General features: G+C 43.2%; 1 protein-coding gene and 1 long non-coding RNA gene across 3 annotated transcripts; both read left to right on the top strand.

Moving 5' to 3' along the window:
* Positions 1-2,360: 2,360 nt before the first annotated feature.
* On the top strand, positions 2,361-6,900 carry EOMES (eomesodermin). Of its 2 annotated transcripts, none has more exons than XM_072328795.1 (6): positions 2,361-3,206; positions 3,331-3,485; positions 3,678-3,799; positions 4,145-4,303; positions 4,393-4,454; positions 5,161-6,900. In XM_072328795.1, the coding sequence occupies exons 1-6, from the start codon at positions 2,455-2,457 to the stop codon at positions 5,837-5,839; spliced, it is 1,929 nt and encodes a 642-aa protein (XP_072184896.1). In that variant the 5' UTR covers positions 2,361-2,454; the 3' UTR covers positions 5,840-6,900. The 2 variants fall into 2 exon arrangements, with proteins under 2 accessions (XP_072184896.1, XP_072184895.1); XM_072328794.1 differs by having other exon boundaries at positions 5,104-6,900.
* A 23,937-nt stretch (positions 6,901-30,837) lies between these two features.
* LOC140247947 (uncharacterized) lies at positions 30,838-71,226 on the top strand. The gene is made up of 3 exons (XR_011902787.1): positions 30,838-30,943; positions 66,890-67,012; positions 71,164-71,226. It is a non-coding gene; the product is annotated as an uncharacterized lncRNA (long non-coding RNA).
* Positions 71,227-71,733: the final 507 nt, after the last annotated feature.

The raw sequence follows: 71,733 nt of genomic DNA, 5'->3' as shown, positions 1-71,733 counted from the left end.
GAAACACCCCGCAGCTCTGCACGGCGGCATTCCCCGGCGCTACCCCAGAGGGGCATCGGGAACAGAACTGAATCGTAGCTGGGCGGGGGGCAGTGTCCGACCTTCCGGGAGGGGAGATTTGTACAGGGACAGAGTCTCAAGAGTTTGACAGGCGGCTGCGACGGCAGCTTTAACCTACGGGTAGAATCGCTGATTTTCCGCAGCGTGCGGGCTGCGTGACCGAGTACCCAAATGATCATCCGCTCTCTCCAAGCCTGGAACGGGCGAAAAGCAGAAAAACGAGGCCCGGGTTCTGCCCCGACTGCCACCGGTCCGGGTAGGAGCTGAGGGTCCCGAAGCGGGGGTTGAGGCGAGGCTGGTCCGAGCTGAGCTTGAGGTACTCCGTTCTCTGCAGAGAACCGCAAGGAAACCGTAATTCGTTAGGAAAACTTCATGCTGAGCTTGTTTCGATCCGAACCGTAAAGCTCCCAGTTTTGCAGGATGGCCACGGGTTTCCTATCTCCTCCCCCGTACCGATTCCCTGCTCAAGGGAAATCCGAGCGGCACCGGAAGGTGTCTGCCCGGCTCTGCCTAACGCGAGGTCAGGGGAAATCGGGAGGAAAAAAACCCAGCAGCCTCGAACTGAACGGCACCTGCCCTGCAAGTCTGCTTCAAATCGTGGCAGTTGTGTTGTAAAATTAATTCCCTCAAACCCTATCCAGCAGCTTCGCAAAACCTCCTCCGCCTCTGGACCAGCCCCGGAGATGGGCAGCCCGACGGAGCGGCTACGGGCAGGGGAGCGGCAGCTGAGCCTTAACGGAGCTTCCGCCGAGCCCGGCGGATCGCTCCTCATCCCACCTTTCCGTTCAGCCTCGGAGCGGGGCTGCCTGATGGGCGCTGCCCCTCCTGCTCCTCGCCCGGCCGGAGCTGCCCGGGGAAGGGGCAGCAGCGCCCAGCGGCCGCGCTGCTCCGTGCAGAAGCGCTGAGCGTAGGACACTTTTGTTGTTGTGTCCCTCGTTCGGTCGCAAAAATTGGGAATACTGTTATCCCGGATAGAACAGGTGGGTAGGACCGGAGATGCTTCAGTGCCGGTGCCACCAGCCCTGTCTTGGCTCCTCACACGCGTATGTGCGTGCCCGCAGCCGGAGGCGGGCACAGTGGGAGCTGTTTCCCCCGGTCTACCGCTCAGCTCCGGGGCACGTAGCGAGCCCCCCTGACGGCCCAGCAGCGCCTCGGTTCCTAGTCCCGAGGCTCGGTTAATTGTCGGCGATTAATTGCTGCGGCCCCGGTGCGGCTCCTCGGAGCTCGGCGCGGGGAGAGCGGCGGAGCTCGGTCCCTTCCCCGCGCGTCTTTCCACCCGGCAACGAAATCCCGGCTGCGCAGCGGGTATCCTTTACGTTGTGCCTCGGGGACGGAGCAGGGATTCCACAGCGCTCCCCGCGACGCGCCGGGCTGAGGGGAGAAGGCGAGGAGCCGCGCTTTGGGAGCTGCAAAGTCGTTCGTGGTAAACAGCACGGGAGCCTCAATATTCCTAAATATCCGCCCCTCCACCCCCCGCACGCTTCAGAGCAAAATGTTCCCATTCGAGAAATGCGCGGAACAGATAAATTCCACGGCGCGGGATCTGGCACACAACAGAACCCGCTCTGCCTTCCCGAACGGGGATGCTGAAGGGGAAAGAGAATTGCGAGAATCCTCCACCGAGTTCCCGAACACTGAACTTGCCGCCTGGCTCCCAAGCCACTAACGTGCCACTTCCCTGGGAATGATGCCGCCCGGGGAGCGAACTGGGGCCGGCGGCCGCTCGGCGGGGCTGAAGCACAACCCCAATTGTTCGAACGGCGGCACGGCCCCGGGGGGTCTGGGGGTAGCCAGCCCTGTCGCAGTGGCCCGCCAGGTGGCCGTCCTCCATCCCTCCCTCCTTGCTGGGCTCTGGTGTTAGCTCCAATCCCTGTTTCCCTCTGGATCCCCAATCCCTGCTGCGCCCGAACCTTATGTTCCCGTTGCCACCCAGATCAGATGTAGAATTTCGGTTTATCTTTATTTTATTATTATTATTTTTTGGGAGGGGGGGGGAGAAGAGGAGCGTAGGTGGGAAGGGGAAGCCGGGCCCGCTGCTGGGGGCGACGCAGGCGCAGCCCTCCCCCGGAGCTGTGCGGGCGTGGGGCAGACCCGCCGGCTGCGGGCGGGGGGGGTCGAGGAGCGGGGGGACACGCGCACCAGAGTCACAGGTGACTTGTTCCAATTAGTAGCTGTCTAATTAAATTAGTGTCACCCGGCCCAGCCAATGGGCCGGCGGGGGTGGAGGGCGGCGAAGAGGCTGCTCGGCGCAAGCCCCTCCCCGGCGGCCCGAGCAGCCCGGCGTGCCGGTATAAATGGGCTCTGCGGAGCCTCAGCGCATCGCTGCGCGACCACGGGTCGGGGCCGGCATTGGTTACTGCGGGGGTTGTGCGGAGCCGCCGCCGCCCGCTGAGGATGCAGCTGGGAGAGCCGCTGCTGGCGGCGGCGGGGGGGGCCCTGCCGGGAGCCCCCTTTTACCCGCTGGAAGGCGGCGGGCGCGGCAGTGGGACCGGTGCCGGAGGAGGCGGCGGAGCCGGGTCCCGCGGGCCGCCCCGCCCGGGCTCCCCGGCGCATCTCGACCTGGACAAGGCGGCCAAGAAGTTCGCGGCGGCTCCGGCCATGCTGGGCGAGCCCGACGGGGGGGAGCCGCCCTTCGCTGCCCCGAAGCCGGATGGCCGTAAGACCACCCCCTGCGTGGAGGAAGAGCTGCCCCCGGCCGCCGCCGCCCGGTACTCCATGGACAGCCTGAGCCCCGAGCGCTACTACCTGCAGTCCCCCGGGCCGCCGGTCGCCGAACTGGGGGGACCCTGCGCTCTCTTCCCTTACCCGCCCTCTGCGCAGCACGGTGCCGTGTACCAGTCGCCCGGCGGGCCGCGCTACCCCTACGGCTCCGTGCTGTCCTCGGGCGGCTTCGCGGGTGCCGTGTGCCCGCCCGGCGGCAGGGCGCAGTTCGGCGGAGGCGGCGGGTACCAGTACGGGCAGGCGGCAGCCGGCGGAGCCCTCTACGGCCCCTACCCGCCGGCCTCGGGCTCCTGCGGCGGACTCGGGGCGCTGGGGGTGCCGGCGGCCGGGCCGGGGCTGCGGGCGCAAGTCTTCCTCTGCAACCGACCGCTCTGGCTCAAGTTCCACCGGCACCAGACGGAGATGATCATCACCAAGCAGGGCCGGTAAGCGGATGGGGGAAGACTGTAGGGGGTAAGGGATGGAGACGGGGCCGCTCCGGAAATCCCGCGGCCCGAGCCCTCTCCCCGGGCTGCCCGCATGCCGTATTTTTTTCCCTCTTCTCCCCAGGAGGATGTTTCCTTTCCTGAGCTTTAATATTACGGGCCTCAACCCCACCGCCCACTACAACGTCTTCGTGGAGGTGGTGCTGGCAGACCCCAACCACTGGCGCTTCCAAGGGGGAAAATGGGTGACGTGCGGCAAAGCCGACAACAACATGCAGGGTAAGTGCGGGCTTCCCGCCTGCTCTGCTTCCCAACAGGGCTCCTGATGCAAAGATTCATCCCGATGCGGGAGGAGCTGCGCTTTCACAGGCGCTTTGACAGTCTTATATGGGATGGGTACACCGGGGGATAGTGGTGGAACAAAGCCCCGTGCTGTATCCGGCTGCTCACTGCCGCGCTGCTCTCCCCCAGGCAATAAGGTGTACGTGCACCCGGAGTCGCCCAACACTGGAGCGCACTGGATGCGGCAGGAGATCTCTTTCGGCAAGCTGAAGCTGACCAACAACAAGGGAGCCAACAATAACAACGCACAGGTGAGTGACAGTGCTCCCAGGAGCCGTGTCGGTGCCATGCAGCAAACAGAGCTGCTGCATCACTTGTTCCCTCCTTAGAGTATTGTTAGTTCCTTACTCCTGTAGTTGTCTTTAAAAGGGGAAGCAATGTCAGAAGTAGATGTAAATTTCTATCTTTGGCCGTTAGTTTCTTCAACTCGGTGTCACTGAAAATGTAGAAGGATTTGGTGTATTAACAACCTACACCGGCTGTAGCTCTTTAATTTGCTAGTAGTGAAAAACCTCTCCATTCCCAAGATGAGAAGGTCAATCCTGTGAATGGTGATGTGGGGTGCTGTTTGTTAATGCTCTCTCGTACTCTTTCAGATGATAGTCCTGCAGTCTCTACACAAGTACCAGCCTCGGCTTCACATAGTGGAAGTGACTGAAGATGGCGTTGAGGATCTGAATGATTCTTCAAAGACACAAACGTTTATTTTCCCCGAAACGCAGTTCATAGCAGTTACAGCCTATCAAAACACCGATGTAAGAATGGGTTGTGCAAAATGGCAAGAATATAATGAGGTGTCATGGGTTCAGCGTGTCAACTCACTGTGCTCTGCTTTCATTTTTAGATTACTCAGCTCAAAATTGATCATAATCCTTTTGCGAAGGGCTTCAGAGACAACTATGACTCGTAAGTATGCCTCTACCTCTATCTTGCAGCTGTACGGGGAGGTGCAATTCTGCCCTCAAATGCTTCTCTATAAAGAGCAGATAAACTTGGAGATGCTATTGAAGTTATTTAGAAGTAGAAATACTGTTAATTTTGTTAGTTCACACCCTCATTTAAAAGTTAAATATGTCCAGAGATATAAATGGCCATTTAACTGCTGATCACATTTTTCTAGTAGGATTCTGAGCTCTGGTTAAATATCCCAGCAGAACCTTGTTGGCCTGCAGGCCGGCAGCAAAGCATCTGCTACTGGTGTCACAAAATAGGCATCTTTCAATTGTAAGGAAGACTTTTGCCTAGTGAGCAATTTCTGACATCCTATGGCCTTTAAAAAAAACCATAGGTGCACATACTCAAATCTGGCTTCTGAAAGTGCTGCCTTTCATTTAAGATGGCTTGGCTGGCAGAGAGCAGTGGGTATGTGTAACAGCAATATTCTGTGCTTTTTCTACTGCTCTAGGAAAAGCAGCATCGACTCTGAAGGCTGATAGAAAATCTAGATAAATGAGGTTGTGACTCTTGTTAAGAACAGCTGCTTTCTTCCTGTTTGTTTTACAATACCATATTTGGAATTGTAAAGAACTCTCGGTGTTTCTTTTTTATGTTGTAGCATGTACACAGCTTCAGAAAATGACAGATTAACTCCATCTCCCACGGATTCTCCTAGATCCCACCAGATTGTCCCTGGTGCCCGATACAGCGTGCAACCGTTCTTCCAAGAACAGTTTGTCAACAACCTGCCTCCCGCCAGATTTTACAATGGTGAGAGAACCGTCCCGCAGACCAACGGCTTGCTGTCCCCACAGCAGAGCGAAGAGGTGGCCAGCCCTCCCCAGCGATGGTTTGTTACTCCTATGCAGCAGCCCAGTGCCAACAAACTGGACATGAACTCCTATGAGACGGAGTATTCTCCTAGCACCTTGCTTCCCTATGGCATTAAATCCCTTCCTCTTCAGACGTCCCACGCCCTGGGGTACTACCCTGACCCGACATTTCCATCCATGGCAGGCTGGGGGAGTAGGGGCTCCTACCAGAGAAAAATGACCACGGGATTACCTTGGAGCTCCAGGACGAGTCCTCCAGGCTTCTCCGAAGACCAGCTTTCCAAGGAGAAGGTGAAAGAAGAAATCGGCTCATCCTGGATAGAGACTCCACCTTCTATCAAGTCTCTAGATTCCAACGATTCTGGGGTCTACACGGGTGCTTGTAAGAGAAGGCGGCTCTCCCCTAGCACTTCCAGCAATGAAAATTCCCCATCCATGAAATGTGAGGACATTAATGCTGAGGACTATAGCAAAGACACTTCAAAAGGCATGGGCTACTATGCGTTCTATACCAGTTCTTAAAGCATCCTTTTGTTCCAATTGGCTATTTTTTCAGGGTGGCCTTTGTTTTCTTCCTTTTGCATTATGATTGCCAAAAAGACTCTTGCCTTCCACCTTAAATTGTCATGTGCAATTCTAAAGAAGGTGCCAAAGCTTTTTGACTGTTGCAGGTAATTAAGTAGGGAAAGCAAATCGCCATACAACTTTTTTTCTTAGGAGAAACAGTGTGAGGAATAGCCGTAAGCAGGAGCCCAGATTTCTACAAGGTGGTTTATTTATTGGAGACACTGAAGTGTACAGTTTGGCTTGGCTCAGAGGCCCGATCAAATCTATACACTGAGTGAGGAAATAGCAGTTGGATTCCAAATTTCACTTTCTTCCCTGTCTTGCCCCTCTGGTAAAGGGCAATGAGGTGGGAGGCTGCACATTCTGTTTTAAACAGAACTGTTTTCTTCAACTCTTGTTTGCAGATTAGTTGGCTGAGTTGGGCATTGCTCTGCTAAGGCTTTCTTTGGCAGAAGGTGGTTAAAATAAGGCCTGCTCCAGGCAGGATTTTAATGTGAAGGTCTTAGTGCTAGCAATGCTTTTACAGTGGCCAAAACTGACTTGGAAAGGAAAACATGCCTCCATCCCAAAAGCCTAACCTTTATTGAGGTGGCAAAAAAAAAAATCCAAGTGTACAGTTGTGTTTTGTCTAGGTACACTGTAGAATATTGTGGAATAATATATAAATAGTTGACCTATAGCTGTTCAGTCAGAAGGACCTCCGGTGGTGCTTTGAAGTTCAAAATGCATTTCTTTTTTGGTTAAACTTAGCATATGGAACATTGCAAAGAGCATTAGCAGTTTTCTATTTGCGTGTATGTAAAGTGACTTTCAGCTGCCCTGTATCAAACTGGAAGTGATGTAACCTGCCCACTCTTCTTGCCTATAGTTTCAGCCATTTTAAACGGATCAGCCCTAGAGCACTGGCACACAAAATTCTCCTGGTGAAACTTGGTTCTGCTTTTATATGTACATAGTAGTAATTTTTAATAAATGTGGTGCTGCCAGGGACGAGAGTGTGGGTGGCATCTGCTTCTTTGCTCTACCAGGCTGGGGGGGAGGGGGGGAGAGAAATGAGCACAAACCTGGGTGTGCTGTATTGCTGGGGATTGGTGGGTTGTGATGACCCTTAAATCCAACCACTTTTTGTAAAGTCTCTCCTTGCTGTTTTGTCTTGCATCGTCCTCATCTGCGCGGTGCTAATGGTATTAACGTTACATCTTTTGACTGGGGTTTTTCCTCGCTTCTCTGGTCCTTCCCTTTACCCAGAAGGACTTTGCTCCCCTCCTTGCTTGCTGCCAGCCCTGAGGCTCTTCCTTTCCCCTACGCCCTACGTGGGAGAGAGGTGCTATCCCTGCCCGTCCCGAGGAGCGGGGCATGGCTCTGGCTCTGCCCCCACCTCTTCCCGCAACGCGTTAAAGCCTCCCCCGCTTCCTTATCTGTGGAGAAAGCTCCTCTTGGCAAGGCGATTGAATGCCGACTCCCGCGGCAGCATCACCTTTCCCGAGGAAATGCAGGCGGTAATGGGATTAAGCTGCTGGCGATACCCGCCGCAAACAAAACAATGCAAAGACTCGGGTTGGAGGAATTAGCGCTATCGAGGGGGGACTTCTGAAGCCGGCCCCTCCTCGCTGGGCGAGAGGAGCATCTTCCTTAAGAGATTTCTAACAGCGACTTCGGTGCATTTCTAGCGAGGCGTATTGCCGATTCGGGACAGGAAGAGTTTTGACGAAATTCTCTCAGCAGCCGCGGAAAGAGTTTTTTCTTCTTACGATTTTTTTTTGTTTTGGTTTGTTTTCCCCTTCTCCTTTCAGTGGGGATAAACCCCCGCTTTCATACCCGTGCTGAGCGCACCGCTGCCGAGCCCTCCGCCCTCCGGTCCCGATCGCAGCCCAGTGGAGAGCGGTTCCTCCGCTCCGTGGCACTGACTGAGGGGGGCTGTACGTAGGAGTTTGCAACTCGCAACTGAAAAAAAAAGAAGGAAAAAAAAGAAAAGAAAAAAAACACTTGTGTGAAAAGTCCTCACACTATTTAATAGAAACATAAGTGCCTGGCTGGCCCCAATTAACACCTTGTGATTATAATGCATTCCTAAAACGGGGTGTCAGACGCCAAATTGTGAATAAAGGCAGCTAATTAATCTTCATAGGATGACACCGATAAACAACTCTATATTTAAATAAAGATCAAGGAGCCGGACGCCTATTTGTTTATATTAGCAGAAGATAAAGTTAACTACCTTTGCGCTTTGCTTCGTAACGCCATTTACTGCGGCAAACAGCAGAGAGCCCCGACCCCAGGCTGTGGGCTCCTTATCCCCTGGGGGAGTTGGGGGCGGCCCCAGGGCGGGCGGGGAGCGCTGCGGGGACGACCGGACACCGGGAGCGGGGCTGGGGGTCTCCCCGTCCGCTTTCCTCACCCCTGAAGCTCACTTTTAACGATTCGAGGCCGCTTGCCGCAATTTAACGATTATCTCAAATAGTTCTCTGTTATTAAAGGGGAGATGCTTCATCTCGGTGTTGGCGTTTATTTTAATAGCCTGGACGAGCAGTGGTAGATCAGAGGGGCTCTTCCCAGGGCTGAGCAGGATTGAGACCTTTTCTCGGTGAAGCATTTGGGGATTTTTCGTTGTAACAGCCCCGCATCTTCCCTTGGCCCCGTTTTCCCAACGAAACTTTGCCTCTTGCTGCCCACCCCTCACTTCAGTGCCGACGCTTCGTACCCATCGGGGAAAACAAAACGACCCCGAGCCCCATCCGTTCAGACGGCTCTTCCCCTCGTCAGGAGAAGGGACGCCCTTCCCCGGGAGGAAGGAGCAAGTTTTTGTTGTTGTTTTTCTTTTAGTGTACGTGAAGGTGGTTTTACTTTCGGTCTGAATTTCTTCTACCCTGCCCCATCCCCATGTCGGCTTTTCACAGCCCGCTCGCTGCTTTCTGCCTCCCCTTCGTGGCTTTACCCGAGAGGGTTTTCTCTGTAGCGGTGTGTTTCGAAGCTTCTTCAGGAGAGCGGCCATGGAGGCCGAGGAGGGGATTCACCCTCTGTGGTATTCCTCTAAAATGCCCCCATCCCGGTCTGGAGTGAAGGAGAAGTGGCGGTGAGATGTTGGAGTAGCCCCACTCTGTGGAGAAAATGGTGCTGAGGTGATGAAGCAGGGCCTGGCGGCACCTCCCCTACGCCATCCATCCCACGGAGCTGGGGTTTGCCACCATCGATGCTGTTTTTCTTTCTTTCTTTTCTCTTTTTTCGTTTGTTTGTTTGTTTGTTTCCTCTTCATTCCCCCCTCATTTTCTTTGTTTTTTCCTATTTTCTTTTTGGACTTTTTCTCCTCCCCTCAAGTATCCAAAGCTCATTGCCCACCTTCCAAAACATCCGCAGCCTTCTTTGTAATAATAATATCTCTAATATAAATGTTGATCTAATCCTTATTGGAAGGATTTTAGTGCTTGCTGGATATCACAGATAAGTAATCCGGGGGCGAATGCCATTAGGCTGAAAGTGCGGAGTGCAAAATATGATTTGAATAAAGTGATAGGGTGGTATCTAATATTTCCTTTAGGGAGTACTATACTCCGAGCTGTCACAACCAATTGTGTGAATAGACGAGACTGAGGGATGTGATCCTAATCATATTGATGAAACATTCATCTGAAAGACTGAGCGCAACCAGAAGGGACTCACTCGGAATACAATTAAATCCTAATCTGGGGAGGAGGAATCCTCTGCAGGCTTCCCTCTAACCTGCCGCCTCCTCCCTCCTTTTCATTTTGGAGTCAAATAAGAGATAGGAGAGAGAGAGGAAATAAAGACACAGTGCTGGGCCATTCGCCTGCCTGAATGACTGAACTAATGCAGGGAGTGCTGGCTGGGAAGAAGCTGACCCTGTAGGGAATGGTAAATAAAGGCCTGATTTTGCTACACGAGTAGCTACCTACCTGCAGAAGGTTCCTATGTGTGAGTGGTGTTATTTGGCTGCAGCAGGCATGTGTGCCTGGAGAAATCTCTCTCTGACCACCAGTTTAGTCATGGGCTTATAAGTGAAATTGTTGTATGCTGTTTAGTTTTCCTCCACAGCAAGGAAATGATTTCTTGCTGATTGATAGTAGCAAAGGGATGGTTTTTCTGCCTCTACTATTTTGTTTCTGTTGGGGCCTTCTTGTCACAGTCTCAGACTGCCTTTCAGGGCTGAACAGTACACAGGGTGAAATGACAACAACAGTCTCCCAGTCCTCCTCGTATTTGGTGATATACCCTTGGATCATGATAGAGACAGCTGAGCCAATGCTATAAGAAGGGCAACCAATTTGGTCATTACTTTCTAAGATCTTACTCTGAGAAAGTGGATGGTAGCTGTAACAGTCCAAAAGCCAGGCTGACTGCTTTTCATCACCTATTGCTCCTGGAGAAGATGCTGAACAGGTGCATTTTCCTAATGCATACCACCTTTTGGCTTAGAACATTAAAACGATGAATTCACTCAATGCCAGTGATATTTTAAACTGGAGAAGCACTCCTCCTTCTTCCTCCTGCTACTTCTTGAAGTCAGGCTTCCTTTGAGTGTTTAAGGTCTGGATCTGTTCTGATATTTTTAGAGCTTTTTCAAAACCAGATGCTCTTTTATCAGCAAGATCAGGCAAAGACCAAGGTGAGTTCTTTCAGGACTTTCAGGACTGGAGTGTTCTCTGTGCAAGGCCAATTTTCAACTCTCTTTTAGTGGTGTGTGATATCTGCAAATGAGGAGAGGTTGCATATATGGAGTAGGAGGACAGCTAGCAGATATTGAGCAGGAGCTCTGAACTTGCTGTGTAAGTCCACATTCTCTTCCACTGACATATGAGCTCTGTGGAGTTAGGGTTTATGGAAAGACATTTACTGTTGAAGTAGACTTTACTACAGTGGTTGTCATGTAAAGAAGTATCATTTTTGCAGGTCTATGAATGGACGTCATGTTAAAACTCATTTAAACTTTGTATATCCTGAGCACAAGGGATCCAGTTCTGTTATGATTTGTTCTAGTATTCTTACAAGAGGGTAAGGATTTTATAGTCTACATTGGGCATTAATTGTTAAGCTTCATGGAACTGTTATGATCACTTTTGTTTATAGAGCAATAAAGTATGTGAAAATTCCTTGGCATAACTGCAAATTTCCTTAGAGGATGAAAACAATCCACTTTTATTTTTTAACCTGGACTATTTGTTTATATGCTCAAAATAGTCAGCAGACTGATTTGAGGGTCTTATCTTTGTGTTCACTAAATGGTTTGTAATACTATTCTATTCTTCTGGGGAGAACTCTCCAGAAACTGACCTACTTGCAATGTGCTAGCACTTCCTTCTTCTTCTTGATAAATTCCCAATAGCAGAAATATTCTCCCTATTCCTGCAAAGGGTTGCTGGTGACTTCTTTAATCTATTTAAACAGCAATGCTTGTGACATTTATTTTTTATTTCTTTCCCCCCCGCAATACAGTTGCATGACAAGTAATGCTTGAATGGTGAAATCAATACCCAAAGTAGTGATCAGTTTCGCTGTCAGTCCTTGAAGTCATTTGAGGAGCTTTGTATAAGTTCCCTGTCTGGAAGACGGTGCGAGAGGACTTTCTGGTCCAACAGAGAATCCACAGTGGTACAATCAGAGTAATTCTGTAGCTGTGAGAGTGTCATAGAATCATAGAATGGCCTGGGTTGAAAAGGACCTTAAAGATCATTTAGTTTCAAACCCCAATCTGTGGGCAGGGTTGCCAACCACTAGACCAGGCTGCCCAGAGCGCAGTGATGCACAGATTTACAGCACCTCTCAGTACCCCATAGTGCACTTAGTCCCCTTTCATCAGGAGGACAGCTGGCTCATCAGAGCCTGTGCTGTGAGTCTGCTCTTTTCTGTTGCTTTTCTCATGTATTTACATCTTCAGATACTGTGTGAGGGACAACTGTGCAAGTACTTCAGGCAGACACAGAAATAGTCTGCTACCTCTACCAAGGGGCAGGTAGACCTTGTGCTTTCCTGTTTTCAGCTATGGAAAAAGAAAGCCACTCTCATAGAGAATGCACTTTTGTTGCTGTTATTGTCCAGTTGTTATTTTTGTGTTTTGTTTTGTCTGCACTACAAAATGCAATAATCGACATCTAGAGCAATCAAATGCATGAAATAATCTGAATGTGGTTTTAGTTCATAAGAAATATGATGATGGTGTGGGTTCAGTTTGTGTTTCTGATAGAGTCATTAGGAAACTCTGTCCCTGGAAATGATCTGAAGCGTTGGGGGTCTCAGGGCAATGACTTTGATCAGCAGCTGCAGGGGGGATACTCTGTTAAAAAACATTCTGTTTCACATTTAGTATGATTCTAAGGAATGAAGAGCGTTTGACTCCAGTATAATACACAATAAATGAGAAACCAAAAAATACTGGGGTGTTTCACCAGAGAGTTTAAACAAAACCCCACAGTCATTGATGAGATTGCTCTGATTAGCATGATGACTGATTTCTGCTAGACCAGACTGAGGGGTTTTTGTTTGCCGGGCTGTTTGTTTTGTTTTGTTTTGTTTTGTTTTGTTTTTTTCGTGGTAGGTAGCTGAGGTAGTGGGCCATGTGTCCTCTTGCATTGTGTTGCACTCAGTCTCTATAGGGATGCATGGGGAATTCAAGATGAGAGGCAATGCCCTTCTGGTATTCATCAATCTGCCAGGGGAATGGAGATTAAAAATAAAACAACTTGGATCTCTTATCTCAGTTGGATATTCACCAATCCGCGTGGCTCAGGGAGAGCCAAAGCAGTAGCAAACATGACATTTTACATTCTTCTACTCTATTTACTTTCATTAGATTTGACCTGCATAATTCTCCAACCTGCTATTAATATTGTTATGCTGAGAAGTGCTAATGGTCACCCATAATGCTTAAAGGTCGTTGAATTATATAATGAAAACACACTATAGAAAGACTTGAAGACTGGCCATAACCACGCCTAAAAATAGTCCTGATGGAGACTGAGTGGATTAACTCTCTTTTGTCTAACAGCAAAAGCTTTCAGTCTAGTCAATGATAACAGCTACAGAAGTTAATAGCTAGGCCAAAACATCTCTAGTCTTATGGTGCCTCTTTTCTGAAGGGGAGGAGTGAAGCATTTGGAAGGCCTTTGAGCTGACTAAAGTTCTACTAGCTACTGAGAAGAGATTTCTACTCCTTCTTAGTTTTTCCTATTCAGGCTTGGTTTGTGGGTTCACTCATTATATTGTACCAAAGTCTGGAAGTCTTGTGAGTTACTTCTATCAAGAAATCAACAGAGGCCTGAAATTTGGGTTGCTTGTGCTCAGCAATGTTATTCCATCTGCAAATGTCAGAGTGGTTCTAGTCCCCATTTTGTACCAGGGCCTAAGAATATGAAGCTTGTTTCAGCTCTTGAGTGAAGTCTTCTTCTACTTCCCCCCTTTTGGTCAGGAAGCCTGCAACAGGCACCTAGCATGACATGACCCATTTCAGACTTCTCTGAATCTTACCCATAAGTTCTTGACTACTTCATCACTTCTTTTCCAAGCAAAGCTGTGTGTTGCAGACAGCTCTTCACATAGATTGAAGCCCATATTTTCCTGTTTCCCAGCTTGGCTTTCCTTAAGAATATGCATCCATTAGTTGCAGCACTCCAGCCTCGTGACCTGTCCCTCTGTGGAGTTGTAAGTCCCTTTGAGATGCCATCAAACAGTCTCTGTTCTGCAGTTGATTTCAGACCCCGTATACTTGCTTTAGGTTCCAAATAATTCAGAGCGAGTGCTGCTTGCTGGAGCTGTGCCTTCTTGTTTTTCTTTACCTCCCTGAATGCTCACCCATTTTTTTTTCAGTGTTCTGTTCCTTTTTTCTTGTCGCCTTTGTCATGTAAGTGTAGCACCAAATGCACTTCAGTCTTTTGTAACAATAGTTATGTTGTGACATAGGAGTGGGACACTCTGGCAGCCCCTGGGTACCTTAGAAGCCTCGAACCTTCCAGAAGATCTGCTTCAGTGGTGCTAAGTCTGAAGTGGTGCTGAGGGTCATCTCATGCTGAGAAGATTACTTTGTGGATGCAGTAGTAGATGTTGTTGGCCCTCGCATTGCTTGGCAATAGGGTCTTGCATGGATATTCTGTAACCTTGGGGGTTGACATTCCCAAGGGTATTTCTGCAGTCATGACTGAATCTGGTAACCAAGTATAGTGCAGGTTCTCTGTGCACAAGATTGCATAAGGACATGGATTGAAAGATTTTAAATCAATGGGATGCTTCAAGAGCAGAAAACTGCAGTCCTGACTATTACTGATATGCAAGGGAAAGAGAAAACTTAGATGCCCATAGCAGCATTGACTCATTCTCTTGGGACACCAGTGCTTATTGAGCACTGGCGAGAAAAAGGGCGCAGAAAGGTATTGAGTAAAGAATCATTGCAGAATCATAGAATGGCCTGGGTTGAAAAGGCCCTTGAAGATCATGTAGTTTCAACACCCCTGCTATAGACAAGGTCCCCAGCCACTAGACCAGGCTGCCCACAGCCACATCCAGCCTGGTCTTGAATGCCTCCAGGGGTGGGATATCCACAACATCTCTGGGCAACCTGGTCCAGCGTGGATCAATCCAACTGCAAAAGGTCAGCTGCAGAGCAGTGTGAAGATGATACCCATCAAACAAAACCTGCTGAAATAATGTTACCTTTCACGACATACTGGAGAGGTTTGGTCAAGCAAAGTAACTTCATGGATACTTGGTGTTTAACACCAGGTGCTTCTATCACCTTTTTAAATCCAGTGTCCAGTTCTGTAAAACCAGGCTTTTCATTTTATGGAACTATGGCTCTGAGCACCATAGTTCCATTTTACAGGAGAGGTGTTGTTAATCACCAGGAAGTCATGCTCAGCCCTTAGTCAGGGAATTATCAGTGTCACAACGTGTGTTCGATATACCATGAATTTTCAGTGCTATTATTATTCTGAATATGCAAATACACCTTGAATTTATATTTTTCCACAACATGGATAGCTCGTGGAATGCTGTAAAGTTTATAAATCATTGTATTCACACAATCCATGCATTATACTATATTATATAGAAAACTAACACAGAGGAAACTTTATTCAAGCCACTGCTTTACATTTCTGTGGGGAAAAAAAGTCAAAGCTAGAATAAAAGATGCCAGTCTGGTAAATGAGCATTGGGTTTTGTTTATTTATTTATTTCCTCTATTGTATTATCTTTTCTGAAAAGGCCACTGAAGTTCCTACAGAAATGTAGCAGCCTCCTGTAGGATTTGCAACAAAATGATGTAGAATTATAGAAAATTATAGAGCTGAAATGTCCTGGTATCCTGTCTGAGTCGAATGACTGTGCTGTCGGTATTAAATGGGCTTAGTCCCAGAGAACGGGATTGCACTCTGTGCTTTTTCCAAAAGTACCAAAAATGTTTCAGATCAAATGAACGTTTTGCACAACTGTAAGTTTATTTATTTATTTAGTGATTTATTTATGCCTAAGATTTGGATTTTATCACCTCAGCCTGTAATGTTAAGAGCATATTTAACTTACTGCCATATGGTACTGCTCATTTACAAATAGTATTTAGGGTTCTTTGCTAGTGACTGGGAGGGTCTTTAATTCAAAAGTTCTACTGAAATAGGCCATTGGGAGCAGACTCTGTTTCTTGTGTCAGCTTTCCACCATTCTTTCTGTGTAATATTAAGATACTTCTGTATATATCCATTCCAAATAAGAAATGTCCTCTTCATTTCTAGTTCAGTCCTGAAGGTCTGCTGCCTTTTCTTGCCTTTTCATTGACCTGCTCTACTCTGAAGGCCATTCATGGCTTTCTCAAAGGTGGTTCTGAGAAGGTCAGAGACCTTCCCTGCCTGTGTTTCTGATAAAAATATTTGACACAAATCCCTAAGGCAGAGCCTGGATTTGCAGAGGGTCCTGGGTACAGGGTGTTGAGAAAAAGAACTGACTGCAGCAAAAATCAAGTGGTCAGCACTTCCCGAGGACAGCCCCTTAGAGCTAGCATTTAAATACCAAATCAGAGCTTTTCTCTTGATGTTTCCACAAAAAGTAGTCCAATTCTGCAGAACAAAGCACAGCATAGAGCTACATCAGGAGGAAGCATGAAGGCTTTGCATATGGGTCACCTTTGCTAGAGCAGGATCTTGGTTCTAGATAAGTACTATTTGTGTACGTCTGTTCTGAACGCAACTTCCTTTCAATGCTTGAGCTGCCAGATCCATCAGGAGCCACTACATCTGTATACAGCATTTCTTACTGCTGTGCGCCATTCCTGCTGTTGTTCAAGAGGCATCTGGATGAGGAGCTATGAGATATGGTTTAGTGGCTTGTGGTAGTGGACAGTTGGATTAGATGATCTTGTAGCTTCTTTCCAACCTTGTGATTCTATGATTCTATGATGGATCACTGGATGGTTGGACTGGATGATCTTGTAGGCCTTTTCCAACCTTGGTGTTTCTGTGATTCTATGATAAATTCTACTCCGTAGCCTGTTGATACCAATTTCTAAATTGCATAGCTTTTTTTAACTTGTGGTAAGATTTACGGTGTCACTTAACATGGGACATCCCTATGAAGTTCTAGCTGATGTAGAAGGTTTCAGGTCTTTTATAAGCAGGTAGCCTCAGCTTCCGTGTTCTCTATAGAATCATATCATAGAATCACAGAATGGCCTGGGTTGAAAAGGACCACAGTGATCATCCAGTTTCAACCCTCCTGATATGTACAGGGTTGCCAACCACCAGATCAGGCTGCCCAGAGCCACATCCAGCCTGGCCTTGAATGCCTCCAGGGATGGGGCATCCACAATGTCTCTGGGCAACCTGATCCAGTGCATCACCACCCTCTGTGTGAAAAACTTTCTCCTAGTATCTAACCTAAATCTCCCCTGTCTCAGTTTAAAACCATTCCCCCTGGTCATATCACTACCCACCCTTGTAAATAGTTATATCCCCTCCTGCTAATATGCTCCCTTCAAATATTGGAAGGCCACAATGAGGTCTCCCTGGAGCCTTCTCTTCTCCAAGCTAAAGAAGCGCAGGTCTCTCAGCTTTTCTTCATAGGAGAGGTTCTCCTGCACTCTGATCATCTTAGTGGCCCTCCTCCAGACCTGCTCCAAGAGCTGCATGTCCTTCTTGTACTGTGGGCCTCAGACCTGAACACAGAACTCTATAAGGGGCCTCACAAGAGCTGAGCAGAGAGGGACAATCACCTCCCTCTCCTTGCTGTCCACTTCTCTTTTAGTGCAGCCCAGAACACAGTTGGCCTTCCAGGCTGCAAGTGCACACTGCTGGCTCATGTCCAGCTTTTCATCTACCAGGACCCCCAAGTCCTCCTCTGCAGGGCTGCTCTCAAGGCGTTCTTCTCCCAGTTTGTATAAATACCTGGGATATATATATATATATATAACACTATAGCTTCTCCGTATCCTGGGCTTGCAATTTGAGTAATTCTGATTGCAAATGTAGCACTTCAGGCATACCTCATTCAGTGTAGTACTGGTTATGGGCCACCTAACACTTTCCTAAGCAAGCAAAAACATATAACCCACAGTCTTTACTATTCAAAGGCAAAAATAGTTGGGTTGTTGGGTAGAAGAAGGATATAAATACTATGAAGACACAGGCTGGAGAACTTTCCCTGTAGAAGTAGGATATTGGTTAGAACTGGAGATTTTCCAGAGCCAGGGTGCCTTCTAGCTAGGCAAAATAGACAATGTCAGATAGGGCCAGGTGTTTCCATCTGCACACTGAATAGCATTTGCTATTATAAGGAGTCTCACTGAATGCCATTTACTCACGTATCCTTATTGAAATAAATCTGAGTGGAATACGCTGAATTAGGCCCTAGGTTAGTCACATACAATTGTAGCTCTTTAAAATGGATTTGAACAGAGACAATGCATTGCTGGTCCTGAGAGCTCATTGTTTTGAGGAGACTTGAGACTTTTGTTTTGGCTGGGTTTTGTTGTTGTTTGTTTTTTGTTTGTTTCAGGGGGTGTGGGTGAGTGAGTAGAGGGACTGTTAGGGGAAGAACAAGGTGATTATTTTTCTTCCAGTTCTAATGAGAAAAGAACTGGCCTAGAAAAGGAGAAGATTTCACTCCCTTAGATGTTATCCAAGATGCTGCCTTATTTCTCTAAGAAACAGAGCTTTCATGTGTTATGTTACATAGTGCCCCCCAAAAAGATGCATATCTTTTGCCTGGGGTGAGCAACTCTTGAGATTTCTGAAGTCAGGCTAGTACATTAACACCTTAGATTTAGGTAGCACACGGCTACAAGCAAATGTCTTTGGATGATAGAAGCAAATCAGACACTGCTTTTGTATGTCACAAGAGATTATTCTATTTTAGTGCTATGCCCTTTGGCTTTACAAATGCACCTGTAGTGCTCTTGTGGTTATTGCAAAGAATCTTGGTAGAATTAATTTACTGTAGTTGTTTTGCCTTTATGAATAGCAAATATTAGACAAGGTTATACTCAAACAGTCATACCTTACATGTACTGTTTGCAGCAGCAGTTCGAGGATAGGAAAGGCTTCTGTTCTTTTATGTCAGCACTGAATTCACCAATGTGCTTTTCCGTTCACAACAGGCAATTTATGGAGGGAGGAACTGATGATCTACGAATGGAAGAGGAACTGTAGGAAGTCTGAAGATGGATCATCCCAATTATGGCTGCAGTGTACTGTAACACTCACGGTGCCCATTTTAATCCAATTCTGCTTCACAGGAACAACAGAAAACAAGATAACATAACTGCAAATAAGAAAGAATAGAAAACAGAAAGGTTGAGAGACTTCTGATTAGAGTAGGTGGTTTTCTAATGATCTTACCATAATAGAAAAACAAGTCAATCATATGAATTTATTAGATGTTCTGAGATCTGGCAAACTTCAATCAATGTCAGCTGCTTAGGTTGCAGGTTTTTGACTGTCTTTTTATTATTATTATTATTATTTAATCTGTGGCTTCTTCGAGCTCTGCATAGAGCAGCATTGTTTAAGCCAGATTTTTTTAATGGTGTAGATAGTGGAAAGAGTGAGGTAGAGAAGGAGAAAGTGGCACAAGAAAGGTGTTCAGAGCAGGAAAATACTAGATAGATTTGTGCTGTAATGGTGATAGTATTTGGATACTGTTGGTGGGGAGGCAGCCTAAAGGTTAGGTTTGTCCCATCATCTCTCAGGATTAGTAATGTTATGGGTTCTGTTGTGTCAAGGTAGAGCATAGGAATGTGGCATTAGGCCAAGGACCTGTCTTGTCCAGTACGTTATCTCTCAAGCAGCTAATGGCAGAGTATAGGCTAGTTTATAGATTGATATTCCTCCTGAGAGCTTCCAGCAATCAGCTTTAAGGATTTCTCCAGCTGTTACTGAACTGTTGTGCTTAACGCTTCCTTGATGTGGTTTAATCCCATAAGTGAAACTCATTTCCCATAGGAGGCCCTTTAAGTTCTGCTACACAGAGTTGCACTAGTTTGGTTAGAGATGCCCCACCAGGGTTGAGCTGGAACTGTGTTGTTGAGATTTACTGTTTTCAAGCCTTTTTTATTAACCATCAGCGACAAATGAAAAGCACTCTGAAGTGCAAGAAGGGATTTGCTTATTGTCTTATTACTTATTTTAACCAGGAATGGCTTCATTTGTAACTGATAAATATGATTTTGATATACACATTTTTATTTATTTATTTATTTTCCCACATTCCATACTCTTTGCTAAATAGCCTTCCTGTGCACCATGTACTTGAGTCATATCAGAACATAAGTATATTTGCAGGTAACAGGCTTCTCTTCCTTTGTTCCTTGAGCTGCATACCTCTGGTACTTTGGTGCACTGGGACAGGACATAGCATTCCACACTTTTATATTTTATGTCCATTAATATAAATACAATTTTAAGTGGGGAGCCTAAAGTCAGGTAAATCAGGCAGGTATCTGATGTTAGTGATGGCCTATATGGGTACAGTATGGATATATGGATATAGTACCATGATTTCTACTCCTGTCTGAATGAATGGGAATTGTAAATGCTGTGATTCTGAAGACAGGGCATTCATGGGGAAAGCAGAAACACACCTGAAGGCTGACAAGTGGACAGACACGTGTTTTAGTGCCCTTCAGAATAAAATCAATAGTCCCATGAATAGCCAGGAGGTTTTTGTTTGCCACTATAATCAAAATATTCACATTCCTACAAGCATTGACTGTTTGTTTGTTTGTTTTTGTTTGTTTTCTTTAATCAGCATGAACTCCAGAGGACTTATCTATTTGTTTATTTATTAAAAAGGTTGTGGTAGCCTCTCTGACTTCAGCTCCCTGGGCATGCATGCAGGTAAACCACAACTGTCAAATTTTATCCAAGTTTCTAACAGGAATGAACTCTGCAATGCATATTTTACCTCGGAGCACTTCGTCTGTGCAAGGTGTACCAGCTCAACGCGTCAGCTCAGACTGCTGCGCTCGCTGCCAGACTGGATGAGAAGATGAGGACTCTCAAAGCCCGTCTGTGCAGAAGAGCAGCGCTGAGGCATTGCCTTGATGCGTGTGGCTGCAGTGCCCTCTTGTGCGAGTCAGCGCTGATGAGCAGAGGCTAGCTGGAAACTTCCCCAATGCTTCGCTCCTGGCTGCCAGGGAAGGAGGGAAACCGCAGATAAAATCCTCTTCCTGCTGTGGCTATTTGCTTCTGTGTTTTAGTCACCGATCTGTTGGGTTGCGGAGTTGTTTTGTTCTGTTTCTGTGATGTGATATGATATGATATGAGGACAACCCTCGGGCTTTTACAGCTTAAGATGTGCTTTGCATTCTGCAAGTATTTTGGCATCAGCTGGAAAATGAACACTTACTATTTCTGTTGTGGTGCTGCCCACGGGAACTGCTATGGACAGGAGCTCCCGGCTGCGGTCAGTGCTGTCTCTGAGGTATGGCCCTTGCCGTGCAGTGAAGCTCTAATTGTGCAGCAAAAAATAAATAGCAGAATCAGATCGATATTTTGCAAGGAATGAAAAGGCAGATTTTGTCCTCCCTCTACCCAAAATTGTCAGCTGCACTTCCTCTGTCTCTGAAGTGAAATTGGTTGAATTAATACGTCTTGATTGGTCAAAAAGAAGAAAACTTCCAGGGAAAAAAAGGGCACAGTGATCAGAACTAAGTGAGCAGGACAGACCCAGGAGGGTTTTGACACATTATCATTTGAAAATGGCAAAGCGAAAATCTGCTGTGACTGCAGTGCTTCCAGACTGCTATAAGCCAAGAAAAATACCTGCTCGTGCAAATAAGTTCAACCATGACACAGAAAATTCAGGGAACCTGTGCCATTCCTTTGATCAAGTGAATGTTGGTTATCTAAAATGCAGCATCTCTGCAGTCAATGAAAAGGTAAACTGTTTTATTTATTTTTTCCTACCATGCTTTTCTCTAATCAACATGAAGATTCAGAAGCCTACTTTGCCTCATTTTAAACATTATGTTCTAAACATTTTCTTCAGATGTTATAAACTGGGCTGCTACTCCCTGGCTCTGCTTGCCTGTCAGTCTGCAGAGGGGAGTTTGGAGAGAGAGATGCAAAAATGAGGAAGTAGTTGCTAAGGTGAAATGCAAACTAGGCTGAGCTGTGCAGAAAGGAAGAGCTAAACAGAGCAAAGGAGGAAAGGGATGGTACCCTAACTAGAAAATAGATGCACTATGTGAGAAGATGTGCATGGAAGTGCCTGGGAATAGAGTTTGATCATCACTCTGCTGACATCCTGCTCTCATTCTTCAGATCTGTTGGCCTGCCCTAAAGCATTCTCCAGTCTGTCCTTCCTGTTTCTTGTTGGCCCTTACATGGCATGAGGCTTCTACCTGCAAGAGCCATCACCAGCCCATAAGTGAGGGCAATTTGAGATCCAGCTGGATTTATGGTAGCACCATGTCCTCTCAACTTCCTGAGGCAAAGGGTGCTTGTAAGCTAGGGCCCCATAACTGAAAGGAACTGTGTGTACTATAAAACTAGTTTTATTCCTGCTTTATTTAGGCTCCTGCATGGCAAATGCATGGCATTAACCCAGTCAAGGCAAATTTGTGTTAAGATAGTTAAGTTAGACTTTTTTGACCCGAGGATCCTATTAATTAAATGTCAGTTTCATTGCTCAAGAATACAAGAATGTAGGATTCTGTTTGTTACACTCTGCACTTAGTGGGTTCTGTTTCTTCCACCCTAAGTACACTGATTATAGAAACACAATTGCCAAAGCCTCTGCCAGCTGGGCAAAGGCTTCCATGAGCCCTCAGCGCTGTGACCTGAGAGATGGAGGCTGTCCAGCAGAAGTGGCCCTCCCATTTGGTTCTCTCCTAGTCCTTTGTCCCTTTGTCAGCAAAGACAGCCCAGTGGGAGGCAGAAGCCAACACACACTGACTTCCCCCACTGCTGCCTGCCCTTGCTCAGCCAGATGTCAGAAGTGGAGCAGGGTATAAGGTTAGGGACATGAGCTGCAAGTGGCCAAAGCTGTAACACACCACAGCTGCCTTCCTCTGACTTTCAGGAGGGCTACAAAGATGGGGAAGGTTTCTAGAGGGAAAGACATATGAGGAGCAGCTGAGGTCCCTTGGTTTGTTCCTTGGTCAGCTCAGAGCAGAAGAGGCTGAGGAGAGGCCTCATGGTGGTCTACAGCTCCTCAGGAGTGGAGTGGAAGAGCATCTCTGAGCTCTGTTCTCTGTGAGTGTGACAGGACCCAAGGGAATGGCAGGGAGCTGTGACAGGGGAGAGTCAGGCTGGGTGTTAGGGAAAGGTTCTTCACTAGAAGGAGCTGGGCATGGAACAGGCTGCCCAGGGCAGTGGCCATGGCCCCAAACTGCCAGAATTCAAGAAGCATCTGGACACTGCTTTCAGACATATGGTCTGGTTTTTGGGTGGTCCTGTGTAGAGCCAGGGGTACTCAGTGATGCTTATAGATCCCTTCTAACTCAGGACATGCTGTGATTCTATGATTCAGACCCTTCTGTCCTCTGTCTCCATGCAGGGGTGCCCTGGCCCTGCCACTGTGGTGGAGAGGGTGGAGTGACTGCCTGGGCCCCCAAGAGCATTTCTCCACAGCCAGGAGCATGGGCTGGAGCTGTCTGTCTGTTCACCTGCCAACAGAAACCATGGGAAAAGTACCACATCAGGGCCCACCCACTCTCCAGTCTCGTGATGGCACTGCCAGATTGGCTGTCTATGAGCTCCTAGACACTCGTTTCTCTAAACCCTGCTCTAATTGCCCAGGAGCACAGACTCTAGGTCTGATCAGCACGCTACTTGCACTGCCTGAAGAACACCAGGTCCTGTCAGACCCTTACTGGGGCCCTCACCCATGGTGGGCTGTGGAAGTCCCAGATGTCCTTTCTCTGCTAGTATATGGCAGGAAGCCATATGAGGAGCTTGGTCAGATGGAAGAAAGTCCCTCTGGCCAGTGCTGTGGTTGCATCCTCTTGTTCCCAGCCAGGACTATTCACCTGGAGCCCCACCACCAAAAAAAAAAGAGGAAGGCCAGAAGCTCCCAGGACTCTCCCCAGCCCTGCAAGGGGCTGCCACATTAGCAGTGCTAGCTGGGCTCCAGCTCATTTATAAAGAATAAGAAAAAAAAGGAAATAAAACAATAACTGCAGCACCAAGTCTTACTCGTTACACAGCTGATGCTGTCTAGCATAGGGGCTGCTTTCCCTTTCTCTTACCCCATCATGCCCCAGTCTCAGTGGGACAGCCTAAGGAGGGCACAGACAAAGATCCCAAGAGCCTCTGGGCTACCTTGGTGGCATCTCCTCCTGTCAGAAAGCTTGCTGCATCCAGGCACCTGCAGCACTGCAGGACTTGCTGAAGGTGAATGAGGGGAACACTACTAGGACAGCTGACCTAAACTGACCAGATGGATATTCCATATCAGGTAACATCCTGCTCCACAGTAAAAACTTCAAGGGAAGTGTGGGGGTGAAGTTTTGTTAAGGCTGCAGTTGTTTCATTACCGACTGGACCATGGCTTGTGGTAAGCAAGTGTTTCATATATCACTAGTTTTCTTTTGTTTCAACTTTTCCCACTGCTTTTATATATTAAACTGCCTTAATCTCAACCCATCATTTTTCTCACTATTTCTCTCCCAGTCCTCTCCCTAATCCTGCTGGTGGAGAGTAAGCAAGCATCTGTGTGGTGCTCAGCTGCCTACTAGAGTCAAACTACAACACCTTTCAAGAAAGAAGGCTAACAGTATCCTGGGGTCATCAGTGCTTGCATGAACATTGATTCTCAGCTGCTGTTGAAATCAGAACACAGCTGAGCACAGCAGCTGGAAGGCTTTGATTTTCACAAAGGCGAAATGATCAGCTAGGTTGTTCATTTTGTTCTCCATGATAGACATCAACTCCAGTTGGCACAGGAAGGAGATCAGCAGTATCCAGGGCCCCCTGGCTCAGAAAGGAATAGAATACAGATCTGTTGTTCCCAGCGAGGAGATGACTCTGTACTTTACTGAGCTGCCGAGGGTTCTGTGGACTGAACTGTCTTGCAGTTCGTCTTAGCCTGTAGAGATCCAGAGGAGGCCAGTCTCTGTCTATGAGGAAGGCTGGTGCCAGAATATGTAAAACTGTGGCTGAATAATAGCACAGCTGCAAGTGCTTCCCAGAGAAGGGAGCTATCTGTGCCGAGGGAGTTAGCAGAGGCTAAATATATGCATCAACAATTATTTACTGGCAAAAGGTCCTGGAAGGATCAGAAGCCACAATGGAAATTAGCCTAGAGTTCATCTCTTGACACAAATGTCTTTTTGAGCTCACGCCATTAACAACTTCTAATAGCAACATGTCTGGTTGAAATCATTCATAGGGCAAGTCGCAATGCCTATAGTTATAAATTTATATTATTATTAATTTTAAGAAAGAGCAACATGTTAGCTCTAAGGTGAGAGCAGATGGCTTCTTTCTTTCACAGTAAGTAAGCAGTACCTGCAAACAATATACATTCAGAATGGCCAGCATTTGTTATATTGCTTAATTTCAGTATGTCACAGGGCAAAGAATGGACACTCTCTTATATTTGGACTTTTATTTGCAAGAAGGTGGAGGAGTTTTAGCAAGGTTATTCTATTCAGATGACAAGTGAGAGCTTTGTGGCAGACTTAAGGGCATTTAGTTAAATAGATGTTGATGTCTGTGTATGTGGTTACAGGACACATTCATACAGCTAGTGTTGACATTCATGGGGAAAGGGAGGCACAGATGATAGCTTTATCAGGTCAGTGCTTCCTGCAGATTATCGACTGTACCAGTGTTTGCATTTTTACATTTTAGGCTTAGGTCTATGCAGGATCAATAATGTTCTTTTGGTAGATATTCAGGCATGATTCATCGAGTTATTCAGAATTTGGAAAAGGAGCTCGTTGATATTAAAAGAAACAGAACGTATGAAGTGAGGAGGCATTGCCTGTGTATAGCAAAGCCAAAAAATATCAAAGACAACTTCTTCAAAACGGGATTCTCGATTGTATTTACTATTTTCTTGTTTTGCCAGCAGAGGGCAGGTTTGTGTCATGAAATCTCTTTCCTCGTTTTGTCACCTACGAACATAGTTAGAAAGTCTTTTTTGGTGGTAGATAGCCTTGAAAATGTTATCACATGCATACTTATTAGTAGAGAATAATAAAGCCAGATGTAATCCTGCAGGTGGCCTTGAAGACTGTTAAAAATCTAGCCCCAAAATATGTTCTCGTTTTCTAAAATTGTGAAATCACCACTGATTCTTTTACCCCAATGCATTTCTTCCTTGCTTCCGTCATATTAAAATATCTAGGATGTTTTCAGCATCAGATTCTCGTGAAGACAACCAAGTAATGCACTCACTGTTTCTGTGACCTGAAAGGTGGCGTTCTGTGAGTGTCATTATATATTCCATTAATGTACTACATATTCTATTAAAATTTTTACCAGTAAAAAGCAAATTATAATAAAGACCCTTAGGCTAAAGATGTTTTAAAAAAAATCATATAGACATAATCCTGGCATGCAAAACACTAAGGAAAAAACTGAGTTGTTACATCATGGTAACAAGTCCCAGCAGAGTTAACTGCATGCCAGTGTTTGTATAATTCTTCTCAATGCCATTTTGGTTTCAAAGTGACATGTTGTGGCATTACCAGAACGGGACGTTCTGAAGCAAGGCAGTTACTTTTCTAATTCATGTGTCATCCCCAGGAGTCATGACCTTTTTGCTGCAACTATTTCACATTGTGTTGCTTATGCGTGCATCAACAGGACAGTTTAGACTCAACAGAGGATGCAGTAGTTTGTGCATCTGCTTTTTGCATCCCATCTCTTCTGCATTTGTCAAACATGTGGTTTTCAGCCTTGGATTTTACCTGTGTTTCAGCTGAGATTTTTTATGTGGTGCCCTCAAATGACATAGCGCTGAAAATGCACACCTTTGCAGGCATTCATACCTATTAGCTGCCATTACTGTTCTTTTCACTTCACTCACTAACGCTCTTGCTGGTTTAGATTTGCAATGCTTTCTATGCAATACATTTTAGTTTTCCATAACTTTTTATAAGGAAGGACTAACACAATAGTACCGTGCTTAAATAGTTATAATCTAACATTTTAACAGGCACCATGGAATGTCACAAGTATAGACTGCTGCCAACAAGCAATGCAGCACTGTAAGGAGCTTTTGCATAGCAGTGTTATTCAGGATAGTGCCTCTTCCTTACCTTCAAACTGGCTCTGCAGTTTCACAGCATCTCTTCCTAAGGGAATGATAGAACTTGGCTTTGCATTTGGACATTAGCTCTCACTCCCTCCAAGTCAGTCTTATTATAAAGTTTACTGTCTGGATGATTCAGTAGTATCTAAAGAGAGAGTGAACTTCATCAAGTCAGGAAGAGTAGCCCCCAGTTAGCTGATGAAATGTTCACGAAGACTATTAGTAGCCTTCAGCATATAACTGGCGTGGCCAATACTGAACCCAGGTCTCCAGAGGTGGAAGACTAGAAAAACCAGCCCTGGGGACAAATACCTTTTCTAACTCCCATCACATTTCTAATAGTTACTAGGGCAGAATAATGTTTCATGACCTTTGGGTTGTCCCATTACCACAACATAATCTAGCTTTGCAAGCTTTGCAAAGGTCACTGTAAAAAAAAATATTTCCTGCTGTGATCCGTACCCTCAAACTCAAAGAAAAGGAAATACCTTAATAAATGTAGTGACATTTGCACTATAGGGCACAGTGCAAAGATCATGAACCATTATTCTGCACTAGTAATAATGTCACAATTTTATTCTTGCCCAGTGGTTACTGTATGACATTTGTTCTCACAGGGAAACTCCTGTGAATATCAGTAACTTAAAATATATTGCCTCAGGGTCCTGTTGATCTGCCACTGAAGTCAATGGAAGCTTTGCCATTTGTTTACCAGTAAGTGAGAAAAGGACTGACCTAGCATATCTCACGATCAAAACTAAGATAATTTTAAACAATTCTTTTTCTTTAGTTTCACTAAAAAGTGGGTTGTTGTCAAGGGTTTTATGTCCAGATGGAAGCCAGTCATGAGTGGCATCCCTCAGGAGTCTGTCTTGGGACCAGTGCCCCTCAACTTTATGAGCAACACAGACAGTGGCACTGAAAGTATCCTTAGCAAGTTTGCTGATGACACCAAGCTGAGTGGTGCAGTTGACAAAATAGAAGGAAGGGGTGCCATGCAAAGGGGTCTGGACAGGCTTGATAAGTGGATGCATGAGAAACTAATGAGGTTTAACAAAGCCAAGTGCATAGTGTTGCACTTGGGTTGTGACAATCCCAAATATGAGTACAGACTGGAAGAAGAACTCCTGAGAGCAGTCCTGGGGTTGGGGATTTTGTCAATGAAAGGCTGAACATCAGCCAGCAGCATGTGCTTGCAGCTCAAAAGGTCAATTGTATCTTGGGACAGCAGGGAGTAGGAAGTGAATGTCCCCCTCTGCTCTGCCCTCATGACCCCTATCTGAAGTATGGCCTCCAGGCCTGGGGCCTCCAATACAAGATGAATGTGGAGCTGTTGGAGTGGGACCAGAAGATGATCAGAGGGCTGATCATCTTCTTTCTCCTATGAAGAAAGGTTGAGAGAGTTAGGTTAGAGAAGTCTCAGGAGAGAACTCATTGCAGCCTTCCAGTACTTGAAGAGAGCACATAGCAGAAATAAATTATTTAATCAGAGTATGATGAGGTGCTGGAACAGGTTGCCCAGAGAAACTGTGGGTGCTCCATCCCTGGATGGGATCCTGGGAGCCCGATCTAGTGAGTGGCAGCCCTACCCATGGGATGGGGTTAGAACTCCAGTCTTTAAGGTCCAAGCCAAGCCATCCTGTAGCTCTGTGACTGATTCTATGAAAAAACACCTGTTTATTAGATTCTCTATGAAATACATATTTTAAAAGAACACGACTCATTCTTCTTATGCCCATGAGAGCCACTGTGGTTGTATTTGCAAAGGACAGATTATATGATGAGACTTTCTGGAAAAGCAAAACAAAACAAAACAAAAAAGTCATAAAACTTTCTGGTAGTTATGCAATTATTTATGACTTGGGAGACAGATGTTACCTAATATTTCTTCACTATGTTCTTATGTGATGGGTAATTAACTGTTCCCTCTATTTCTCAAACAGCTAAATAGACTAATTCAGAAATTTCTGGGGTATATATGTATTTTAATCATAGAATCATAGAATCACCAATGTTGGAAAAGACGTAAAAGATCATCCAGTCCAACCGTTCACCTATTACTAATAGCTCCCACTAAACCATGTACCTCAACACAACATCCAGTCTTTCCTTGAACACCCCCAGGGTCAGTGACTCCACCACCTCCCTGGGCAGTCCGTGCCAGTGCCTGACCACCCTTTCTGAGAAGTAATACTTCCTAACATCCAGCCTGAATCTCCCCTGCCACAGCTTGAAACTATTCCCCCTAGTCCTATCACTAATGACACGAGAGAAGAGGCCAACCCCCAGCTCACTACAGCCTCCCTTCAGGAAGTTATAGAGAGCAATGAAGTCTCCTCTGAGCCTCCTCTTCTCCAGGCTGAACATTCCCAGCTCCTTCACCCTCTCCTCATAAGGCCTGTGCTCCAGACCCCTCACCAGCTTTGTTGCCCTCCTCTGACCATGTTCCAGGGCTTCGATGTCTTTCTTGCAGTGAGGGGCCCAAAACTGGACACAGTACTCGAGGTGTGGCCTCACCAGTGCTGAGTACAAGGTGATACAACAGAATCTATAGAATTCTTAATGATAATAGTAACAATAAAGACTTGAGCTTCAGAGATGTGGAAGTTCTTGGCTTTGTCTGACAGACTCTGGTTCTTACGTTAGCTATTTGCAAACGTCCTGGAGCAGATATTTTTTAAGCTAAATTATATCAGCCTTGGCCAATCTCCATGAGATTATCACTGAGTTCTTGGAAGGATAGGTGGAGGGTTTGTATGAAATTGCAATCCATATTGGTATTGGCCCCCATCTAGAAACACACCTTAGGTGTAATGTAACTCTGACAATATTTACCAATCCGAGAAGAACTCCACCCCTCCTACTATGTTAAAGAGAAGCGTGTCTGAAGTAAAGGAAGTATTTCCAAGCTCAGTTAATAGTAGGATCATTTTATTAATTGTTTTGGATTACACAGTGCCTGCCTCTGCTCTGCTGTCACTGTGTGGGAGACAAATGTTTCTTTCCTTCCACAGCCTCAGTATTTGTCTGCATCAGAATGAAACGCAATGCCAGTTCTCAGGGAAGTACATAGTTGTTATTTCTTAACAGATTCTGGTGGCTAAAATTATCCTCAGCTGCAGGGGATGGTTCATGTTTACAGTTTGATGAAGAAGGCAGCAATTGCATCTTTCTGTGTGCCTCCTCCAAATCATTCCTCTGCCACAGCTGGGTTTGTGGTGTGGGAAGTTTTCTGGTGCAGTGGGAAGTGGGTAGGAGGGCGTCCCGTGGAGATCAGCTGCACCCAGGAGTGGAGCTTTGGTCAACTCAGCAGGTGGGATCTGATGGCAAAATTGCTGCCTCCTCTTTGAGACACACCAATCCATCCTCAGTTGTCATGGCAGCCTGGTGCTCCCCACTTGAATGTGAAATTCAGCCCTGTCTTTGAACAAACAAAAACTGGGAACCACTCCTATGAGTCAATGCATCCAGTGCATGAGACTGAGCAAGTTCAATAGCTCAAGGAAAGACACGCTCTAGTTCTCAAAAGGGCTAAACAGCACAGCCCGACCCTGTATTTGTTTTTCTTCCCCTTGTCCCGGCCAAGAGCACAGACAGGCTTGCACAGTCTGTAAGCAGCTGAGTACAATTTTTCCTGTGGGTGGTAGTATTTAGAAAGTGTCCCGCCTTGCCTGCTTTCTTCAGATTGCTATCACCCTCCCCTGATGGGATTACGAGCTTGGCTTCTCAGAGGCACTGCCTGCTCCAGCTGGCTCAAACAGGGGAGCAGTGGTGAGAAAACAGGATGGGGGTGACTGTAGCTGTGCTTGCAGTCTTCATCTATGGGAGGGAAGTGAGGGCAAAACACGAGGACAGCATAAAAAAGTCGTAATTGCCACCCCCTGTGAAATTCCTTTGAATATGTGAAGGAAACGACCAGGGAGCAGACAACGGTCATGCTTTTGTGACTCACTGTCATGTTTTCAGCTTGCATGCCCCTTCTGTTTTCTCATTGCCTGCTGTCCCTATCTATTTCTTCTGAAAATGATCGTGGAGAACTGGCCTCTTTAAAAGTATCATTAAGGAATTAGTGTTGCAACACGCGAAGTTTGAAAATGTGCTAAAATCACGCAGACAATTCTCTCTCCTTTTTGAAAAATAAAAGCAACATCACTGAAGTTAAAGACCTGGATGATTGAGGTGCTTTCATCAGTGTTTTGGTTCTTTAAGATTTTGTCCCACAATGTGTCTGATCCCACAATGCATGGCTAACTGGCTTCCTTCTCTTCCCAGCTCCTAAAGAAGGAAGACCCACAGAGGAGAAATGTTCTGAATGTCAGTGGGATCCTCAGAAGTGCAAGTACATCTAGAGAAATGGCCCCTGAGGTACTATGCTCTTTTTATTTTGGTGTGTTTTCTTCAGAGCCTCCTTGCTAAGTTAGTCAGTAGCATGCTGTTAGGGAGTTCTGAGGGGCAGGAGGATACTGGCTTCAGAATTTATTGGAGACAGTAGAGCCTGGAGGTGAAAGGCTGTGCAACTTTGCAGCATCCCAATGAAAAATGCTGTTAAAACTCATTCTGCCATGGGTACGTTTGGAAGCTTGACTTAGCATGTCTTTGGTTACAGCCACGACTACCTTCAGCTCTGGGGCCAGAGTTTTAAGGATCAGCTTAGTCAGCAAGGGAAAGTCAGTCTTCTAGTTTGATAGCCTTTAATTATATACGTATACATATACAAACACGTAGATTATCTGCTACCTCCTACTGCAGAAGTCTCACTGAAATTAATGGGTTATTCAAAGAGTAAACTATGAGTAATAATGAATAATGTTAATACTCAGCATGACTAATGGTGGTAGGAGGGAGAGTCTTAATGGCTTAGACAGGAGGGTCTGCTGGGAGCCAGCATCTGATTTGCACGACCTATGACTTTTCAGAATGGTGTTGCTCACTTGTTACTAATCATTAAGTTGCAGCACCCATCTTATCAAAGACTTCTTGATCTCTGCCTTTGTGCCTTTCACAAGGCATCATTTACATGTGTGGCAGAAAATGAGTCATGCGCAGGCAGTTGGTCTCCTGATCCCTTTTCTGTTTAGTTTTAGCGTGGTCTGTGTCTTTTATTTAGACATAGTGTTTCAAAAAGTCTGTGGCAAAGCCCCTGACAAGAGGCTTTTTTCATGTTGTGTAGAAGAACGCATGAGATGAGGAACTGATTAAGCAGTAAGAAAAAAGCAGAATGAGATCACGTTTCAAAACTGTTAGTGGTTCCTCGTACAGTGTCGTACAGTCAATCTGAGGCTAAGCCATATCATAACATATTGGTGTGCACGGAGGACTTAAAAAAACACTGCTGTACAATTAGTGAAGAAAAGCAAAACCCAAGAAGAACACAAGTTTTAGAAGACATGGATTTATTCTCCCTGATATGAGCCGTAGGACAGCCAGATCTTCATACATATGAGTAAATTTAAGTCACTGAAACAAACTGGTAATGGAGTGGGGAGTGCTACTTTTGAGTGATTTACAGTAAAATGAAATCTGCTGAGCTTCCGTGTTTCTGTAAGTGTGGGTTTTCTGGGAAAGACCTGAAGTGTAAATTCCTTGGGATGAGGAATGAGGAAATCAGTATTCCTTTTACAATACAAAGAAACCTTAGATCTTTTAAAATGAATTCAAAAGTGAGGAGTCCCCAGATTCATTTCCTTTCTAGACCTTATTTCTGGTTCTTGCCACTACCTCTCCACTTATGGCAGCCTTTAGTTTTCTCCTGATGGATTTGTCAGTTGATTATCATGCTGCTAAGGAAAAAATGTGGGAAATGTTAAAAATTTAAAACACTATGGAGGTCCTTTTGCAGATGGAGCTTAGGAAAATGAGGTCAGGAGGTCTGGGAAAGAGACAAGGGTGTATATTTCCAGGATTTGTCCTGATGTGCCATTTAGATTCTGATATGCCATCTAATACTGACAGCAATAGTAAGTCAAACCAAATAGGTGTATTAGATTATAGACATTGAAAAACAGGTCATTTCATGTTATCTAAATTGCAATTATTGTCTCATTGATTTATGACGAGACAGAGCAATGTTTAATAGTCTAATCTATTAAATGTCCCTGCTGGGTAAAGAAAAACACATGGGTCAAGGTATGAAAAGGACCAACTCCATCAGAGAATCTCTGTCAGGTTCTATTACTGTGTAATTTAAGCTCAAATCAGAGTAGATTCTCAGTTGTGGCCACATAAAAGCTAGAGTCAACCTTTCTCAGCAGTAGTTTTGCAATGTGAACACACTCTCACCAGAGTCTTTCTTGCAGTCACTCAGTCCATTCTTGTTCTGCTTTTATATCTTACATGAATTCAAGTTTTCAGGTGCCATAGGCTAATATAAAGTAATACTTGTGCCGTCCATTCTAAAGGAGATGAAAGCTAGAAGCTGGATCAGAAGTAGCTTCTCAGGGGTGTAACTGTAAAATAATTCTTGCTTGTTCTCTTCTCATTGTGGCATTGGCCTAAAGTGGATCAGGTTAAATTTAGTTGTCAGAGACCTGTTTGTCTGGTGACCACAATATTGTCTGTTGTCTGCTAGAGGGTAACTGTTAAGGTGGTGTGGATTGCAGTGTTGAGTTAGTTACCTCAGTATGCTTCTTGCATGAATTTGACAAGCATGGCTACTCCTTTTCTGTTTGATTAGATGAATAAGCTACCAGGATACACTCTCCTTAGAAGAAAATGGAGCAGGTTGCCTATTATGGCAGCAAATGTCAGGCAGAGAGACATTACAAAACTGATGAATAATGTGGATTGATGGAACATTTATTCCTAGTCATGCAAGAATGGAAACCTTTTTTTTTTTTTTTTTTTTTTTTTTTTTCCTTTTTCTTTATTATTATTTTTTTCCCCTAAGAGCTAGCTAACAGCAGGCATGCTAGAACAACAGGAATGTTCTTGTTGACTTAACTGGAAATTGCATTGTGTCTCTGGTATTAATAATGCATTATATAAATATGTAACGTCTCAAAAAGTCAGCAGCTCTATTGAGCATTTGCATGTGTGAGCAAGGTCAATAGTGCATCAAAACTGCATCCAAATTTCTGGAATCCAGACTCTGCACATGCAGTGCCTTGTATGGCAGAGATTCACTATGAACACTCACTGATATTACCACTGATACAGTGAATGTATACTAAATACACTTTGACGTTCAAGAACAGTTCAGTTTACTTATGGCAAGTTACAGTTTGGTGTTTCTTCTGGAACCTTCTCCGAGCTTTAAAGCAAAGCCTGTGTGTGCAGTTATTTATATACCATTTACTTGTCAGACAGTGGCAAATTAAATTATCTTCCAAACAAAGGAAGGGAGAGGGAAGAGGTTTGTTTTCTGTCTTTCATTATTTACCTATTTTATTTTGCAAAACAATTGAAATGGAATCAGGGATCTCCATTGCAAAAGAAAAATGTGCAATTAACTTTCATGTATGATAGCTGTTAACTGCATCCTTTTTCCTTGTAATGGAGAGCATTTTGTGTGATAGAGATTTGTCGATATTTTCTAGCTTGTCTCTTCATTGTGTCCTCTAAATATAGCAGAAGAGAACAATATTGCAAGTAAGAAAGACTATTGATGCCTTTGGAATTATATATCCACTGCATTGGGAACTGTGAAGAAATCTTTCTCATGGTGTCTGTTTCTTCATCCTTTCTAAGGAACAAGTTGCTTTCAGCCAGCTTGTATCATCACTGAAGTCTTGGAATAAGCAGCCACTAGAAATTCAACTTAGAAGTGAGGCAGAGACACAAAGAGGAAAATATCCCTCACTGTGGGTGAGGAGAAGAGAGACCTCTCAGGAGGTAGAATTAATTGTTTTTCTTTTTGCAAGTACATTATAAAGACAAAAAAAGGCTTTATTTTTTTATGAAGAAAATACAGCTAGTGAAGTGGTTATGAATGAGTCATTCTACCAAGGTATCTTGTTAGGGCTTGGACATGTGTTTCAAATCTACTCTCATTCGATGTTGGTGCTGATTCCTATGCCAATTGAGTTTTGCTATTGACTTAATTGTGAACAGGCAGTGTTCTGTTTCCATAACTCTTTGTGTGATAACTAAGATCTTCCAGTTTCTCTCTATGGAACTGTGCTCTCAATACAAGGCTTCCCATCTAATCCTGTGGCATTCAGCCTAATTTTTGACTTTCTAATGGAGTTAAATGAACATTCTGCAGATCTAGTGTTGTGTAGTTCTGGTAGTCTGGACAGCTGTTTAGAGTCTACCAACTGAATAAATAAATTCTGGAGAAATGGATGTGTTTACTCAGAGCAGTTTTCTAATCATTCCAGTGCTTGCACAACATTAACCATCATACGGCTTTCTTGCTCTGCCTGTCATCATGCTTTTCGTACAACAGAGAAAAACAAATCATTCTAAATGACTTGAGCTGCTGGCTGCAAAAAACCTGGAATGTACAGCATGACTCAAAAGAAGACTATTAACGTATTTGCTGACTGCCAGTTGTTCACTGACAGTGGACAGATTGGTTCAGGCAAGTACATCTTCTAGGACTATTGCTAGACAAGAACCGATAATAAAGCTTTTTTTTCAGTTTGAGCTTCAAACTTGTTTATTATTTGTCCATACTCTTTTTCATTTTCTGTTCACTTGTCTACTCCTGTTGTCAGTTTTTGAGTCTTGTTTGAGACAGAAGTTCCAAAATCTGGCAAGATTAAGTGTTTCAGACGTGAATTAATCACCCCATCCAGTCAGGAGGATTCTAGTCTGCTTGGTGTGGTTATACGGGGATGACTATTTGTGTATGAGAAAGATGATAAGAGGGTGGAATCTGCTTAACCATTGCAAATATTTACAAAATATGGCTTAAGGAAAAGCTCAAGTCTATGGGCTTTCTGGAAGTGGTGGTGGTTGGAGGAGGGGGTATGAAACACAGAGTGAGCTGTGGCAGTCAGATATGTTAGATCTTGTTTTTGAGAATTTTGTTTGTAGTGACTTTCTTTGTCAGTGGAGTTGACTGAAGTGGCTCCTGTTTCCAGTCTCTTCTAATGAATCTGTCTGTAAAACAATGAGACTGAAAATAGCTGTGTAGTGTGGCCCAGATACCAGTGTGGTTTGCTGTGTGCAGCTGCCACCAAACTTCTGTGTTGCTGTGTCCAGGAGGATATGCCCTCAAGGAAGGTGGCTGGCAGAAGTGTATTGCTTAGGGCTTTGCAGCAGGTAGTCCATGAGCAATACAGGAGTCTTGTAAAGAAGCAGAGATTGTGTGTATTTGTTCAGCAGCAACTTTCACAATGGTGGTCTCTGTCTCTTCAGTTCTGAATTTATCACATAGGAGGAGGGAAGCACCTCCAACTTGTAGCCACTTGGCAAGGACAAAGGTATGTTGCTGTTGCCTTGTTTTTATCTTTGGCCATCTGGATCAGGAATGATTCCATTCGACTTCCAAACTGGGCACTTGCTGGTGTAGATACAAGGGTGTTAACAAAGCAGGAGCTCTCTGTAGCAGAGGCAGTTCATTCTTAAGATAGTTGCTGTAGTCTTTTTAAGGTAAAATTTTTATGGACACTGTGACTAAGAGAAATGAAAACAGTCATTACCTGTGGCTTGAGAGAAATACTCATCTGGGCTCTTCACAATCCCTCAATCCAATTTTCAGTAGAACCCGAAACTTGCAAAACATTTTCTTTGCTAAAAGCAGACTGTTTTCCACCTTTCTCTGGTTTCTAACTTTCAGGACTCTAAAAAGGAAAAACAACAAACTTATTTTTCTCCTTCCCTGCTTCCCCGGCTCTTCATTCATTTCTATTCTTTCAAGAACAAGGATGGTTTGAAAGGGGAGTTTTAAGAACCTGACTTTTTTGTTTTGTTTTGTTTTGTTTCCAGGTATGGAAACTTTCTCTAAGATGTTAGGAAAATATTTGAGGAGATTGTCTGTAATAGTATGGGACTGAACCTATGATACCATTACGTATATAGTTAAATAATCCCTTATATATAGTTATAGAATCCCATTTATGCATGTATAGTTACATACAAATATAATATAATACATAGATATTACATCTGAATTTGTTTAGCTTTTTTTATGAACTAGATAATCTATGCACTGAGTATGAGTAAATAGCAAACAACTGTTTCCATAGTGATGGACAACAAAATGGAATCTGACTTTCTGGAGTGGAAGACAATGTATATTTAATGATTGTCATTTTGCTTACTGTAAAACTGATATTAAGGACAAAAGAGGGAAGAAATGAGCCTCTGACAACATGCAATCTCAACTGATAATGAAAGACAAAACAGCAGGCAATGCTTGAGCCTTTTGGCTTTTAGGCAGCACTGCTGATCTTTCTAGAAGGATCACTATTTTAGAAGGCATTCAGTGACAGTCATCTGCCTACTTGCTCATTTTGCTTTTTGCTTGTGGAAACTTGCTGTTCGGAATCATTATCTGCATTACAAGTATACTTGCAGTAATTATGCCTCCGTAAGTCAGATGAGCCATTACTATTTTAGTATTCCATAAAAATGTTTTTGAAGTCTCTGTACCAATATGATTAGTGAAAGTAAAGTGGATAATCACAGAAGGTGAAATTTTTGATTCCATTAAAGTAACGGCTGGATTTGCTATAGCAAGTCAGATAACGCTTACTTCACTCTGGCTTTGCTGATGCTATAAGTACAGGAACAGCTATGAACACCACACAACTGACTAATGGCTTCACTTGAGTGATTAACGCCCATTATCTTCTTTACTTCAGAGCTTGATATTTACTAAACTGATTCTAATACCTTGAAATATTCTGAAACCACCTCAATTTCTTGTAAAGTTACGTATTGTGAGCAGGGTGGTGATGAGTGCAGGCTGAAGCATGCAGTAGGTGATAGTTTGCAGTAGGGAATGGGCCTGCAGATTGAAAAATAACTACTTTGGAAGCTAGTGTATGTTTAAGACATAGCATAATTTTGGAGCTGGTATCTCCCAAATATAGTACGATGCTGTGTCTTTTTTTTCCCCAATACTTCACATGCTCTTCTGTACAGAAAAACTATGCAACCAATGGTCTCATCTGTTCTTCAGTAGAGGCTCATGCACAGAGGTAGAAAGTTACCAAATCTTAGGTGTCTAACTGCTATTAAAGCCGATGGGAATGGGGTGTCTGAATGTATTGGACATTCAGACGGTCTACGTGGCCTGGTGCTACCCTGCTTCAAGGTCTGTGCTGCTGTAGGTGCTTTTTCAGTTTCAAACATGCGCTGTTTTAAATGTTTTTATAGGTAGTATGTTTGCCTTTGATTTTATACTCCTTCTTTGTTACTGTTCTCCTTGTTCCCTTATCCCATCTGACGTGTTTCTTTCTTCAATCTGAGCTACTTGTGCAACCTCTCCTCTCCTGAGAGGCTTCACTCCTCACTGTCTTCATTTGCAGCTCTATGTGACATTTTCTTTCTGCCTAGCAGAACCTCAGAGTAGAGATGCTGTGCTTCCAGGAAGAGAAACTGAGCTTGGTTTTCAGCACAGTAATCTTTCCCCAAGGGAGCTTAAGAATACCAGCTTTGCTTTTGCTGTATGACCTCATGCTGATAGCACTTGTCAGGTCCCACTTTTCTTGAGGGTCCTGATCTTAGCTGGTGGAAGGGGATGTTGGAAAAGAGAAGGCTCCAAGGAGACTGCAATGTAGCTCTGCAGTACTTGAAGGGAGATTGTAAGTAGAATCATAGAATCATGGAATGGCCTGCAGTGATCATCCATTTCAAACCACCTTGCTATGTGCAGGCTCACCAACCACTAGACCAGCCTGCTCATAGCCACATCCAGCCTGGCCTTGAATGCCTCCAGGGATGGGGCATCCACAACCTCTCTGGGCAGCCTGTTCCTGTGCCACACCACACTCTGAGTGGTGTCCTCCATGTCCTTCTTGTGCTGGGGCACTCGGGTAGGTTGGATGGGGAACAGGGCAGCCTGATTTAATGGTTGGTAACCCTGCCCATGGAAGGGAAGCAGGAACTAGACAGTCTTTATGGTTCCTTTCAATCCAAGCCATTTTATGATCTCCAGCTTGGAATCCTGTATGTTAGATCCTGTTTCTTATCAGGCCTCACTGGCACAGAACGTACTTAATGTAAGTATCTTCCACCCTCTAAAGTAGTTTATCTCAAAGACGGTACAGTTATTTTGAAGCCCTTCTAAATTCTGCTCTGTGTGTGCCAAGCTCTGCCTACCAGTAGGGATGCTTTTGGTCGAAAGATGGGACATTGGTAGTCGAGACACAGAATATACCTTATTCAGATCACTGAGAATAATCTGTTGGTGAGCTGTGAATTTGATTGAGTCTGAGTCCCAGCATCTGGTGAAGTATCCTTACTGGTTATTGTTTTCAACAGGGTGGTTTTCATAGAAGCAGTAGGGATTTTGCTGCAGGTGTTCATCAAGCTCATTTTTCAAGCCTCGGCAGTTGGTATGGATGGCTTAAGCAGCTTCATCTAGAAGAAAAGTGACTGTAAGCACTGTTGGGAAGAGTCAGATTTTGCAGGCAGCCTCTCCAGACATTGCTATGCAATCTTTTCATGCCCTTGAGGCTACAGGATTGGGTTTTAGACTTTTTCCCATGGAAAAAAATATTGGGAATCCAGTAAATTTCTAATGTGTGTTTTGGTAATGTGGAGAACCAGCACATGCTTTTTTTTCCCCTTTCACATCAGAGGAAGGCAAGACTGCAGCGAGGCTGAGCTGTTCCAGAGATTCATAACTAGTGAAATGTGGGATGTATGTGGCAAAATGCTCTTGATATCAAGCCCTAAGATGTGGCCCAAATTACCTGTGTATGTGCTTATGTGCTTGACAGTTATCTGTATGAATGTGGTGACCTTGAGTCCTGTGGTCTTTGCTAGGAATCTGAGAGCCAAGTACAGTTTAAGCAACATGAAGAATGTGTTTCTGCAAATTCTGGCATGTCTAGGCCTTTCTTCTTGTGCCAAACTGAGACTCCAATTGTCTGTATGATGCTCCCAGCACAAATTCACCCTTTTAACCTCTTAACACGCCTTGTATATGTGCGTGCATATCCTCACGCTCCGGGGTGAAGGGAGCCAAGGATGGCAAGCGCTTCTGGAGAGGATGAGTAGATACAAGTCAGGTGGATCTCCAGGACTGGTAGGTCTCTAGTTCTTAAGCAGGCAAATGGAGAAACTGGAGGAGGAGCAGTACTTTAATACTCAATGAGTGAACTGTACAAGTGTGAGGAATCATTCTGTAACCTGCAGAAGCTAAAATCAGCACACAAACTTAGTCTTTATCAGGTTTCCAAGTCTGTAATCAAGTAACAGTATTTATATAATCTTTAGCCTTATTTCTGGGGAAAATGGGAAGAAAAAACTTGGTATTGTCTAGAAACTCATAATTTTGACACTGATGTTAACCTGCTATGATTGTCAGCAAGTTTTTTATTTTCTTCTTCTTTTTTTTCCTCCCCTTTTCCTTCTCCTTACTCTGTTGTTGTTTATTTATTTTTTTCCATTGAAAACTCAAACCTTCTCTGGGTCTCTTGGAAGGATTTATCTTAGACTAACCCACACTGACTTGTGCATTGTTACTGGGGATGCAGCAATAATGTGAACTCTGCTACTGGCTGCTTATGCTTGTGGAGTGTGGCTTGTGGCATGTTTTGTGAGAGCAAGGCAGAGATACCTTTGGCCACCAGATGACTGAGGCATCTCCTTATATAATATATAAAAGCAGACTGATAGATTTACTTAGTGCATATCCACTGCAGACCTGGTTCAGTGTTAGACCCCAGGTTGTTTTCTCTCACTTCCTGGCTCACAGTTTGTGTGCTTCTCCCAGGTTCAGCCCATTTTACAGTCTGACATCTTCCTTGGTTACCAGGTGCATCAGAAGGGATTCTAACAGAGTATGGGAGAGGGCTATTGAGCTGGTAGTCATCACCTCATACTGTATTTTAGGTGGGTGGCTTATTTAATAATTATAGCAGCTTAGAGGCTGCCTTCATGTTTGGAATTGGCAAGGCGCTTTTCTTTCATGTACTTGTGCAGACCTGAAAGCAGTGAAGTTTGGTTGTAGAAGTCAGTCTAGTGCAGGCTGTGATAACTGCTGTCCCTTGAGTGGCAAAGGAAATGTAGCAGGGCTGGGCACAAATAATTTTTAAAAATGTTCTATAAAAATGATTGATTTCCTTTGAAAATGACACTCTTATCTTTTGGCTCTAGGAGTTCTATAGAATGGACTACACAATGGAAGACTCACTAAGCATTTCCACAAAGGGGGAATTAGCCAAGAGAACCATATGTCTGTTCTAAAAATGCAGTAAGTGTCCACTATGCAGTGAGCTCTCCCTCAGCAGCCAGCAGTTACTAAGCCTTCAAAAAGCAATAATGCTTTCAGGCTTTGTGCACCTCCCATGTTCATTAAAGACCCTATAATTTGCTGGGGTATTTAGAAGAAAATGTTTGAAATAGCCCATGATCTACCAGAGTGAAAATAGTTTCTCAGACAACTTGACTATACTGTGAACTCCCACATTTTTCTATGCCAGTTTCACAAAGAGTGCTAGTTTCTGCTAATTCCCTCTTGGGAATGTAAGAGTTGGATGTTATGTTTGTTTCCCTGCGGTGAATTTTGCATGAATGATTCCCAGTGCACACAGAATGCAGGGAAGAAAGGCTTAGAAAAAGGCTCATCAAATGCAGGAAGAAGGGAAATAAAAGTGGAAAAATTGAAAAGGTTTTCAAATGGAGAATGGTGAAAATGATGAAATCCCCTTACAATGAATAACTTGAAATTTTCAGTTATTTGCCTTATTTACAAAGGGGTGAATTACGATAGAAAGCCATTTTCAAGGAGTGAAGAACTGAGATGCAGTAAAACCTCAGTGGCTTACTACGGGACTCACATTTTTACTGCAGAGGTCACCATTACTTTCTTAGTTTTCAGAATCACGTAAGCAACTTTGCTACGTCAGATGTTGCTCTTCAGAACAGCTGTTCTCTATAATCCTGGGTTCTCAGGGAATGCTCCAACATCTGCTTTCTTTCCAAAGAATTTTACTAAGGACTTTACCATCAGGGAACAGTTCCAGGTGAACTAATGTCCGGCTCTTGCTCAGCTGCTTCATCAAACAAATCTTCTCTGCTTTAAGGTCATGGAGAGAGGTTACAAATGTGTGGAAGAACAAAAGGATGGACCTAAACTCGGGATTCTTACTTCAAAGGAAGCTTTTATTCATGGAAATTGAATGATTCCCACGGTTTTTGGCCAGTAGAGGGAGGTGTTACACACGTGTGAGCCATCTGCATGAGGTAGCAGAACCCCAGGGGCTCCAAGCCCAGCACAGCATGCGTGAACGGAGGGGTCTCTCTTCCCTGCTGTGTGCCATGTACCCGGTTGTTTTAGAATACCTTCCAAAGCTGCTTTCTTCTAGGAGCTGAAAATTCAATGTGGAAATTCTTAAATTACTGAGTTCTAAACATACACTGAAAAAAAAAAAAAAAGCAGTAATTCATTTTTTCAAGCAAATAGGTGGCCAGGCAAAATAGGCATCTGAATGTTTTCAGGCCCATGTTATATGACTATTAAGAGCTGTTCTGATAACACCGGAATTAGTTTTATGAATTAACAATCAATAACGGTAGCAGTGAACAGCAGGGAGTGTACAAAGCAGCTCATAAGTGATATAGTATTAGTGCCATTGAATGATGTCAGAGCTGGGGCTGTAACACGCCGGCAGTCTGGCTCCCTGAACCAGTTGGGCAAATAGAAGATCAAAGGGTTTGTTATGTTATGTATGGTTAGCTGTTGTAGAAAAGAAAAAGGCCAGTGAGAGGACAGTGGAAGAATACTGTAGGCCTAATAGTTCTTCTCTTTATCAAGCTGAGACAGTGTGGAAAGAGAGTGGGCAAGAATGGCAACTACTTTCCTCAGACATCTGTATGTAGGGGCACAAGGGTGATACTGAATATACACTATTAAGAGGGAGCTGCCCTCCATCATGCTTTTGGGAAATTTTCTTCTGTCTGTCCTTAAGTTGGGCAACTGGATTCCAGCTCAGATGGATGAGTTGGGTATTTTATCTGATACAAAACTACACCCCTCTTCTTCCTCTATGCTGAAAAAGATTTATTGGGAGGTGGTTGGGCAGGCAGGGATTGCTTCAATGTGTATTATGTGTTAGTCCACTTTTAGCCACAAAATGAATATGGCAGGTTGGGAAGCCATCAGATCTGAATGGGAATGGCTGTGTTCATTTTAAATATAGCTGATGTAATGTCTGATTGATTAAACTCCCTTTGGCCCATTTAGAGCAAGATTAGATTATATACTGTAGATCCAAGGATTTTTGCCTCTCTTAGTGAAGTTCATAGAGCTTCTTTGGGGCTGTATTTTGAAACATAGATACTATTCATTTGCAGATGTGTGTTTGGGTTTGGCAAGTCCTGTAGTTCTGCTCTTGGGCAGCATCTTATCTAAAGGAGGAAGAAAAAATAAGAAAAAAGGTCAGATACTGCCTCAGGCTTCACTTTAACAACCCCCTCCTATTGATGTGCCTGAAAAAAAAAAAAAAAAAAGCTGCAGGATATGACCTTGATATCTTCTACTTTAAATGCCTGTATTGAAAGTATGAAGTGTTCTTTGTGTATAATTTTTTTCTCTTCCTTGCTATTTTAAAGGCTTTCTTTTTGTTCTTTAGATTACATTGGATGCTAACTTAGTACTGTAACATTCTCGTGGCAGGAAATGTCTGTATATGGAAAATTTCCAGCCCTACTTTGGTAATTCCCACAGACTGTCAGTTCTATGCAGTGGCTATGTATATTCTGGCCTCATGTTGGCAAGAGAATTCAATTGTGTTCCTACAATGGGGTAGGATTTAAAGCTTTTAGCTGCTTTTGTTTCTTGTGGAAAAGATGGCTTCTGGCCATTAGAGCAGAGAGTGGCATGGCTTTATACACAGGACTTGGAACGCCTAAGCTTGATTCTAAACAAAAATTCCAACTTGATACAAAAGGTTCTAGGACATGATCTCTTCCCCTCCTTTTCCTTCCATCAGCTCCAACTCTAATGTACGCTTACAGAAATTAAGTGCATTAGTGGACACTGAATGCAATGCCAGTACAGCCAGACTGATTAAATCACTCTCTGACAGTCTCCCTGCCTCCCTGGCAGACAATGACCAATATCCATGCAAGACAATCCCTTAATATTTTGATAGAGCACTTTGAATGAGAAGTGTTGCTTCTAGCAGTTTATGAAGTTCCAAGTCAGTACTGGGGGCAAATGAAGTTTAGACTTCCAGGAGTGGAATAGTCACTGCTGTTTCACATTACTCATGATTTGATTTAAAGGAAAGTTATAAAGATAACCAGGAAACCGCATAGCCTGGTACGGCCAAAAGATCATTACCCATTACTGATTGTCCACGTGAGGGGTGACGAAGCAGCTGCATGTAGTACAAGGGCCATCAAAAGGGACTTCAGAGCCTTAGGACATCTGCTGAAGGAACTGATGGCACATGTCATCTTTTTCTTCTCTGCTTCCTGTACCGGGCAAGGGCACTGAAGAAACCGAGTCTTATCTATTAATACTTGGCTTCATGGCTGGTGCCACTGCCAAAACATTTGGTGGCCTACATGGCAGCAGGCCTGCAGTCCAGATGGGTTTTGATCCTCTCGGAGGGTGAAGGGGGTCCTTGGGGAAAAAGCTAGCTGAGCTCATTGTCCAGGCTCTAAACTAGGTTTGAAGTGAGGGGAAGAGGGAGCACTAACAAGCCTGCCCATTATAAGGCATGGGGTGGCATAGCTGTGTTAGTGGGGGCCCTGAACCTGCTGCCCAACACTGCAACACACTTGAAATCTTATGACAATGAGCCAGGGACCACTGAGGCAGTAGGAGAAGGCAACAGAGTTAGGGATGTACTTCAGAGGAATTATGGAGTTGTCCACCAAAAAGGCAACAAATTCAGCTACCCAGCTGAAGTGCCTGTAGACGGACACTCACAGCATGGAAAACAAACAGAAGGAGGTGGAAGCTGCTGTGCTTCTAGAAAACCATTACATAGTTGCCATCACTGAAACCTCTGATGACTCCCTGGACTGGAACTGGGCTGTTAATGGCTACAAGCTGTTCAGAGGGACAGACAAGGAAGGAGGAGGGGAAGCATTGCCCTATACATCAAGAAAAGAATAAAGCATGGAGAGCTATCCTTGAAAAATAGCCAGGAGACAATTGAAAGTCTATGAGTGAGAGTTGGAGACTGAGACAAAAAAGGGAGCCTTGTGGTTGGTGTCTACTACAGACCACCTGATGAAGCAGAGATGTTTGATGAAGCCTTTTTGATGAAGCTACAGGAGATGTGACAGTCACGGGCTCATGCACTGCTGGGGGACTTCAACCACCCTGACGTCTGCTGGAAATGTAGCACGGTGAGCTGTAGACTCCTGGAAATCATCAAGGATAACTTCTTGAGCCAAATGATAGACAGCCCCACTAGAGAGATGAAATACTGAACTTGTTGCTCACTAATGCAAGTAAACTGATTGCTGTCATCAGGATTGGAGGCTATTTGGGTTGTAGTAATAATGCAGTGGTGGAATTCACACTCCTGGGGGATATGGGACAGACAAAGACTGAGATCAGGAAGCTGAAATTTTAGGAAGTCAGGAAAGAAGGTATGGTTGAACTGGAACCTGCTAGTCAAAATGGAGAGTAAGAAGAAAATGCACAAGCAGTGAAAGCTGGAATGAGTGTGGAGATGCTGCTAGGCTGTGTAATGTTGGGATCAAGATTTACTGGACCTGAACTTGGCCAGGGACATGAAGGAGGACAAGAAAGGCTTCTACAGGTACTTCAACCAGAAAATGATAGTCCAAGAAGGCATACTCACCTGAGGTACTTAGCAACATTTGGCCTCAATCTTCACTAGTAATTGCTCTTCACGCATTCCTTGAGTGGATGGGCTGGAAGGTGGGGGCTTGGGGAGCAATGTGACTCCCACTGTAAGTGAAGATCAGTTTCACAACCAACTGTGGAACCTGAATGTCAGTAAGTCTATGGGTCCTGATGAGATGCACCTGAGAGTCCTGAGAGAACTGGCTGATGTAGTTGCCAAGACACTGTTACTGATATTTGAAAAGTCATGGCAGCCAAGGGAAGTCCCTGGTGACTGGAAAAAAGGCAAAGTTGCACCCATTTTTAAGAAGAGTAGGAAGGATGACCTAGGGAACTACAAATCTGTCAGCTTCACCTTTGTGCTAAGGAAGATAATTCAGATATGCTAAGGCACATGGAAGAGAGGGAGATTATCTGGGATAAGCAGCAAGGTTTCACCAAGGGCAGGTCCTGTCTGACCAATCTAGTGGCCTTCTGTGATGGTGTAATCGCATCAGTGCACAAGGGAAGAGCCACTGATGTCATCTATCTGGACTTCAGTAAGACCTTTAGCATGGACCCTCACAACATCCTTCTCTGCAAACTGGAAAGGTACAGGGTGGATTATCCAATAGGTGGGGAACTGGTTGTAAGATCATACCCAGAGAGTGCTGGTTCTTGGATTAATTGATGGAGATCAGTGACAAGTGGTGTCCCTGAGGGATCCGTACTGGGGACAGACGCCCCTAAATTTCTTCTTGAATGACATCCATAGTGGAATCAAGTGTGTCTTCAGCAAGTCTGTGGATGATACCAAGCAGTATAGTGTGGTCAACATGCCCAAGGAACAGGATGCCATCCAAATGGACCTAGACAGTCTCAAGCAGTTGGCCTATGAGAACTTTATGAGATTCAACACAGCCTAGTGCATGGTCTTTCACCTGGGTCATGGCAACCTCTGCTATCAATACAAGCCCTGCTGAAAAGGACCTGGGGGTACTGATGGATGGTAAGCTGGACGTGAGCCAGCAATGTGCCCTCACAGCCTAGAAAGCCAGCCATATCCTGGGCTACATCAAAAGAAGTGTGGTCAGTAGGTCAAGGGAGATGATCCTGCCCCTCTGTGCTGGTGAGACCTCACCTGGACTACTGCATCCAGATATGGAATCCTCAGTACTGGAGAGACACGGACCTGTTGGAGTGCATCCAGCGGAGGGCCACAAATGTGATCCCAGGGGTGGAACACCTCCGCTATGAGGACAGGCTGAGGGAGCTGGGGCTGTTCAGCCTGGAGAAGAGAAGGCTATGGGAAAACCTGATGGCAGCCTTTCATTGTCTAAAGGGGGGCTGTAAGGAAGAAGGGAACAGACTCTTTAACAGTGTATGATGTGATAGAATGGGGGGAAATGGTTTCAAACTGAAAGAATACTGTATATAAGGAAAATATTTCTTAATGATAAGAGTAGAGAAGCCCTGGAACAAGTTGTTTAGAGAGGTGGTGAATGCCACGTCCCTGGAGGCGTTCAAGGAGCCTGGGCTTTGAGCAACCAGATCTAGCTGTACATGTCCCCTGTTAATTGCATGGGTGCTGGGTTAGATTTTAAAGCTCTCTTCCAACTCCAACAATTCTGTGATTCTAGAAAGGGTATGATAATCTTTTTGGCTGTGACATATTTAACCCTCCTGCTATCAGTTCACTACTGTACTAGTGAAGTTCAAATTTATCCTGATACTGTATTCCCAGGCCAGTCTCTTCTTACTTTTCACATGCTTCATCCACTGCTTGCTCTTTCAGGGCCTTTTTGATAAATGTTACTTTTGGTCATATTTACCCTGGGGATTCAATGGAAAGATTCTTACTAACATCAGTGAAACCAGATAAGATCCTTTTTATTTTCCTACTTATATCTTTTTTTCCCCCCCTTCATACTATATGCCTGTGAGGAATGCTCTGATTTCATGCTGAAGTGTGGCACTTTTGTGTTTCTTCAGATTTCACTTTCCATCTTTTATTTTTTGATCTCTAGTGAATAAAATCAAGGATTTATTCAGGAAATCTGCCTGTAAGTATCTCATCAGCTACTGATGCCGGCAATCCCTCAAGACTTCTTTTTCCAGCTTTTCATTGTGCTTAATGTTTAAGCGTATTTGATTACTAGGTTATTGAAGCAGTGACCAATTTGTTCTTATGACCCAGGTAGGACTTATGATAATCTATAATTAATGCTTCCAAAATCAGCAGAGCTGAGATTTTCTTTGTTTACCTCTTAAGTCCAAAGATAACAGAGCTCAGTATGTGGGAGGGTATCATTGTGCTAAATTGCTGAGTTGCCTGATTAAAAAAAAAAAGCAGCAAAACAATCTATTGTGTACTTTGACCACCTCGCCTGCATTTTCCCTTTTAATCTTGCTCTGGTTCAGTGTACTGCTTGCACATATCCAGTTTTAGATACACTTGACATTGGCCTTAACAATAGTATCTAGATATTCTATTGTATAGAATCTGAATGGAGTAAGAATGCATTGAGGGAATGGTAGTTTGGACATTTGGTAACTAATTGAGTCTGGATATGATTTAGTTGCAAAACATGGATGGTATTAAAACCAAACAAAACAGCTCTCAGAACCCCAATTCTTAAGTTCTCTAACCGTCTGGCACAAAATAATTCAACTTCATCTGGCCATGTGTGATACCTCTTGCTTATATCCATGTTCCATTTCACTGCCCCCCTCTGAAAGTTGATAAAACTGGGGCAAGTGACCTACTCCCTGAATGTTATTAGCAGGACCAGAAGCAAGAGTAGTCTGTCTTGTGTCACCTTGACAGAAGTCACTGGACTTGAAGTGTTTCTTAGTTTGTTTCAGCAAGTCAGTTCCCCTTTTATGGCAGTGGTCGGTATAGGATGCTTCAAATGGGGGCACATGTGAGGTAATCTCAAAGGAGTCTTCTTGTTGTTGCAACGCAATCTACATAATGAGTCCTGGAACATGTAGTTAGCTATCCTTTCCATGTGTAAAAAAAGTGGCTATTGTAACTGCTCCTTCAGCCTGGGCTATGTTGTGACTTGGCCTTCTTTATGCAAATGCTCATTGCTCTCCTGAAGCATAAGCTGTTGCCAGCTGTCTGCTGAGCTGCAATAACTGACACTAACTAACCCATGACACCACGTCATGCACTGTCTAAATTTCAAAGAAAACCTGTTGGTTAAACCCATGAAAAACAGACTTTAGCAGCATACAATGCCCAGTCCTTGCTTTCTTAAACAAGCGTGTAATTCTCTTGGATTAACATTTCTTGGTATTTGATTTAGTTCATTTAAAAACAATGAATCTGACTCTTCACACACCTTGTGGAGTCATGAGTACACTGGTAAAGGATGTGGGAGCTGCCAGATAGCTACAGTGTTGGCTGCTAGCATAGGAAGCTGAAGGTTATGGGTGAAGATGATTCCTCAGGGAAGAGCTGGGCCTGGTGGTTAAAACCCTCCATTGGTAGTTTCAGAGGTGCTGTTGCACACAAGTGATAATAATGCCTTCCGCTGAATTGTGCTGCTACCCCCCTGTTGTACATAAAGTAAACAAGAATTGCATACCACGCCTTGCTATTGTTGCAGCTGGAGCTATTCTATTGCTATCGTTAATGCTAATACACTTTTCCATTCCTTAGTTCTCTTTGTTTTCTGGTTTCCTTTTCTATCCTATATAAATAATATTTTTACTTATTTATTTATTTTAAATTTCTTCTTTTAATTTGTTTCCCTGGGCCTGACACTCCAGAACCTTCAGATAAACATGTGAGGGGATTGCTATCTGGGGAAGGCAAAACAGGAAAAACATTTCTGCTGTATGAAACTGTTGTGGCTGAAACCATAGAACTAACAGGTGACAGTGCCGTGAAGAAACCACATGAATACTCTGCACAAATACTAGACACCAGGAAATACATGTGAGTTATCTTTACTGCAAGGTTAGCTTGTGTTCCTGCTTATGTGGCACCTCTGCTCTGCACTGGTGGACTACAAACTTTCTCTATGGCTCCAGGACTTCAGACTGCCGTGTGTGGTCATTTTGGAGTTTCTGTTTCTTATTCTCAACCTTCTCGGCAATGTAGTCCCTGTCATTTTGAACTGAGAGTCCAGTTCAGAGGTTGTTTCACCTACCAACTCCTGGAGATTCCTCTGTCCAGTGAAGCAGCCAGCCCTGTTTTGAGGGTAACAAAGCCACTGCCATTATAACCTCTGTTACCATTACAGCCTCTGCTTCCTACTGCTTCCTGTACTGGGATCATTTGATCTCAGCAGTTGAAACAAGTCCACTTGCTGAGTAGTGCAAATGTCTTGGTATTGACTGGAAAAAAATCCACAGCCAGAAATAGGTGCCATGCCAGACATACAGTTAATTTTGGTGAGCCTGTGGGCTAAGAACACTGCCACTTGTGGCCAGAAAGTTCAGGCAAGTTCTCCAATTACACTTTTCAGATAGATTTAGCTCGGTGTAGCAGACCAAGAATCAGAAGACAGAACCAACTTTCTTCTTCTTCAATAGCACACGGATGTGGTGACTTCCATTTGCATTAAAGCAACTGGAGTGATCTGTGGAATGAAAGCGAAGAATCTGTTAATGTATCCTTATATCTACTCTTACCTCAGTACTGTTCCACAGCTTCTGTCCATCCACCAGCAGTACATTCTCTCTGAAATGCTCTCACCCATCAAATATTTAGAAACCCAAATTACTGAAATGTGTTCTGTTCAAATGTGGCCTGTGACGCAAATAGGGCTGTTGTCACATGACAGTCTAATCTTAACAAACTGACAGGATATAATAAGGATATGTACGTGCCCGTTCACGTAAGGTTTCCTACTATTTGTTTACTAAGGAAGAATTAATCCCATTTTTTGTTCAGGATAATTCTGATGAAAGGTTATTTACCGTTGGTCCTGTGACCAGAGCTGGTCATCCCTCTGCAAAAATAACAAATAATAAGTAATCAGACAAGTTTGAGGTAAAATACAAACAGTGAATATTTCCCAGTATTTCTTTTTTTTCATCAAAGTAAAAATCATGGAACATTTTGAAGGCTTGTTCTACAGGCAAAACCACCAGTGAAAAAAAAAACAACTATTCACTGGTTCTGTAATGACTTACACCTCTGAATTTCCTTAGGTGGAAAGAGGGGCAGGAAGTGTGGACCAGGTAGCATAAAGATAGCTTGTCTCTTTGTCAGGCTCTGTCTCTGAAGGTGGTACCCATGTCACTGTCTCATTGGGTTTCTTCAGCACAGTGTCCACTACATCTGTTGTTTGTGTCAGCAAAGCAGTACTGTAGTTCATGTAGCTTACTCCAGCCCTTGTCAGCACCGTGAGCTCTAGATGCAAACCTGAACTTCTGCCAGTGACGTCTGAACAGAGTATGGCTATGCCAGGAAGGATTAATTGTAAACACGCCATACATCATTTCGGGTTGTTCCCCCTTTGTTGTGCTACTGCCTTTGCAATCAGCTTTACAGGGGTGCACTGCTGCTCTCAGAGAAGGGAGTGGCAGTGGCAGAAAGTGCTGCTGCTGTCATTGCAGCCCCACCTGCTGAGTCCTGCTGCCTTGCTGTGCAGAGTGGAGGGCAAACCTGGGTAACAGCCCCTTGGCTGATGTCTCCTGCTCTGCTCTGCCTCTTCTTTGGAGGAACCAATGTGGTAGACAGCATCGGTGAGAACAGTGCGTACCACTTCCTTCTATACAGTGCAGAAGTATCAATCTGAAAGTTGCAGTTGATATTATTTTCCCATGACAAAGTCAACGTTGTTCTGCTATGAAACTGTTTGCTGGTGGGGCTATTTCAGTGGTTAGATAAGTACAAAGCCTTTAGGTTAACCCTGAAGGAGGCGGTATGTAGACTTGGCTTTTGGAGTAAGGAAGCTCCAGAGAGGAAGGTTTTGGGAATAACACACCATATCCAGAACTCCTTCCTGTTGGACCTTTCTACTAAAGAATTCAGCCCTAGGACTTGAATTTCAAGTCCAGGTTTCAGTTTGAAGCCTATGATTTCTACAGGTTTATTTTCTTCTACTTCCTTTTGAAAATGTCACTTACAGGGTAGGCAGCTCATGCTGCATTCAAAAGGAATTCTGCTAGGTTTCCAGAATGCACAGCAAGTGTCCATAGGCAAAGGCTTTTTGGTTGGATGTTGGTATCATGAATCACTGATGAAAATTCAGCCAAAGAATTTGAATAATGTGCTCAGAGTCATAGAATGGATACATAGCAGCCTGAAAAAGTCCACATCTCCTAAGTGTCAATCCTGTGATTTTACCATAGGATCATCCCTTCTCTGTCCCAGTGGTTAAAGAATAAAATGTTACAACACACAGAATTAAGGCCTACTTTAAGTCCACTGCAGAAAATTCTTTTGTTGTTGTTATTGTTGGCTTTAGGTACCTTATAGGATCCAGTAAACAGCATTATTCCTTAAAAAAATCATAAAAAACATTAAGCAAACCAAAAGGGGACCTGAATGACTTTTAGTAGAGACAGCAAAGAGGAGAGGCTTTGCAGTACAGGGGCTGGTCCTTTCAGGGCTGTGGACATACGTATTCGCTTGGCTGGCAGCTTGGAAAATACCAGTGTGGTGAGGGCGAGGACAGTCTGTAAAAGCCTGTGCGATTTTATTCTTGGCTTGCATGCTTTCACTGTCAATGAAAATGCTGTGTGGGATTCAGTTCCTCTGAACTGAGTGAAAAGGCCACAGGTGCCAAATCTGATTGCTCTCAATGGCCATCTTAGACACAGAAGCACTGCAGAAAGATTGTGTAAGTGGTAGGGTAGAAGCAGCAGCGCCTACAACTTGGGGGAGCTCCCCTCATATGCTTGCCAGGAAGACCTGTGGGCAGTGCTTGCAGAGAGGAGAGCTGCAGGTTTGGGCAACACGTCTGAGCAGATCTGCTGGACTGAAACTGCTCTGCAGCACAGGAAATGGCTGTCTTCCTCTTTTTGCTTTTGCCCAGTTCTAAGCCCCCAAATCTGTGAGTGCTTATGCACGTACTTAACTTTACTACCGTAAATAATTCTGTTCAACTCAATAGGGCTATTCATAGTCAAGCTGAGCATGTGTGTTCAATGTTTGCAGGATCAGACGCAGCAGAAGCTGGCTGCTGCACCATTTAGGGCTGGTAATTCCATCCCGTAGGCCCTGCTCTCCTTGTATGGAATGATTTCATTTTACACAGACTTTGCTTCATTTTCCACGTGTCAGTCCTCGGTACGTGTGCTATTACTGAATACCAGTGCTTAATACTCTTGCCTTAGGTATCTCATGAAAAGAGAACAACTTAAAAGCGAATGCAAATTTGAACTGAATTCCTGTCCAGTATGCTGCCCTGTTTTAAAATATTCAGAATGCTTTAAAATTGGCAAGAGCAATCTGCTGTTTTATGTTGACTTTTCCCCTTTCTTTTAATCCACTTGTAACGTATAAACTTCTAGAATCCACAGCAAAAGGCTGGGAATTATTGTGCAGGATAATGTGCAAGTAGAGTAAAAGGCAGCACTGTGCTACCAAAGAGCTCACAGTCAAGCAACAAGTTGTGAGAGCCTGAGAGGAGGCACACAGTTATCTGGATTTGGCTGAAATGAATTGAATAAAAGCACAGTATGGATAAGGAGAGGCTCTAAGAAGTGTGACATTAGGGATTTATAGCTTATGATTTGCATAAGGGTTAAATATGAAGAAAAATACAGTCATAAGGGATACAGCTGGAAGGAAACCAGAGTAGTTACTCACTGCTGCCCCAATTGCTTTCAACTGTAATTTTCCAGAGCACTCAGAACTCCCTTCAGTTTGACCCTGCTTGCGGCTGTAGTTTCTTCCTGTATCCCACTCACAAATACATATATTGAATAGCAAATACATATATTGAATACAGGGACCCTAAAGCAGTGCCCTGTATCTCACAGGTTGGCATACATTCCAGTTTGACAATTTCTCATTGATAACTCGTCATTCTGGATATGATTTTTGCATGTTGCTTTGCATCTGCTTCCTGATGCTGCCCTGGCTTGCCTGTGGGAATGTTCCGTGTTGCAGTGTGAAAGCCTTAGCAAAGCAGCAGTTGGAGAACACCTCCGCTGGGCTTTAGGCTTGTTTCTTGCCTTAAAGGAAATGATCTCGGACTGAAGTGACTTGTTAATGGCAAATCCCCACTGACGTGTCCTTATCTTCGAGGTGCTTACATAAGGGCTGACTGTTTTGTTCTGGTGTCTTTCCAAGAACTGAAGTGTTAGGTTCAGCACTGTGTCATTTCTAGGATCCTCCTTTCTATCTAGTTTTACAGATTGCTGTGTTAACCCATTGCAGTTTATGAGAAGCCTCATCTTTCCTTCACCAGTTTTCACAGATAATTACTAATGGCTCTGAAATAGTTTCTGCACAGTCCTAAAATGTTCAAGGGCAAACTTTGCCAGGCTCAAGTAAAACCCCTCAGCTGTTCTCTTTCTTTCCTTGCCTCCTGCCCATCTGCTCTGTTGCTTACATTCTGTCTGACAACAGGTGATTTAAGAGTGTCTGCTAAACAGGTTAGCGGCCTACTGTGTCACTGCAAAGGGCTTATCATGTTGCTCAGTACAGGTAGAAAGTGCTGCGATGTGCTGCCTTGCTAGAAAGGCTGAGGAACTGTGGGAGAGCTCTGAGGCCAGAACAAGAAGAAACAGCATCATGAGTAAGAAAGAGGAGATAGCAGAAGAATTAAAAAGTGGGGGTGTTGCAGAGGAAGCGTTTGTTGAGGAAGTTATTCTGACAGTAGGACGAAGACTAGAGGATGGAAGATGACAGTGTCTGTATCTGTGCGTATTAAAATGTTGATATCTCTGAACACAGTGGTGTCTTAGAGAGTTTATTTGCTTTGAAAACAGAGGTAATGTCTTCAGTGTAACCTGGTTGTGAGGACCCGTGAGAAGGCAGGTCTACTGATGTCTGTTGTGAACCTGAGGTTCTGGGGCCAGTTCACAAGAAACAGACTGGCTCCTACCTGTGGATGGTGTAAGATAGCTCTGACCAGCTCATGTGTTTTGAGAGCTGTTAAGCTCTGGCTATGCTGATATTTCCGTTTAATTTGCTAAAAAGTACTGTCAATCTCAGCTTGATTGAGAATGACAATGTATACAGTACAGAACTGTTCTGATTCCATCTTCTATCCCCTGCTTTCTTTGGAGGAGGTGTGAAGCTCAGTCCTATAACTCTTCTTTGTGAATATTCAGACCTGAATGGGACCCACTGAGGGACAAGACTTGGATGGATCAGGTCTCTGACTCAAAGGCGCTTATTTTTGAACACTTTTGCTTAGTTACAGAATCTGCTTAGCTGTGTGAAGCCTCATTTATTCTGTTTTTCTCCTAGTCCAGATGAATTGCAAAAAGTAACATCTTTATCTTCCTCCTTGTCTTTCTAAAGAGATCTACCTACACCCTGATTAAAATATCACTGTCTGACCAACTAGAAAGAATATTTAGCCTATTTTCTATGGTCAGTTCTTGTGAAGAAAGCTTGGCAAGTCAACACCCTTAAACAAAAATTGTCAGGTACAACAGGCTGGTTTCAGTTGTCTTGGATTATTTGTGTCATCAGCTTTCTAAGGGTTAATTACAATGCATGATCTTGTTACTGAGGACAATGAAACTGATTAGTCTATCTGCTAAACAAAGAGCTTTGTAGTTTCTTCTTCTTGCTATTTTGGCAGCTTTGCTTTACACTGTCAGTGTGACTTGTTTTGATTTATTCCATTAATCTTGCCATGCAGCCTGCACTGTAGCAGTCATTTCTAACCAGGGGCATCTGAAGGATGGCAGATACTATGGCATTTGCAAGACAGATACGCTTTTATTTTTGTTCTTGAAAAATCAGAAATCAGCAACGTGAGTAATTAATGACTGTAGTAATTTTCTTGTCTGTGAACACTTCCTGCGCAGTTGCAGTTTTCCATTCTAACTGTGGCAGTTTATCGGTTGTTGGTACAGAGAGCTGTTTAATCAAAACACTGTTAAATGCAAGATACTGGAAAACATGAAAAATGTGTTTGTGAAAAGGGAGGGGCAATCATTTCTTTTTTCTTCACTTTGCTACTAGACCAGCTATCTTGACTGCAGCTGCTGTCAGGGGGTGAAAGGGTATTTGATTAGAGGAATGGTATATTCTTCTCACGTGTTACAAAAAAAAGCCAACCCAACAAAACAAACCCAAGCACCTCACAGCGCTTGGTGGCTTCTGTCGTCAGCTGAGCTGCAGAATGAATTTAATAAAAATTCTGTGCATTTATATATATGATTTGTTTTCATAGCACGTTGCTCCTGAATACATTTGCCACTGAGAAAATGCCTGTTTGTAAATAGCATAAACATAATTGCTTTTGAAATCACAGAATCTTAGAATTCATAGAGTTGGAAGGGGCCCTTACAGGGCATCTAGCCCAGCTACCCTGCAGTGAACAGGGACAGCCACAGCCAGATCAGGTTGTTCATAGCCCTGACCATCATGACCTTGAATATCTCCATGGATTGGGCATCCACCTCTTTGGACAATCCATTCCTGTGCCTCACCACTCTCACTGCAAAATACTTTTTCCTTACATCCAGCCTAAATCTTTCCTCTTTGATTTTGAAATCATTTTCCCCTTGTTCTATCACATTAGACTCTGATAAAGAGTCTGTCCCCTTCTTCCTCACAGCCTGACTTTAGATACTGAAAGGCCGCTATCTGGTCTCCCCAGAGCCTTCCCTTCTCCAGGCTGAACAGCCTCAGCTCCCTCAGCCTGTCCTCATAGGAGAGGTGTTTCATCCCTGGGATCATATTTGTAGCCTTTCTCTGGATGCACTCCATCAGGTCAGCTGTCAGTTAGGTAGAAATGGTCTTGACTGAAGGCTCAGAGGCTCTCAGACACGACTTTGTGAACTTCGGGTGGTTCTGTGTGGTGCCAGTGGTTGGATTCCATGATCCTTGTGAGTTTCTTTCAACTCGGAGTATTCTGTGATCCTTCTGGAGCTGCGTTCTATGACTGTGCCCAACAAACCGGAGCCAATTAAAACAGCAAGGGCTTGATGAAATGCAGCTAGACTCTGTGTCTCTTAGCAAGGCCTCATCATGTCCAGGGAGCCTCCAATTAGGTGGATAAGCCATCTCTCTGCTTGTCTTGAATCTCAGCAACACAGACTACAAGCCAGGATCTTGTCTCAGTGAATGAGGAAATATATATCCTATGAAGATCTTTATGAACCTAGGAAAAGGAAAAACAAAATTCCTGATTGCCATTTCTCAGATCAGTATATATTTAGGATTCCTACTGAAATCTCAATGCATTTTGAAGCCACAATCAGCCTAGCCTGATATGCATGGTTTTCACATGGGATACATGTGAGTGTTGTGACAGGACATGCTTATAGTTTTCAATACTCATCATTTTGGTACCTGGTTTCTGCTTCATTCTCCACTACTGAGCCTCTTCCAGGGAGGGATGATTGCCTGCTGAGCTTCTTGCTGTCTAAACTTGTCTCCTAAGGCCTGGGCTCACTACTTGAATGCAGCAAATTGTGTTCACTTAGGGAAGCCCCAGACATCGCCCATTATCTCACCAGCTTCCAGAGAGGATCCACTTGATTATAAATTGCCAACTGCAAGCTGTTTGGAAGTGCCCAGTGTTTGAAAGGTTGACTAATGCAGTTTTTGGCTACAGGAAATTTTGGGATGTGTATAGCAGATCTGGTATTGTGATGTAAAGATATATTTCTAGGTACGTTTCTTCAAATCCTCAGTTTAGGAATTAGGCACCTTAAAAGATATGGAATAAAATGTCAGTGATGATGATAACAATACATTTCTGAGCAGTTCTGTCTGACTGGCAGGCATGCAGGTGGAAACTCACCAGGAGACTGGAATGGATGCCACATACACTTGTGTGAGATATTTCTGGCACTGCTGTAAGTGAAGCACATTTTTACCTGCTCTCCCTTATTTTAAAAGTATTGCTGGACTAGGCTGTCTCTTTATTATTATTTGGCTTTGTTTTCCTGTGGGATCATAAATACGTGACATGGTGAAAGCATCCACTCTGAGTGCAGCTGGCTGCAGAGGGATTCCGCTGAAGTTATGCCAACACAAGATAGCTCTGTTCATGCCAACAGTGATACCCTGTACCAGGTTTTTGACAGAGAACTGTGCCTTTTTTCTTTTCTAAAGAAGAGAAGTGGGACAGAAAAGCATTCTGGTGGTACCTGTGTGTGAGTGTTGGAGGGAGGAAGAGTTTTGTGACCAAATATGTTTAAAGGGAAGGATCAAACCGTTCTTTCTGCGAATAGAACTGTGAGAAAACTTTGCTAAGTGCAGTTTCCAGTTTTGATTTTGCTTCTTTGTGCTTATGTAAATCAGAAATATGTGTACTGAAGTCACTGAAGCTTCACTGACTTAAATGACTGCAACATTTACATCAAATGGCCTCCATAGCTCTCTGTGCTGCTGTAAGCAGATACAATTCATAATGGTACATGAGCTAATATGTGCACACGGCGTTCTTTTGTGGATGGTGTGAGATACAAAGACTGTCAGTCCAATTCTCATGAATGGAATCTTCTACAGCAACATTGAAGTTAGCTAATTTACCATTAGCAGTACTAAAGAAGCTTAGAGATGTCAGAAATTTACTTATTATGGAAAAATCAGATCTTTTTGTTCTTATGTATTTAGGTGATATTCCTGTGTTCTTTTTACACTCCTCAGTTAAGATATAAAGCTGACAATTCTTTAAGCCATTTCTACCTGCTGAAAAAGGCCAAATGCTGAGAGGCTCTGTTACTACAAAATTAGCCTTTCTCTTTCTGGTCCAAGGAGCAGAAACAATATTTTATTTGAGTTGTTCTATCTCTAGGGAAATAATAACTTGTGCTTCCACCCTTTGAACCAGCTGGGGATTTGATGTATCTTTCTGTTAAAGTAACAGTGTTCGACAGAAAGCATTGGATTTACTATATCTAACATTAGATGTGTTTACTGCATCTAACAGTGGTTGCAATGTGTTCGATCAGAGAGTTTTCCTTAGGCAATAGCTAAACACAAAGCTAAATCAAATCAAAGCAGGAATCAAAGTATTCTATGGAAAACTCTCAGCTTCTTTTCTCCCTCTCTTCCTGTAATTAATAGATTTTATTATTGTTCTAGTGAGTCTTCTCTCACTGAAAAGAGCATTACCACATTGCCAAATATACACTTCCTAGAAAAAAAGCTTAAGTCCAAGCCTGCTATTTATTGATCTTCCTCCTTCATTAAAATAGGTAGTATGTATCCAGTACTGATTCTTCAAGACTGCTAAGTTCATGTGTGGTAGTTCCTTGTGCTTATGAGATCTAAAATGTGTAACACTTAGTATATCCAACAGGCCTGTGCAGATGCCAGATAAATAATCTATTGTATAAAAACGATTATACTTCTTAAAATCGGCACTTAATTATGATTACATTTAATCATGAGGTAGGAGGAGGCGTATTTTCCCAGTTACAAACTTATTTACTGATTAAACTGGTAAATAGTTAAACTCAACTGACTACTTGCAGGAAGAGAAATTCAGTGTAAATGCTTTCATGGGTGTAGAAATAAACAAAAAGAAATCTGTGGTTAGTCAGATTCGTATTTCGTAAATAATATCCTTTGCAAGAACAGCAGAAAGATAAAACCTGACCTGAAGCTTTGATAAGGGGTGGTTAAACGACTTCTATTTCTACAAAGCTGTTCCAATAAGATAAAGTAAGAAGCAAACATAATACACACAGTAGTCAATAAACAGCAAGTTGGCTTCAGTGTGGCAGCAGGGGTTTTATGACACAGGCTCATGTTGTCGGCTCCAAGCCAAGAACTTTGGTGTAACACAGAACAGTGAACGCAAATCAACCTCTGCTAATATGACTACAGAGAAGGGGCCGTAGCACTTAGAATAATCCCAAATAGAGAAACTCAGGCCAACTGTTTAATTTCTTTATGCTTGTCACTAGTCTTGGCCAAAGCTAGGCTAAAGCCAGGTATGACACTAAAAGCTAGAAACACTAATGGTGTTTGGCTGCTTGACTATTCTGTTTGTGCTTGGAATTTTAATGACATGTCATAGATGTGAGAAGCTACATACATAACATACACAAGGCTCTGTGAAGAGCATCCTACCAGAATCCTTTACTGATTTGTGGTGCTCCTTGTCCAGCAGACACTATACTCAAGGTCAAGTTTCTGTTTTTTTTATTGCAATAATATTTTTATATTCCAGAAATGTCTTGGCATATAAAAATAGCCCATCATTGCTTCTCAATCTTGTCACCTTGTTGCTTTTCTATTTTAGGTGCAGTCATATTTTTGTTTTAGGGCAGCCTTTACTGGAGGAATAGTTAAGGACAGATGCTTTTGGATCTTTGTGAGAACGACATACTGTTGGGAAGAAGACCAGGTCCCATCAAGTGCAGCATCAAAACATAAGAATTGGAAGAAATAGTTCTCTGGTACAATAAAAACTCTGTTGTAATCAAGCCCTGGAAGCCTGAAATACTGGAAAGCTCTTGATTAGTCACTGACTTTCCGTGAATATCTGAGAAAGAAGGGGCTTCACCCAGGTGGAAGACATACCCTTCCATTGAAAGTGGTGATTCTAGATTTTGTTCCAGAAATAAGAATGGTTTGAGGGCTTTCAGAGTGAATGCTTTTCCTGGTGGGTTGCCAGAACTCAGTTATGCCTTCCTTTGCAGCATGTGACTTTGCCCCAGAGCACAAAGAGGGAGAACTTCTCTGGTGTTGGATGGCTTTCTAGAGCTTTTTTCTGAGCACTGAAGGAGAAAGCAAAGGATATTCACATTTTTAGAAGTGCAGATTTAAAGAAAAAACATGTCCTAAGACTGATATGCTTGTACTGCTACCATAACAGTGTCAGTAATAACTGCAAGAGCTTTGTCCTTTCAGCCTTCCTTGGCCCCCAGAGCCATGCGTTGAATAGGAGCAAGGACAGATTTAATTGCTATCTGAACAGGCACAGGATGTTAATTTGGCAGCTTGACAGGCCTCCGATAGGCCAGGATTTTATATTCCCGTTGTACGTGATCTCATTATACTTTGCATATATACGGGGAAATGTAGCAATGGGTGGAAGGGACATAAGGTCAGGATATTAACTGGTAATGCTTAAACAGCCTTTGTAGTTGCAAGAATGCATTCAGCACTGTAAAACTGGGTGAGGCTGGAAAAGATAATTTAAACTGTGTGGAATGCTATTATAATGTGCTGATGTCTGTGTACCAGCTCAAATATTTGTCGAAGTCCATGTAGATACGGTGAAAAGATGCTAATTTGACCTGTGACATTTTGATCTACTTGAACTTATATTAATTTAATAACAAAAAAGTTTGATAGTAACAAGTAAAAAAGGGACTGCATTAATAATAATACATTTCAAAGCTATAAATTCTTACAGATTAATTTGTCTTAAAAAAAATATATATATAAAAAAATTAAAGAATATTTCCAGATATTGACTGCATCTGTATCAGTAAGTTTGGTTTATGCACAGTACAGACAGATAAGGAGGGCAGTTACGTGGTCCTATGAGCAGTGAGTTATGCATGGGCTGAGCAGCCACTGTTTTTGCAAGGAGTCTGAATGCCGTCTAATGAGTGCCTTGTCAAAGCTCATTGATTAAGAAACGTGCTTGGGTGTGGGCACACACCAAGCTGCGTTACAGGAGCCTGCTGGCTGGACTATGGGAACTGGCGGTGTGTGTGGGCTGTGCTTACCCCAGCTGGGAATGGAAGGTGTTACCTGAAGCTGCTCGTTGAGCACCCTGCAGATGGGTTGACAGGCTGCTGGGTGGTATGGCACAGTGTCAGGTCACTTTCAGTGATCTTCTAGCCTCCTGGTGTACTTGTCACTGCAACTACTTGGCCCACTGCTATGGACTACCTTTGGAGATGCCTTTAAAAGTGTGGGAATGTAGATTTCAGACTTAGTGAGAAATGTATGTGCCATATAGTCACTTTTAAAGTCTGGTTTTAAGTAAAGAACACTGTTTCTACTATTGTACATGAAGTCTACATCCCCTCTGCAGTGTGTATTTGCAACCCCTAAATCCCCCTCAGTGGGCGCTGCTGAGATTCCTCCTCCTTGGCCCTAAGAAGCACAACTGTCAACTCTGGAGGAGCATCATCACCTTGTTGATCCCCTCTCTGCTCCAGAGGAGAGCATGAGCAGTTTTTACTGTGTCCTTGCTTAGCATGTTTTCCAGGAAAGCCCATCTTTGCTCTCTGTGCTGCAGAGACTACATAGATATTTCCTGTGGTGGGCTGTAAGAGGCAGTACAGACCAACAGGCCTAAGAAACCCAAGAGTTCTTTCCCAGGCAACAGTGCAATATCTTACTGGAGCTTTTGCATGGCAAGGCACGTAGGAAATGAGTGCTATAGGACAGGGTGAAGGCTCTGGTGGCTGGGATTTCTGGGTGGTGGAGCTCAAATAAGTGACTGCCTCAAGAACTGAGGATTGCTCTTACCAGGTTGGGTCTTGTAGTACCTGTACAATCTGCTGTCAGAGTATCTCCAGAGAGTACTTGGTTTCTGCTGTCTTATTTTACTGTCTTATTTTAGTAACACAGTCTAGACTTTGTTACCAGAAATCATGCTTGGGCCTGTTAACAAAGGTAATTTGAGTTGGCAAAGATTTATAGTATGCATCTTGCTTGAGGACTGGAGCAAGGATAGAAGGAACGGCCTTTGACTTGCCCCAGCCTTACTGCTCAAAAAAACCATGCTGCCAGTGCTGAGTTGCCTTCTCTTCATCTGGAGATCTTGGAGTTCCTGTAGAATCCAAGGCTTAGTTCTACATTCATGTAGAAACAGAAATGGCATGGAAGGCATCGAGGCTCATACCAGCAGCATGTGCAGGGCTGCTATCAAAGCTGAGAAGAGTGGACTGACTTTCTTAGGACCAGGGTTAAAGTGAGCTCAAGTTTAGAAGCTGTATCCGGGATAAGGAGAGTGGAAGAGCTGCTTTCTGTGGTGCTCAGGCAGCATTACAAGCAAAGAACAACAAATCTCTTGTATAGCAAGGCCTGCTGGCTTGGGGCACAATGCTGCTGCTGAAAGCACTGGCAGCTGCAGTGGCTAGAGTGCCTTTTCATCATGCAGTCCTTTTGCTCTTTGCTGAGCATCATGACAATCCATATGTTTCTCTCCTTCAGGCTAGACAGTGGAAATCCAGACACAGTGAGCATGCATAATGCAGCAGTGTCCAACCCAGCAGTAGCACAACTGCTCTGTACTTCACAGCTTTTTTATCTATCTATCTATTTTTTTATTTATTGCTATGAATCACTACGAGTATTGGCAATAGCAACAGGTATGGTCACTGAGGGTATTGTTATTGATATGCACAGCTCACTGTCTGAGAATGACTGCTTTTGCCCTTTATTGGATCTAGGATATGTCATTTTTATTACATCACGTCTCCAGCTTTGTTCTGTACTTGTACAATATCTAGCACAGACACAGCCTGTGCTTCAGAGAGTACAGTCACATAAACAAGTCTTGCAAATGGGCAGGATAAGTAAACCAAAGGGATGCTTTTGATCCATGTTTATAGAAAATCGTCATGGCAGGTCAACAGTTTCACCCATATTAATTGCAGGGAGACTGGAAGAAGAATACGATAGCTAAGGGAATACTGATGGAAAGCTTCTGCTAAATGTGAGACGCTGCAAGGGGAGAGCAAAAGATTCTTGTTTGAAGATTTAATAGTGGTACAGAAGAGTCTGATGTGATGGTTGAACTGGAGATAAGACTAAAGGTGTCTTTCTGCAGCAGCTGATGTACTGGGGAACCAAGCCTGTCAAAACTTGACTCAGACTGATTTTCAACTGCCTTAATTCCCTGAGCTAGCTCACTGCGTAGCCGCAGAAGCAGCAGTGCTAGCACAAGAGAGGGAAATGATAGCGTGCAGAGAGGAGCAGGATTGCAGCAGCCCAGATTCCAGAGAAAACTGCCCAACCATGGGATCACACAACAGCCTTCAGAAGCTGGGTGAGAAGTAATAGGTGTAAGGCAAGGAGTCTCACTACTTGTGAGCATATTGCTATGAGCTCTGCAAACAGTTGATCTTGTTTTCTGGGACTAGTTTTGACCAGAGTACTTCAGTGGTGGAAATAAATTGTTGGGCATACTCCCATATACAGCAGAACTCAAAACCTGGTTGTAGCCATAAGCAGCAAGATTGCAGCTTGTCCCTGGCCTCGACATTTTGAGAGGGCAGTGATATAATAAGCTGCTTGAGATATTCTGGGTGTAGCTTTGTAGAAGGAAAAATCTTTTCCCTCTGGTTATGTAGCAGTCAGAAGTGTTTGATCACTGTTGTTCCTGCTCTGAGACTCTGAGTGATGGAATTTATCACTGCTGTCACAAAGCTGTCTTTTGAAGGAGTTCTCTTCGTTCACACTATGGGACTTCTCCAAAAATACTATTGGCAAAATAATTTTATTCCAGATAAAAACTGAAAAGAGAGAAAGCCAAATATGTTCTCCTAAGCTAATAATTCTGGCTCTGGAAGGAATTGTTTTCTAAATAACATAAGTCCTTGCAGTTGGCTCTGAGCAGTGCCGGAGTTCTTCGGGGAGTTATTCTAAACTCTGGTCCTCAGCAAAGTAAGCTTTCCTACAGCCAAGTATTAGAGTTAACCTCCAAGCTTTATTTTTATCTACAGTTTTCTTGGCAAATCATGAAGATTATGTTTGGCATTTTATTTCTAGCTACAACCTTCTATCTTTGGTTTGTGTTACACTTTGCAGAGTTTAGAGTTTATACAGGGTTTTGGGTGTGTGATATAGATTCTAATAAGTTTCTATATGACCTACTTGAGAAGCTTAAACAAAGAAAGCCACATCCTGTGCTGGAAGATTTGAGCAGAGCTTTGCTGAAGCGATGTTAGTATTGAATAAATGATGATTTTTTAATATTGTTTTGTTTTTCTTTCAAATAAAACTGTAATAGAGAAGAAGGTGGAGAGCAAATTTATTATTGAACTGCAACACACCAGTAACACTGAAATATCTTGGAGAATGTAAGTGCTAGGGACCCTAACAATGTTATTATTATGTATATTTACTCTGAGAAATCAAATCCTAGAAACTTTGTTTATGCAGACAGTTTTACTATGCAAGGGTTCTGGAATGTGTTTCTCTGTATCTATCATAGTAATTTTATATTATAAAGGGCAATAAGTTTGCATAATGATGGCAAGACTTCATGTTCCTATTGTACCTTGCAATGAAGGAACATAAAGTATGTTGCAAATACTAGTTGTACTGAGTCAAAACTAAATGTGCAAACCTGATTTCTACATCTGCTGATGTAAATGTAAATTTAAGCAGGACCGATTATGAGTGAAATTACCAAAAGCACTGAAATCCATAGTATAGACTGAAGATAGAAGGAGTTGTCTCTGCATACTTTTGCTTTGCCAGAATAATACAAATGAAAAGTTAAGACAAAAACTAATGTGGAGATAAGGTGGAATGCCAAACCAGTGATGGTGCCTGATGCTTTCGAAGTCAGCAAGTTAGTGGCAATTCTGAACTGGGAAGAGTCTCCTGAAGTTTGCTAAATAAGACTATTTTAAATCCAGAAATTGGGATGGAATGAAATAACCGTTTCCTGGCTGTAAATGGCCATTTCCTTAAAATACAAACAAGAGAGAGAAAACACTGGTAATTGTCTTAGAGTATGTCTATATGGACTGTTTCTCTGAGTAGTGATCAGAACAATCAGAGTGCCATGCTAGTACACCAATGTGGTTCTCAGTTCAGAAAGGCCTCACATCTGATCAGTTCAGAGTGAAGGCAGAATACTCTGTAATCTGTCTTGTCTGTGTGAAGATATCTATTTTTTTTGTTTGGTTTTCCTCTTCTGCTTGTGTATGCTTTTGGGAGGATATACTACTATTGCTTAGGGTGTAACACAGACACATTGATACAGGTGTGGTGAAGCCAGAGTAGCTAAAATGACTTGTAAAGCTGCAAATCGTTAGTAAGGAAGACCTCTGCTCAGCTTATTTCTTGTCCAGGGAAGAATGAGAGAATGGCAAACACAGTATTTGCCTTTTTCTATGCTTTCCACTTACAGACCAAGGTGTTCTTCTCTTAGCCGTATGTGTCTTCAGCGTATGTGTCCTTACTTTCAAGTATCTTTGAGTATTAGAATTATGAATATGAAAACAACAAAAATACTTTCCAAGTTCAAATAAAACAGATGAACAGGCAGTACAATAGTTAAGTGCCATAGATAGGATCTTTAAAATGGATATTCATTAAATACAAGTGCAAATATGCATTCAAATAATGGGTAGAAATCATCAAAATCAACACTGTAAAAGTCACCTTAGCTTAGGATGTTTTAGGTAATACTGCTGGCATTTTGTATTCGTGGTAACATTCTCTTTAAGTACCATAGAAACTACCATTGTCATAGAGATGACAATACCACTTGTTTCAAAAACTCTCTTATATCCACTCATGAAATGCTTAAACAAGGATAGTAGTGAACATTATTACATTTTGTTAGAGAAGATGGAATCTGAAAATTTGTATCAAAATCAGAGGGACTGGAAATCCACCTCTACCAGTGAATCTGCTGATATAACTCGAGACATAGATAAGTAATGGCCATGTCACTTTGGGTAACCCTATGAAAAATGACTGGGTGTTTAGTGGTGGGCAGAACAACTGGTAGAATGTTACAAATTATTAGGAAAAATAATAGCAAGCAAAAAGAAGATATGGCTGTGTAAGTATTAGAAACCCACAGTTTCAACACTGCACAGCTGTGTCTCAGAGTACAGCACATCTGGAGATGTAGGAATTGGTTTAGTGCTACAGAGTGAATTTTGGGCAGAGGAGGATCCGTAGTGGCCAAGTCCCATTGGTCACCCCTGTCCTCAAGAAAAGCTAGTCACTTCATTGGAGGAATGAAATGACAGAGGTTTACAAGATGAAGTGCAATATGTGGAAAGTTAACGAGAAATGGATATTGGCTGTTTCTTAAAACCTAATTGGGAGCTCATACTTCTTCAGTTACAAGGCAGTGAATTGAAAAACAAAAGGCAGTTGGCTCAGCAAAAATATCTATCAATTCAAATACAAGTCAAAGTCAATTTGTATACTGGCAGTTCTTGAGCAGGGTGGTCAGGAGACAATCTTCAGATTAAGAGATCTCTGCACTGGCTACTGAGAACTGGAAGGATGTTTCAGGAGAAAGATTATACTAGAACTGTTTTATTTCCCATGTACATGTATCTTCTTTTGCTAAGATTCTGCTTTGGGCTGGTGTCAGAAGTGGAATACGGAACATAAAGAACCATGATTTGATCCAGCAGTTGTTACTATGGTATGTTTCTTCTTGCAGGTATCCTGAACAGTGAGCCCAAACCAGGCATGTGACCTACTTGATGCCATGAGTACCTGATGGAGGAGCACAGGTTTAGTACTTCATGCTGGGAGTACTATAGGGAACACAACTGTCAACAAAGTAAGCGTGAGTTTGGTAAGAGATCTGACTTGAAATGAGGTCTTGAGTTAATTTCAAGAGAGGTTCCTATTTTCTTCCAAGTTTGACTATTTGAAGTCTAAATTCTCACATGTTCAGTAAGAACTCATAGTATCATAGTATCATGCGAGTTGGAAGGGACCTTAGAGATCATCGAGTCCAACTCCTGGGATTCGAGCCCTCTGTGTAGCAGAGCAGTGCTTCTACCACTTGCGCCACAGGGGGGATTTGAACCCGGGCCCTCCCGTGCTGCAAGCAGCACTTTATACCACTGCGCCACCAGGGGCACACTAAAACTCAGATTTTCTTAAGTTTTTGAGTATGTGCAGTACCTCATTTGGCATACCTGTCAACTAACATAACATAGAGTTATAAAGTATTTCAGGACAGGTAGTCCAGTTTAAAAGGTGTAAATAATTATTGGTGTCTTGTAAATCTTCTCCTAATCCACTTCTCTATTCTGCTTGCTTCCAAGTATTTTTTCTTTCCTTATTTATTTCATAAGTTATCTAATATCTGATTTTAAAAAGCTACATTGGATGAATTCCTGACTTAAGATTGTGGATGAAATCTTCTGATGGGGAACAGCACCGCCACAAACGTATTTTGTCTTTCAACAAATCTGACTTTTTTTTACTATCAGATAGGAATTTGAGATTGTGTAGCTATACCATACCTTTAAAACAGGTCATAGTAAAGAAGCAGCATCATGAAAAGCATAAAAGAGCATTTCAGTAGCACAAAGATATTCTGCTATCTCCCATGTACTTGTAGAGCTGAACAATTTTTTTTTCCAAGCAAACAAACAAATAAATAAACAAAAAATGAAACACAGATCATAAAATAAAGGAATTTTGACAGCATCTGCCTGGAAGCTGACTGTGTCAGTACAGCCAGATTTGATTCCAGAAGAAGGGGATACTGGATAAAATTTTAGCTTTGCCAATTCGAAGGAAGAAAATTCAAGAAACATTTTATCTTTTCTGTCTAAGTTTTCATATGGTTAAACTCCGACTGGCCTTTTCACCTCTTCCCCAACTAATATCAATTGATCAGTAAAAGAAAAACAAAAAAGGCACATCTGACAAAAAATAGCCACATTTTACCAATGCTGAAAATCCAGGTGGTCTCACTCAATAGTTTTAATTCTTTGCTAGACAAGGGCATGCAAAATAGCAAACTGTTGCTGGACTTCTACACAATATTGTTTTCCAGATCTGTCTGTAACTTGACAGGCAAATTGTTTTGCAATAGCTGCTGAATTAAGGTGAAGTCCATAATTCAGATTTGAAAGTCTTAAATGCAACTTCTCCATAATTGGAAATTCAGTGCCTAGATGTCTGTCAGGGACACAGCTACTTGTATCTTGCCAAAAACAACTTAGTTCACAATCACAAGGGAAAACTTAGCTTCCCAGCTGGCTGATGTGATGTAATCTGACTCCTGCTCAGTTACCAGAGTGCTGCAGGAACATGTGTTCCGTTTGTTGACAGAACAATTGTCCTGGATAGCATTTACTTACAGTTCAGTACTTTCATGAATATTACAAGAACTTAAGTCACATAGCACAGAAAGTGCAGGTAGCACTTTCCATTTTCAGTGTGCTTCTAAGCACACTGCCAGCTCCCTCAGTACATCTTCTAGATTTACTAGTGATCTACTAATTGCACAGAGTACAGGCAATTTAGAACTTGGACAGATCGTGCTGTACCTTGCTTTCCTCAACTGCCCACTCTCACTTCTTCTCACTCTAGCCCATATATCTTCTTAGTCCAAAGTTGCTTCGTGGTGGGATTTGTGTCATGGTGATTTCCTTAGTGAAAACAGAAGTTTGGAAGAGGTCTTAGTGACAAGAACAAGAGTGGAGTTGGACAGCAGTTCAGGGAATTGCACACCTGTGATCTAACATCTATAGACTTTTTTGCAGACATCCCACCTTTTTGAACAACCTGATGAATGTTTTTCTCATTAAGGTACAAGGAGAGAACAAGTCACAAGGATCTGGAAAGCAGTAATTTGTTTGCGTTACCTGTTGGTGAGCTGTGAGAAGTTGTCTTTGCTCAGACAGTAATCTCAGGATTTGTGTTGTAATCCCTTCGTTTCCTGAATAACGCAGTCAGATTTGCCATCAATTCTTCTTCTTTTCACTTGAAAATCTTATTGTAATAAGTTGTTATGATGTTTGCTATGTTCTTTAGAAATCTCAGATAAGAGTCCTGAACTTTATAGAGGCAGCATTTACATGAGGGACTTTGACAGCCGTCCCCTCTTGAGGAGGTTATAGCGTCAGTAAATCCTAATCTGATTTGCACTAGGGAATACATGCAGCTCATTAGCAGCAGTGTCGTCTTAAGGTTAATTACAACAAACTGAAATGTGAGACATGAATTTGCCTTGTAAATAAGTGTTCCCTTGTATCCATGCTCCTCTATCAGAGTCAGAAAACCGGAGATAGTGGGGATAATAATAAATGCAGCTACTCTATCTCTTTAAAAGAAGGAGGAAGCAAAGTAGGCCACCCACTTCCTCCTCCGAAATATCACAGAGCCGTGTCTAGTGGGACATGTAACATATTTGCATCAGCCATGTCCTTTGGCAACAAACACCTTATTCACGATCCTTCCTATGCTCTGTAAGAATCAACACTGAAATCTGTTCTCTCTTGGGAGTACTGAAGTGAAAGAGTTGCATCCCTGTCTTACTGAAATCTTCTTGCCAACTCTCTGATCTTCTTGCTTAATTCCTCATCTGCAATAAAGGTTTCCCAACTCTCGGGGAAAAAATAGAAGCAGATAGTGTTATCCCTGTATATATCCCTGTATGAGCTGGAAATGGCAAGCTATAACAGATGCAATAATATTCAGTATAACACTTAATTTTCAAGCTATAATTAGATAATATTTTATAATTTGATTTACTATAATAATTTATTTAAATATTAAAGGATTGTGACTTCAATGTGTAGCCATTATCTGTCCTGATGTACTCATCTTCTCAAAAGCTGAGATACCTCAAATCTAGAAATATATTCTGGCTTAGTTGCTGGTTGGAAAGTAGACACCACAACAGTGGTTTAAAAGCAACTGCACACTGCAAAGATACTTCAGGATGGTCATGATTACAGAAATATAATGTCTATTAATATATATTTTTTTCTAGCCTAGTTATATAGTATTTTGGAAGCACAAGTTAAAATATTGATACTATGCTGAGTAAAGAATACATCTACTGATACACTTGTGTGTTTACACTGATTATTGAAAGAAAGGAAAATGATGCTAATGCATTTTTAAAGGTATACTCACCAAATCTTGGGTGAAGTCCTCACAGTATGATGCTGTAAGGCAGAAATGACAACTCTGAAGACATTTAGTATTTAAATAATTGACTTGTAGTTAATTGGGCATTTTGGAACTGAGTCCAGAGGGTGTCCAAACTCATTTAGAAGTTGGCTTTTCATCATAACAGCTATGATTAAGCTCCCTGGGGTGATGGAAGAGAAATTGTGTGGGAAGAGCAGGATCATCCAAAGAGCCTTATGGGAAACGAGATTTAGTGTCCCATATTGCACAATTTACCTCAACTACCTGGAACCTAGAATGTATAAATATCTTCTTTATTTATTTTTTATCATTCTTCTATTCATGTGGGGGAAAAAAAAAGATATATATACCTATATATATAAAAGCTGACTAACCTTTAATATTCTTCCTTGGCTGATGAAAGAGTTAGAAGTCCAACTCAGAACCTTAGGGTAGCTACTGCTGTAATAAAGGGTGCAAATTTTTTTGATGATTTAAAGGCTTGCATACATGAGGTCAAAATATTACATAGCGAACCTATACAGACAACAAGGAACAAGTGCAGATGTGAAATGTTATACCACAGGATTTGAAAGTGCTTGTTGGAAGAGTTCTCTCCTACTGCAGGCATTTACATGCTAGCATTGTTAAGGACTACTTCAAGGTCCGGCCTAAAAAGAGTAGTTTCTTACTTTCTCAAGATTGCCCCAGACCTGTCTCAAAATGGATCTCTAGACTTTCGTACTAGTGGTGTCTAGAAACTTCATCTAGCCTAAACTGTGCAAATGCTGTCTTTTAAGTTAAACATCCATTCTTTTCTGTGTCCTACAGATCAAAGATGATGGCTGCTGCAGAGCAAAATGATGCGAAGGTGGAATGTTATGAAGGCCTTTTCTGCTGGTAAACTGGACATGGTGATGCTGAGTTGATCATCTAAACTAGGAACAAATAAACATATGATTAAGTCTGGAGTTGTACTTCACTGTTTTTCTGTATTAGAGACTGGAATGTCTTACATTTAGATATTGTAAATAAGAAGGAAAAGAGTAGAAATATGTGTATATTTTTTTGTTAAAAATCAGCTGCATATATTTTCTATATGTATAGATATAGAAATGAAAACTTTCCGTAAAGCCTTCTGTTGCTATTGTTGACAAAATCCTTATTTGAATTACTGTTGGATATTTATGAGAAGAGCTAATACTAAAGAGGAATAAAGATACCAAAACAGCTGGACACACAGCAAGTATGTTTGGTAGTTTGATGGAGACCTTTCATATGCTATGTGGAAATGCATTCTAAAATGGCCAGTTCACCAAAGCAAGTAAAACTCCCATTGTCAGAACTCTATAATGATTTCACTATTGTGACACACTTGAAAATGATTAAGCAGCAGATTTT

The sequence above is a fragment of the Excalfactoria chinensis genome, chromosome 2, assembly GCF_039878825.1.
Source record: "Excalfactoria chinensis isolate bCotChi1 chromosome 2, bCotChi1.hap2, whole genome shotgun sequence".
In the NCBI taxonomy this organism is placed as follows: domain Eukaryota; kingdom Metazoa; phylum Chordata; class Aves; order Galliformes; family Phasianidae; genus Excalfactoria; species Excalfactoria chinensis.
The sequence above is the reverse complement of the archived record's forward strand: the minus strand, read 5'-3'. Positions and strand labels throughout refer to the sequence as shown.

Excerpts from the sequence above, each read along its gene's own strand:
- EOMES (XM_072328794.1), top strand. The coding sequence starts at position 2,455 with ATGCAGCTGGGAGAGCCGCTGCTGGCGGCGGCGGGGGGGGCCCTGCCG. Across the intron at positions 3,207-3,330 it reads ATCATCACCAAGCAGGGCCG|GAGGATGTTTCCTTTCCTGA; the intron begins GTAAGCGGATGG and ends TCTTCTCCCCAG. Across the intron at positions 4,304-4,392 it reads CAGCCTATCAAAACACCGAT|ATTACTCAGCTCAAAATTGA; the intron begins GTAAGAATGGGT and ends TTTCATTTTTAG.